The sequence below is a fragment of the Tenebrio molitor genome, chromosome 8 (assembly GCF_963966145.1).
Source record: "Tenebrio molitor chromosome 8, icTenMoli1.1, whole genome shotgun sequence".
Classification (NCBI taxonomy): Eukaryota; Metazoa; Arthropoda; class Insecta; order Coleoptera; family Tenebrionidae; genus Tenebrio; species Tenebrio molitor.
The window spans coordinates 11,210,937-11,281,192 of NC_091053.1; the positions used below are offsets into that span (position 1 = coordinate 11,210,937).

Sequence of the window (70,256 nt, forward strand, 5' to 3'; positions counted from 1 at the left end):
GTAGACCCTTACTCGCTATCTACGATCCTACGCTCCCCACAGAGCTCCATACTGACGCGAGCGCGGTTGGTTACGGCGGTATTCTAATACAAAAATGTGACGGACAGACTCGAGTAATTGCTTACTTTCGCAAGCGTACCACGCAAACAGAAGCCAAATATCACTCGTATGAATTGGAAACGTTGGCCATTGTTAATTCATTAAAATTTTTTCGTGTATATCTTTTGGGGATCGAATTTGTAATCGTTACAGACTGCAACGCGGTTAAATTCACTGCTAACAAAAAGACCCTCCTACCGCGAGTAGCCCGGTGGTGGTCCTACATGCAGGATTTTAACTTTACCCTTGAATACCGTAAGGGCAGTTCATTGTCACACGTCGATTTTCTTAGTCGTAACCCTGTTTCCGTTCGTTGTGTGGCACATAACGATTGGTTGCGCGCTGCGCAAAGAGGCAATGAAGAAGTTCAGAGATTATTGTCCTCCCTTAGAGACGGAAAACTAGACCCCAAGCAATATGTTGAAAAAGACGGTATGCTACTCCATCAAGAGTTGAATTCCGATGGTACAAATACTCTGCGTTGGTTCGTGCCTCGTCAAAGTAGACTAGGGTTATTGCGCATTTTTCATGACGAACAATGCTACATTGGCACCGAAAAAACATTAGAATCGATCCGACAACATTTCTGGTTTCCACGGATGAGAAATTTTGTTAAAAATTATGTAAAACATTGTCTCCCGTGTGCTGTCAAGAAGACTCGCACTGGTCCATTGCAGGGGTACATCGGGCCTCTGCCTAAGCCCGATGAACCCTTGCATACTGTTCACGCTGACTGTTTAGGACCTCTCACCCCGACAGTAGATGGTCATAAACACGTCTTGGTTTTCATTGATGCTTTTACCAAATTTTGTCTATTACTACCAATAAGAACATTGACTTCAAAAGAAACGAAAGAACAAATACAAAATTTCTTTTCATTATTCGGGGCACCGAAACGAATTATAACCGATGCTGCGCGCAATTTTCAGAATTTAGATCTGGCTAAATTTCTTGACCAATGGGGTGTTAAATATGATTTTGTTACTCCCGACGTACACCGCGGTAATGGACAGGTGGAAAGGTATATGCGGACAATAATGAACTTAATTCGGATAGAAGTTTCTGTGCAGTCAGAATGGTCGAGCCACCTATGGAAAATTCAATTAGTACTGAACACCACCATTCAAAAAACAATCGGAATGACACCACTGCAGGCATTGTTGGGTATTAGGGCCTCAACTCCTTTAGTCCAGTCGATGGTACAAAATCTGACCGATGATGTTCGCCCGATACGCAACATAAATGCAGATCGCGAGCTGGTGAGGAAAGCTTTAAAAGAAAACTCCCCTAACCTGAGTGCCGTAAATACCAGACGACGTAACACTGCTCGATACAATGTTGGAGATGTTGTCCTCATGCACCGTGATTCGACTATGCACAAATCTAAACAGGAATACGAGTTTATGGGGCCATATGAGATTATAAGTGTGACCCCCGAAGGCCGATTCGAGATTCGCCGTTTGGGCCGGAATGCTATCACCAAGGCGGCAAAGGAACAACTGCGTCCGTGGCCCAAAGATTGGAGTGTGGCTCTTGATATGGACGACCTGCTTGAGTTTTTGGAAGCAGAGTCGGAAAATGAACAATGTAAGTGTTTAACATCTGCGAGCTTTAGTCTTCAGATGGGTTGATCAAAAATGTCTTTAACATCTGCGAGCTTTAGTCTTCAGATGGGTTGATCAAAAATGTCTTTAACATCTGCGAGCTTTAGTCTTCAGATGGGTTGATCAAAAATGTCTTTAACATCTGCGAGCTTTAGCCTTCAGATGGGTTGATCAAAAATGTCGTTAACATCTGCAAGCTTTAGTCTTCAGATGGAACTCATTAAAAGGAGTTCGACGTCTGTGAGCTTGATCAGACGAATGTTTTGTTTTAGAGACGTCTTAGGACGGAGAGTTTGTTAACTTGTGTGCTTTCATGTTGCAGAATCGTTGTTCAGTAGTCGTTTCCCCAGTCGCCTCCTCAACTTCGAGAACGAAGTCCTGTCAGGATGGCCGTGTTAGGAACGAAATCCTATGTTTTGAAAAAGGACACGTACAGAGTCACCGCCGCCTGTCAACATTCACCACTTTCTGGCTGACTGTTGCCTGGAGCACACGGCTGTGCCATTTTCATATTCAGTAAATTCGATTATGTAATTGTCCTGTTGGACTGTGTTGTGAGTTTTTTGTTCTTTATGTAAAATAAATCTTACAATATGAATTTTACTTAAAATATTTTTATGAAAATTATGCTCTAAAATTTGGAAGACCTCAAGTAGATGTATGTTCTGAGTGTGAAAGATTAGGTGCGAAATTAAAAGATAAAAATCTTAACGATAACGCCAAGCGAGTTGTTGCTGCAGAACTAATGGTGCACAAGAGACGTGCAAAGAAATTTTATACTAAACTAAAGCAAATCAAGCAACTCTGTTCTGAACGAGCTGACGTGGCAGCAATAACATTTGATTATATACAAAATTTACCCCTGCCACACATACCAGTCCAAGAGATATTCTACTTTCGGCAACTGTGGGTATACGCGTTTGAAGTGCATAATATTAAAGACAATACTGGACATTTTTATACTTACCATGAGGGCCAAGCCCGAAAAGGACCTGTATGCACTTTTCTAAATGACTATATAAAAAGTCACGTTTCTGAAGATATAACCGAATTGCACATATTTTGTGATGGATGTCCAGGGCAGAATCGTAATAACACAATGGTTAGATTTCTCTTGGCACTGCAAGCTACTAAACGTTTCAAGAAAATCTATCATTACTTCCCCGTAAGAGGACACTCGTTTTTGCCCTGTGACAGGGATTTTGGAACATTGAAGAGATTGGTTAGAAAACATGACCGTGTATACATCCCAGAATAATATGAGGAAATGATGACATCTTGTAGAAAAAATAACCCATTTACTGTAAAACAAATTACCTATAAAGATATTATTGACTTTAAAAACTGGTGGCCCAACAGTTACAAAAAGAACTGCAGCTCAACTGCGACTGGTGGCAATGCAGGAAAAGACAATTTTGCAATTTCGAGCTACAGGCAGTTCGTTTATGACAGTTCAAACCCTGGATATGTCACCACTTACGAGTACATTGATGGTTTAGTTTCGCATTCATTTAAACTACTGAAACAAAACAAACGTAGTCCTTCACTTCCCACTGGACGTGCTTATAAGGAACCAGTTCCCATCAACCAAAATAAGGTAAATGACGTAAAGAAGGTGATGCAGTACATTACAGGGGAGGTTCTGGAGTTTTATTATTATGTGACTTCATGGAAAACGACAAATAGTAATCTCGACGACGACTAGAAGCGAAATGAGATAACACTACTCACTAAATTTAATATTTGTTCATTTTCTATTATTATATAAGTTACTGAATAAAACAAAACTTGATCAAAATGTCGTATCGTTTACTATACCCTTAATTGGTGATTAATTTTTAAGATCAACTAACTCACTGACCCTTAAAATTTACCAAAATACTGCCTGAAAATAATTGAGTTCAAGAACAGTACAAGTCCATGAAGTTTTTTTGTTTGTATCTTAATTCAGTTTAGTTTTTTCATAAATATTTTTGGACAAAAACATTATTCTTTAGCGGTTCTACAAGTCTTCTGTACTGGCCAAAGTAATATCTTCATTAATTATAAATCTATTCAGTTTTTATCGATTATCTCAAAACTGACTTTTTGGACTCATACTGTCCTTGGACTCACCGATTCAAATAAAATAGTGGAAAAAAGAATTGAAGAATTTATCAAAATAGCAATAGCTGTGAAGTGTAACCGAGGTGACAACACTGACAACCAAAGATGACAATGTATGATATTTGACATGTCAAACTTGGAATTGGTCGCTCAGGATAGAATGCAGGAAATGTTGCTTGCATGTCTCTAAAAGACAATCCGGAGTAATACCATTTTACGAAGTAAACTTTTTCTTCTTTGTTAAAAGAGTTCAGTTTGAGGAATTAGCAAACTCGTTACGTTTGTAAAAAAATGAACTATTATTGTTGTCGGGAGTCATGGCTATTACTATTTTATCCATAGATTTTTAATATTTAATTTTTCTTCTCGAACAGAACCAGAAGGTGTTAACTTTTGTATTTAAGGTTTTGTTGGCAAAAAATTAGGGAAGCTAATATCCAAGGATTTTTACTATTACACCTAAAGTGCCTACGCACCAAAATCCATTCTACACCCCGTATATAGCATGTTAGTTAACACAGCTTCCACTCACATTTCAAACTTATATCTTTCATTTGGTAAATATTTCCTATTCTTGAAAATCACATTGAGGTATCTTAGACTACATAAATGTGGGGCAGTTTCTTACAAACACTGCAATATGCTCCAATATTTACTGCAAAAATGACCTGTGATAATTCCCTGCATACACACTGAACGTATTTATCACATTCTGAGAAAGCCACAATCAAACACTTAGAAACTTACCATTCAGTGGTGGGTTGCTAATATGTTTCAGATGTTCTCTAGTGACTTCCAAAGTTGATGTCTCCTTTTATTGGTATCAAATCAATCTCTCACAAACCACACACAAGGCACAGTCCAGTCTGTAAAACACAACAGAATAAATAATAAATACCTACGTTCAGCAGAAACTTCGATTTTACAAAAAGTTAACGGTAATCTTGCATTTTACGGTGGCAAATGTGCGCAAGTGCAAACCACGGATTACTAATACGGATAGGCCACTCTTTGTATAAGAAAGAGAACCAGTTTCAGAGCCATCTATCCGCCCTGAGCCAAAACAACAGACCAAACCACGGGTCCAAACCTACTACCAAATTTAAATTTTTAATTTCAAAGGTAATATTATCAATAACAATTAATCATTAATAATGTGTTACTTTATATTGTATTGTTTTTATACAATTTTATAACACATTATTAATGACTAATTGTCAATGATAATAATTAATTCAAGTCGAAGATAAAATAAAACATTCTGTAATAACTGCTAAAAAAAAATGTATTATCACAAAAATATTAACTCAAAACGACACTAATCAACTTAAGACAGGTACAATTATTGTCTGTTAAATCGTTTTAATAACCAGATAGTCATTTACGTTATAAGTCCGGTAGACGGTAGGTTAGGTATTTGTAGAACGTTATGTCTTAGACATTATGGATGAGGCGACGTAAAGCATCCTTATTATTACATGGGCATACAACACTTTTTTTTAAACACAAAGGACGAGAGCATGGTTTAATTAAATTAAACTGATCTTGAATTTTGATATTTTGAAGTGCTGAACTGCTGACTCTGTGATTTACACGGTTTCTTATATTTGTTTGGTTCAGAGATAATAGATGGCGCTAACCTATATAAAATAATTATAAAATTAAATAAAAAATACGAGTTAACATGTACTTTTTCATTAAAATTAAGTTACAACATTGTGTTTTGTACTATAATTTTATTGTTACTAGTTTTTTTATTATTATATTTGACTTCTGAGGATATAAGTCGTCTCAGGGCGAGCAGATGGCGCTGATGCTCGCGGTTTCAATACGTCCTATGTTGAATAGTTGATTCACCCCCCTGGTTCAAACTTCATTATAATTCTGACCCCTTGTTGTCAGATGTACCAGACATGTACATAGTTCTACCACGTTATTAAAGAAGCAAAACAAAATCGCGCTATTCATAATATCCGAAAATTAATAATAGTCCAGTTATAAGAGGGGATTCTTGAGGTAGTAATGATTTAGAAATATGTTGTTTGAGTAGTGAAAATACAAGTTTTCGACTTTGGGGGTGGAACGCGAGCTGCCAAAAAACACGTTTTCACAGAATAACTCGATAACCGTTCATTGTATGAGAAAAAAGTTCCAATAAAAGTTGTAAAGGATACGATTTGCCAACTTTTTTGTATTTATACTTTTCTTGTCAGTCTAATAGGAACTGAGATACAATCGACGAAAGATGCAATTTAAGGAAATTTTTACTCCAAAAAACGTCAAATTTTATTTTGTAAATTTTGCAAATGATCAAATCAAATATTTTGTGTAATAAATAACTATCAATAATTGAATTTATTTATTTATTTAATTTATTCAGTACTAGCGTACAGTTCGAGACACGGAATTTCGGCCATCACTGTCAATATACCGTCAAAAAAATGTAAAATAGGCTTTACATTATTAACCTCAATTTTGACATGCGATTGACGTGAACAGGAAATAATTTTAAAAATTTGACTTTTGAATGTCACGTTGACAATAAAAAGTGATTTACATCACAATTTTTTGAAGTGACAGAAAAATGATGCCCGAAATTCCGTGTCTCTATTTGTATATGAAAATTTAATTGGAAAAGTGATACGGAGATCAACTAAAAAAATATACAATTTTGATTTTTTTTTATTGTACACTTCTATTCAAAAAAAAAAGCGTACAAGTAGTGAGCACAATTTTGGCTAGATTGCCATATTGTAAACCTATCCTTTAATTGTTGTTACTTATACTCAATTTCATATAAATGTGCATCTAAGCAAGCCATGAAAATCTGATTTTCTGTTGGTATTAAAGCTAAAGCTAGTAACTTTGACTTTCAAAGTTGCTTGCTCTGCGCGAACCCGATTTGACTAATTTTTCAGTTTTTGTCCATTTTAACATTGCTGATTTCAAAAGTAATGTTACGTCTTTTTAGTGATTAAATTAAAGTAATTCTTATTTGTTTTTGTCTTTGTATTTTTACCAAGTAAAGATTTATTGGACATGACCTTCATAAATGTGACTTTTGTAATGTAACTAAATTAAAGGTGCTTTTACACATGCACAGCTCACTTGATGAACATTTATATGAAATCAACTATAGAAACCTGTAACAAAACCCATGCTGATAGCTGGATTTTATCGATGTATTTTTCAGAGATTTTAATGTGTGTAAATGTTTTGCCTTAGGATTTATTAGGCAAGTATTACCAATTACTGAATTACTACAAACACAACTCAAACCTTTATTCGTAAATTTATAGAAAAAGGCAACTCTCAACAATCTAACAACAATTTAAAAATTTATAAAAAGCAATTTTCTCACATTTGACATACATACAAAATGTCAGTAATACCGTGATACGTTTTCTTGGAAACGATTAATTAATTTTATCCCCATTTACATTAGCTCTCAATACGTGTACGCTTTTTTTTTAATAGAAGTGTACTATCGCGGCCAAAATAGTTTGGTCGTCACTTTTTGACACTTCAAATGTAAATCAAGTATTAACGTCAATATACATAACAATTTCAAATTATTCTTGTCAAAAATATGGCACATTCAGTTTTTGATAAATATAAAATCGTCTTACTTGCTTCTAAAGGGTTGTCTAAACCACGACCATGTTGATCTTTTGCTTTTGAACCCTGCCCCCGTGGCTGGGATTTACCCCCCTCGTATCAAACTGACAGATTAAAATCATTTTGACAACAGTAAAAAATAAGGTTAACTATCCTAAAGCTTGCTTTACAATTGAATATCATTTATGTCACATTGACGACCAAAGTATTTTGGCCGCGATAGTACCATATTAATAAAATTGGATCGAACAACATTCGTTTGTACTATCGGATAGCAGAAACTGGTGCAATACAGAGAAAAATTTAAGTGTGTAAATAAGTTTTTTCGATAATAGAAAATTCATTGTCAAAAGTGACAAATAAATATTGTCTAAAGTGACGGTAATTTTTAAACGAAAAATGCCACAACTAACTGCTTAACAGAAAGCAATAATAGAAAGAAGATCGGGGGATGGTGCAGCAATACGAACTATAGCAGCAGAATTAAATGTCAGTAAAACACTCTCCTGAGACATAATCACATAACCTAAATGTTGCCGGAAAACAGATAAAAGTCGATTAGTGACATTTAAAAGAATAAGATACAATTACATTCCATGAAGTTGAGATGTAAAGCAGTCCTTACGTATTTGTAACCTCACTTTCTGCTATTATAAGACCTGTCATTTTGATGTTGACTGGCTTTGAAGAAAACGCGCTTCCTCATTTCGTGTAGTCATGGAACAGCGTATGGAACAGGGATGTTAACTACATTTTATTGAAATAGGGTATTGGTAGCATGTCCGCAACTATTTGAATGAAGTATGACATTGACAAATTTTTGGATGTCAATTCCAAAAGTCAATCATAATGACAATAAATCATGGACTAGGTACATCCATTTTTTTTTTAATTGACATGAAAGTGACGACCAAAATTCCGTGCCCGCAATTGTACATCTACACCATATGAAATTTCAAATGTTGGAGCTGTTGAAAGCAACACCATGTATAGTTTGTCCAGCGAGAGATTGGTTGACATAAAAATCACTAAATTCTACGCAGAGAAAGTACAGGGTGAGCAACAATAACTGATTCAGTTGGCAAAAAAAAATTTTACATAAAATTTTCAAGACTGAATTGTACCTATTTCGGTTTGTTTTATTGACATTATTGACAGCTGGTATACATTTCAAATTAAAAGTCTTGGTTTCTGTAATCTTTTATTAATAAAATGGTTTTCTCGTTGGAACATGACATAAAAGTCACCAAAAATCACCAGATTTATTGCCAACTCAATCAGTACTTGTTGCTCACACGGTACTACCTAGCCTAAATTATTTATTTATTTACCTTCAAGCAGTAACACTTTTTGCCTTGAAATTATGCTCTAATTAATGTATCCTAGTGCATTTTGTAGTGTTGAATTACAAGTTTAAACTCCGTACTCTGATAGATTGTACGGTCGGTGGACAAATAAAACTGGGACACTTAAAATTTAATCTATGTAAATCAGACCATTGAATTGTCAACATATCTATCAGTGTTTATATAATATGTCATACCAAAGTTAACCTATTTGTGATAAAGCCGTAATTAAACGATACAAATTTGTAAATTTTGACTTATGTGATTATCATTTTTGTCCCAGTTTTATTTGTCCATCGACTGTACGTTTTTTGACAGAAGACAAACCCAGAGAGTAGTGTGGCGGGAATTAATCTGCAGGGATACAACGGTTTTCTACATAACGTGAAATGGAGAGTTTAGTATTTTTCACTGCTTTATGTTTTGGAACAAGTACGGAGTTTACCTGCTCTTGACCATATTTACATATTTACTCGAAAACACGTTTTAACACAGCGATGAAACTTGAATTAAAACGTTTATGTAAAGTTGGTTGCCAACAAAAAAAAAACGGAAAATGAAAATTTTCCTAATGTAAATTTGGTTTTAGCCAATTGTCTACTTGACAATACCTATCAAATGATTTTTAAAATGTTATTGAATTTTGACGTTAATTCTAACCTATAGTCTATTTTTTAACTAAAGAACCACGACCTGTTGGTTTAGGTTTGTAAGTATAAAATTTTACTAAATTTAGGGAATTTAATGATATCTACTGGCTGGTATAGCCAACGTCTGTCATTTTTAATGTCCTTGAAAATATGCAAACTCGCAGCTAAAATTTGAACGTGTTATTAAAAATGCCTCGCAAAGTAAAACATTTATTAAACTCTCAAATTAGTTGTTATTAACTTCACTAACATGCTGCGTTACTAATATCTCTAATAACCTCAATTTTTATATGAGATTTTTCGCGATATGTCAAAAGTGTACAATGTTGTCAGCTCTATTTTGGGTATAAATTGCGGTGTTGTGGTTCTTTGATTAAAAAATAAACTACATATATCTCTCGTAGGACGGTTTCACACTATGGAAAAATTGTAAAAGTGTCAATTTTATTTTGACAATTTCCGTTTTTTTTGCAACCAACTGTATGTACACTTGTATTAAAAAAAATCGCGTACACCATTTAAATCAAGTAAGCAATTTTGATAAGTTTTTTTGTTTTTGACCAAAGTTATAATATAAGACAGGTTATGTCTTAATTTTTAGATTATTTTACTTGAATTTTAGATTAATATTTGGTCGTGGCGCCGTTTGCATTTATAACCGCATTTATTTTACATGGCATAAACTGCACTAAATTCGTATTTTTCTTGTTCACAATCTTTTGGTATTGGCATTTTTAAATAACTTAAGTGTCACAGTATGACGTTAATAAATGTCAGGACAACAAAATTATACATGCAAATAATAGGTGTAGGTACGCGTTTTTTTTTTTTAAATACAACAGTACAATTGCGGACACGGAATTTTGGCCGTGACTTTCATGTCAATTAAAAAAAATAATGCTGAACTTAACGCCAGAACAGAAAGCGGTAATCACCATAAGATTAAGGGATAAGGTATCAGTACGTGCAATTGCTGCCGAATTAAACATAAATAAACATACATGTGGGATATAGTTTAAGCAAACAAGATTTGTAACAACTTTTAATGATAAATTGTAATGTCTCTCGAAAATACAACGTCAAACATTATAAAAACTTCTCGTCGCCCACTATCCATTTCCTACAACTCGGCCATCCTGAAATTCGTTCGCCTCGAACGAGTCGAGATCTTCTTGACACCAGGGCTTAATCATCTCAGCGCACGATTTGGTTGTTCCCGGACCGTCATGTGTACCGATCTTCTTAACATCATAGCGGTCATTTCCAATTTTCTTGATTACTTCATACGGAACTAAATATTTGGGCAGTATTTTGGCAGTAGTCTTAAATTGGGTTCTTTTGATGGCAACTTGGTCTCTAGGTTTATATTCTCTTGCCATTTTACGTTTCCTGTTGTAATTCTTGATGTTTTCCTCGTGGATCTTCTTAATCTGTTGTTTCGCTTCTTTGTGCAGTTCATATCTTTCTTCAATGACAGTAACAACTTCTCTTTCAGAATTTTCAATCTTATCTTCAGAAACATGAACAGAACAAACATCGTTTTCTTCATTTTTGCAATTCAACTCGTTTGCCATTTTGTCAACAGCTTCAACCAGTCTTCTTCCCAAGTTGTCAAAATTTTCTTCAACTTTTTCGGTGCTTCCTTCTTCGCAAGCCTCCTCCACTTCCTTATCTTCAAGGTTGACCTGACTAACATCATCTTCATTTTTAGGTATATTGGAATTAATTTCTTTTGCTATTTTATCCACAGCTGCTTCTAGTTTTCTTCCTAAACTTTCTATATCTTCATTCGTGTTTCTTTTTTCTTCACCGGACCCAAATGTTTCGTCCAAATTTTGATTTTCTTCGCTCTCCACACCAACGTCATCTTCAGAGCTTGTAATTTTCAGTGCATCATTTAGATTCTCTTCACCTTCTGGTAATGCATCATTTTCCTCTGTTGTATTCTCATCTTCTGCTGCGATTCTCTTTTGTACTTTCTTTTCATCATTCAGTAAGTTTGTTTCTTTCATTTCGGTTACATTTTCAGTTACCATCACTCCTTCGGAATTCATGATTAACGTTACTTGATTCAAGATTGGTCTTCCAATTATGAGATTTATGTCATTTATGGAGATTGCTTCATCTGATACAATGTGAATTTCGGTCACAAGTTCGTAATTATCAATGTTTATTTTTGTCGAAAACTTTCCAAGTGTCTTTACCTTTCCATTTCCTAAACCAGTGAGTGTAAGTGGAGTTTCTTCAAAGCGTGGTGCACCTATTTTCAAAAAAGCACTTGCCTTAATTAAATTAACGTCACTTCCAGTATCGATTAGAGCTTCAAAATCTGTACCACAAAGTTTTAACTTTTTGAAATTTCTTGAATTTACTCGATCCGTTACTTCTCTATGGCAGATTTCATGATTTTCAGGCGGTTCTTCGTCTTGCAATGAATTTGACAAATACACTGTTGGGGATGATTTCTTTTCAATTTCGCTTTGTTTCTTCTGTTTATTATCTTCGTTGCATTCTTTTGCACGATGTCCATAATTATTACATTTAAAGCACTTTGTTCCCTTCTCTTTGAACCTGCAATCTATTGATCTATGGCCTTTTAAACCACAATTGAAACAACGAATTTGCTTGCCTTCTTCTTTTTTATATTTCATATCTTGCTTCTTCATTACTTCTTCTGTAATCTCCGGTTCTTTCTTAGTTTTAAACATCTTCATTGAATTTTCTCTCAACGATTCGAAAATTTGAAGTTTTCTTTTAAACTCTTTTAAGTTATTAGCTCCGTAGAGAATAATTTTGTTACTCGTGTCGTCGGTGATGCCATCAATAGTATATTGGATAAGTGCATTATCTTCTACATTACCTCTTGAGGCCAGTTCTTTCATAATCAAAAAATATTCCTGAACAGTTTCTTTCTTCTGAATTTTTCTTGACGATAACATCTGATGTAAATGTGCGCTATTGAGTTGAGTTGAGAATTCAGACAACAAAGCTTCTCGCAGTTGACTCCAAGTAGAGATACCACATTCACTCTGTATATAAAGTTTTGCAAGACCTTTCAAAGATTTCTTGGCGAAAATGAATTTCTGTAATCGACTCCATCTTAACAAAACGGAAGTATCTTCAAAATCTTGAATCCATTTTTCGACAGGATACTCGTCATTACCACTAAAAGGACGAATTGAATCTTCCACATCTCTAAAACTTAACGGAAAACATGAATTGCATTTTGCATAATCGTCATCTTCATCATCGTTGTGTCTGCTGCTTTCGAGGTTATTTACCCTTCTTAATCTTCTTTGATTTCTCTCTTCATCTTGGTCATCTTTGGTATTATTTTCTTTTTTCTTAGAGGTTGTGACTCTTCTTTCTTTGTTACTATTTTTCTTCTTTGAAGCTGTTACCACGTCATATTGCTCTGCATCGTCTTTATCGTCTTCATCATCGTCTTTATCATCTTCATCGTCTTTATCATCTTCGTCATCTTTATCATCTTCGTCGTCTTCATTTACTTCATTTTTCTCCAACATGCTAAGGTTCATTAAGTGGCAGCAAATTTTTCTTGATAGCTCGTCTTCGTCACCATCATTGTCGAGACAGAGAAGATTAGTAATAGAAATCAACTCTCTTACTTGCAAAGTCTCAACCACGTATTCTAGTTTGGTCTCAAATTCTTTAGAATTTTCGTCGAAATCGAATCCTTTGAATGTGCGCAGCCTTGATCTGTTTTTTCGATCACCTTCTGATTCGAAAATAAACATATGAAGGGCTTTAATCGACTTCACAGGAGCATTTTTAATATTGTCTCTGATAAAAGCAATTTCACCCAATGATGTCATTTTTGTTTTAATTTCCTCGTAACTATCACTTGTTTTTCACTTTTCCGTAAAATAATTAGAATTCCTCTAATTTATCACCGTTCTTCTTTCTACAATTCTCTGTTTATCTTGTTTCTATCCCGGTTGAGCCCCCAAAATTTGTGGGATATAGTTTAAGCAAACAAGATTTGTAACAACTTTTAATGATAAATTGTAATGTCTCTCGAAAATACAACGTCAAACATTATAAAAACTTCTCGTCGCCCACTATCCATTTCCTACATACAGTGCTAAAAACACAACCTAACTTTTTGTAGATCAATTGTTAACCTAAATCAAGTTGTAATCTGAGACACATACGTCCCAGTTACACCACACAAATCGTTGAATTGTGAAACTGTCTGAGGTAACACTTTGTCCTATTTTATTTTGGTCAACGACTGTACCATCGTGATCATTAAAAACGACTACACTAGAAATTTGGCTGTGTAAATTTGAATGAATGTCATTGTGACAATTGAAAAATTCCGCAATTAAGAGATTTAAAAAAAACATTCTGCAAACCCGAATACATGATGGTGGTTGTACCATTAGAAACATTGCTGTCGAACTGGGTGTTAGCACTAGCACTGTGTTGCGGGCGGGTTTATTTTCACGGATTTGAAAATTTTAAATATTGAGGTTGACAAACTGACAAATCTCGGTACGTTCACTCAGCCTAAATTTTCAAAAATCTCAGTGGCGTCCCAAGTTAACTGTAGTCGTTTTTTATTATCACAATGGTACATTCCAAGGAAAATTAACAAAAAAAAGTCATAAAGGAACTTACGGTAGTGGTATTCTAAAAACAAAATTGTAGTTTAATGATGCGTTTGATACAAAAATTCGACAAGTTTGACATTAATAACCAAAAAATCGATCAAATATCAAAATTTGACAGTAGTTATGAAAAATCGAACACTGCCTTGGTGTAAACTTTTCTCTCATTTTGACCAATCAACGACGGGAAAATAGTCTTTAGGCTATTCTATACAGGGTGCCCATTTTATCTCTTCACGCCTTACAGTTTACCAATAGGCAACACATAATACATTGCACAGATATCTTAACGCTTGGTGGAAATTATTTACTTTTTAAAATAAGAAACATAGTTAGCCAAAGTGAAACATTCAATATGCCACAAAGTGACATAACGCATAACCTAATAGTTTACACTAGAGTTCCTCTATTTCCAAATTTTTGAAGTATGTATTTGATGACTGATGTTATCCATGACGATAATATTCAATGCAACCTTTTGAAAATTTTCATTAGTAATACAACGAGAGGGTACGAAATTGCCGAAAATTTTCAATCTCATTATACGAGTATTTGTTTCGACGACAATTTCCACAAGTGAGCGTAGCGAACGAGTGGAAATTGTCTAAGAAACAAATACGAGTAAAATGAGGAGAAAAATTTCCCGCAATTTCGTACCATCGAGTTGTATTCGGCATGACAATTCCACTCAGAAAATTTCAACCAATCAGCTTGTAGTATTTTGAATCATTGGACCAATTAGAAACGAATTACACCGATAATTTAGCATGGTCCTAAAATTATCGAAAAATTATCGCTGTAATCATCTCCACCTTCCTAGAATTTTGATAAACTCATCTTTGATCCACAGTAAAATTTTTGTTGTTTTCAACTACGTTAACTAATGCTTTGAGAGTCATAAGAATACGCATAAATTTAAAAAAATGTGTAAAATTTGAAAATAAAATTTTTCTTCGTGGAATTGTCAAAAACATTTTTTTAAACATAGCAATCTCCGAAAAGTAAATTGTGTTGCCTATTTTGTACTTTTAAGGCGGGAACTGATAAAATGGGCACACTGTATTGCATACTTAAATGGAATGGACTATACCAAGGCGGTCTCTATTTTAACAGGCCAGGACACTGGCTGCGTTGCCAAATTTTTTAGTGGGCCATTCCAGAGCATCCTGAGTTTCAAAAATATTGGCACTTCCATAGAAAGGCGGTTCATTCAAAAATCATTTTGACAAGACAATTAATTTGCTGTCTAAATTTTGTATAAAATTTTCTTGCATATATTTATTATTTGCTTTTGCATATCTATTTGAACACTGTAATACACCACCTCTTATTCCTTTTTCTATAAATAATATTTGATCAATATCCATCAAACGTTCTAATGTTATATTTGTGGTTTTGAGCATAGCATCAAATGTAAGTCCGGGAGTAGTAAAGTAATGTAAAGGATCTAAATCATATGTTTTTTTGCATGTATCACGAAAAGCTTCAAAAACATCTGCAAGTAAAAGAACATCAGTCTTTAAATACAAATCAGCATACTCTCCTATTGTTTTAATATGAAAGCAGTCCCAAACTTTTTTAGCATGATAATAGTCGCTGTCACTAATAGGTTCCTCAGTAAGTTCACTGTAAAATGCTTCTTTACAAGGTAAAACGGTTTCCTCTAAACATTCAAATGAATCAATCATAAGGAAATATACCTTTTTTGGTTAATAACAAGAATTCTTCTTCGGTATTACAAAATAATTTTGTTATAGATTTTTGTTCGTTTTGTAAATTTGATGAAAGTTTTCCTAGAGCTTGAGACATAAAACGAAAAGAATCAACAAATCGTAAAGATACATTTGTGCCTGCAACATATTTAGTAAAAGAAATGTATTTTTCGGCCTCCCAATCTGGGAAATATAGCGTTACCTTACACTTTAGGTCAAGGGAGGTGCGATTTCCCGTACAATGTCAAAAATTTCTAGTGGAATGTGGGAAAAATCTAGTGGAGTACGGGAAAAATGTGCGGACACCGTTGATTTATTCTTTTCACAGTTAATTTAAAATTAAAGTGTCCATACGTTACTTTAATTTGGTGTAAAAAAACACATTTCCCTAAATAATTTTTCCGATAAATGTGTTTGTTTAATTTATATCGACCGAAAAAAAAAATAATCGTAACAGGGAAAATGCAACCTATTGGGTTGGCAGCTGTATATGTCAAAAAGTTTGACAATTGTCAGGTATTTCATAAATATCTGCAAAATTGCACAATAAAATTAAATCACAGAAGTTGATATATGGTTTTGTCTACCTACTTTATCCAGTACTAGCTGTTAGTGCTCAAGTGCAACGTGCAACTGGAAAATCTATTAAACATTCTAACATTTCTAACCTAACATCTTGCATTCACCTGCAGAAAGATGATTCGTTTTTCCGAGGAAGTAGTGGTTAAGTACAAGACATTTTAATAATTTGTAACATGAACATTATTTATTTGGTAAAATTACAATTATTATAAACGTTTATGTTGCAGTTCTCCACTTTGGAAAACACAACAGGACCAGGAATTATATTGTCAGTTGTACTGCTTCCAAGTTGGACATTTATCTGTCCTGGTCCTGGTGCTTTATTTTTCTGAGTAGTTGCAATGTTTGTTATATTGGAACCAACTGCTAAAAATTTAAGTAGGTTAAAGCACTGTGTTGAAATTTGTGACACAACTCACCAACTATTTGGGATGATGTGGCTGCAACACAGTACATTTTTTTTGATGTTGAAGGAGCATCATCACCAATCATTTTAGCAACTTCAATTTGCCTCTTTAGGGAATGTTCGACATACCCTTCTGCCACTGCCGAAGACTTCCAGCCACCATGCTTTTTTATAGCAAGAAAGTCACCACCTCGATTTGCTAACAAAGTAGCTGAAGTTCTTCGGAAATTATGTCCTGTGTAATCCATAGGGCAGTCAAGGTTTAAATACTTGGCTATTTTATTAGGAATTGTCCCAATTGTATTTATACCAACGGGTGAGTTCACACATCGACCTTTTTCATATCTCATGAAAAAATTCTTTCGATTGCCAGAAAGCTTTAACCTTACTTGCATATATTTTTTCACTGTTTCCACCCAATTAGGATTGGTAACAGCAAATGTTCTCGAAATATTGGTTTTTGTATCAGTTAAGTCTATTATTATAATATCTCCTCTAATATTGACGTTTTCCAATTTTAGGGTATACAACTCGTTTCGGCGACAGGCTCCAGAAACACCTATTATTAAAACTGTCTGTAATAAAATATGGTTTATTAAAAATGTGAATTAAAAATAGTTATGACATACTTTCATGAGAAGAAATTGGTTGTCACAAGCAGTGGTTAAAAATCGAGCTATTTCTTCATCTTCAAAGATTTTACTCTTTTTCGGTTGATGATATTTGGTTTTTATTTTTATGTATGCTATTAATTTTACATACTTGGAAATTTCTACATTTTCGTAAACTCTTAAACACGACTTTAACATGGAATATATCGCCCAAAGTGATTTTCTATCATTATCCACCAATTCTTTAAAATAGTTCAGCAGGACACTCTCGGAATACGTTGTAATTAATTTTTTTGCACACCATTGTTTAAAGTGATTAAATTGGCCAATGTAGCGTTCTTTCGACTTTTCCGGTAATAACTCGGAATTTAGTTCTTCTGCCACTTGTCTTACTGATTCTGGTGTCAAATTTAACTCATTCTCTAAAGTAGACATTTTTTCGCACGATTAATATACCAAAATCAAATTTTGAAGCAGTAATAAATTGTTGAAAATAATTTGTTAGGAAAAAAACAAATGAGCGGTCACGGTCGTCAAGGAATTGATTCCATAGCATTCGATTCTTTATTAACGATGTCAAATTCTACAATAAAATTAGTCTTGATTTTTAAAAGATTTAATATTTTGGTCAGCCGAAAAGTCTAATACAAATGTCGTACGGGACGTATTTTCCGGCCCTCCAACTAATCAGGCACTCGGCTGCGCCATCGTGCCCGAAACCAGTTGTCGTGCCGGAAAATTCACATCCCGTACTCTAATGTAAATAACTATTTCTTTATTTATAGGTAGCAATTTGATTGTTCCTTGAAACTGTGTTGATAGTTCTTTAATTATAAAATGAGCATCATATCCACTTAAGTTGTGAAAAACAACAGGAATGTAATGAGCATCTTTTTAATTTAAGTTACAAGCTTGATGCGCTAAACCACGAAATTCTCCTGTTTGATGATTATGATCTCGTACTTTAATTTGGTTTGGTTGAAATGTTTCTTTGCAGATGTGACAATTGTCATTTGTTGTTGTTGTTGTTGTTGTTGTCATTGGTAAAATTATTTTAAGCTGTTCATCACAAAATTGTGAAATTTCTTGCAACTCTTTACAAACCACTGAATGCAATCTTTACCACGATAACATTAAATTTAAAGAATGAATCGTTATAAGAGCATTTTAGATAATAGGCTACACTAAATGCAACATGATTTTGATGTATTTTAGAATTAGATTTGGTAGAGTAATTATTGTCTGATGCTTTTTCTAAAATACTTTCTAAATCTGCGTATATAACAAAGGGAACTTTTTCTTTATAAGAATGATTTTCAAACTGCAAAAATTTCTTTGTTTCATCAGGTAATTTGACACAACATTGATTTGACTTTAGGCAATAACGCAAATGGTTTTGGAGTAGATTGTCAGTGGTAAAAGAATTTAAACATCTCTCACAAACAAAACATTTATTATTATGATTTGATAATTGTTTAGATAACAAACGAGATAAATTTTTAATCCACACAAAGTGATAAAGTAAGGACTTTTTAGAAACAAAAGACAAATTTGGTTTAGTATTAATTGGCAACATTAATAAATTGATAACTTTGATATCAGCTTTATGTGTTTGTGAACTTAAAGAACAAGGCAAAATTTTTGAACGCTCAAAACAATATAAGTTAATGGCAAGATTGTTATGTTTTTCAAACTTTCTAACATCTTTAATTGTAATTGGAAACTGGATATTTTGATATTTTAACACATCTTTAAAATGTGGATAAGAAGAAATTCTATTAGCGTTTTTCTTTGCAGGATACAAAGCAGATACAACTGACCATAAAAAACAAAAATTATCATCATTTTCAACATTAATTACTGCATGTTTTTTTTTTAATAAAATTTGGTACAGTTACAAACGTTGAAAAACCTATCTTTAATGGATCATACCTGTTAATATTTACTTTAAACCCTATAACTTCATGAAGAGCCCATCCAGAATCCTTTTCTGCAAACTCTTCTAATTTATTCATTAATTTATCGGTAATGTTTTCTTTGTACCACCGTTTTAAATTAGTTGAAGTGTCAATTGGAACATTTTTTGTGCAAAAGCTTTTTATGTCAATTTCACCAGTTTGAGGTTTTATGAAATAAGCGGAGAAAATAACATTAACTTTTATCATAGACTCCTTTAATTTTTTTATTTTAATTGAAAAACACTTAAAAGCTTTATTGAAAAAAAATGTTGATATAAAACCAGTACGAATTCTTCCATTAAAAGCTGATTCAATATTTTCCCATTTTACATTAAGCAATTTCGATTTAAATTAGTTGAAAGTTTTCCTCCCGTTTTCAAAATTAAATTTTGTTTAAGTTTTTTTAATTTTAAACGATAATATTTTAAATATGATAAACTAGATTCTAAAGAATGAAGTGACTCTAAAACATTATTTTTATGCAATTTGTTTTTTATTGCTTTATTAACAATTTTTATTGTATTATTTATATGAATTTGAAATTTATTTAACTCATCTATAGTTTTTAATTTTGAGAAATATTCACGTACCATTTTTAAGACTCTTTTACATAAACGTGTGACGGTTTCCATTGAAGTTTAATAAAGAAGCTGCACAAACAATGTCATTATTTAAAAAAAGATTCTTATTTATAGTGAGATAAAAAGAATAAAATAATGGCGATAACATGTTAATTACCTAAAGTAAAAATAAATTGGGATATATTTTGCCGAAGATAAGCAAAATGTTTCTTTCTTTAAAAGTTGGTGGGAGACAAAAAAGAGGGATGTAACAAGAGTGGGGACATTGAAATAAATATAGCAATAATTGGCTTACTTTTATACACTTTGATAATTGTCAACTTACGAGTACTACAACCATGAATTTGCAAAATTTTGATAGTTACAATAATCAAAATGGTAAGTTTTTTTTTTATATAAAACTGTATTTCATATATTTATTATTTTAAAGAAATTGTTCAATGTCCGTACAACCCCTTCCATAAATGCTTGAAGCATCGTTTGTCAATCCACATGTACAAATAAATAAATGTTTATACTTTTATCTGTTATTATTATTAAATAACCATATAACACCCCTATTTAAAAAAAAAAGAGTCCTGACTTTTCAATCCAGCTATGAGACATATCTTAGGAGAACCTACATCAGTAACAAAGTTTAACCCCCGTTTTTGATCGGGCGGAAATGACTTTAATTTTATACTTTTTGGCACTTAAATCCCTGCATCCCGCAGACTTTCAGCTCGAAAATAATAACGCATAAAACATGTTTCTGTTTCTCCGGAGGGGCATGCGGGCACGGACTGTCGCTTTTATGAATATCGAAACAGTGGGCCATTATTAAGTACCGCTAATTACATTTTATACTGTTTTTGGTCGTTTTGTACGTATCGTGTTTTAAAACTACCAACTCGTAACATAACCTAAATTTTTTGACATTCACAACTTGCAGCGGGTGCCAACACTGACGCACAAAAAATTTCATACTTTGGGAATATTTTGCTGTCATTTGCTGTCAACAGCTTCAGTCCTTGTTGATCACGCATTTTTAAATATCGTTTACATGAAAATATGCAAACGATTAATCCTAAAATTATTAAAAGCCAACAAAACCAGCTGTAGTCTTTTAATATCCAGTCTGTTGAATATTGAATCAAAAACGTCCACTTTGATATTGATAACCCAAGTCCTGATAGAGCACCAAACTGTGCTGCAAGTTTGTTCCAAAATGTTATCACCAATAAATATCCCATCCAGTTGAAAATGTACACAGCCATAAAAGCAAAATAAAAATCAAAATTATTTCCCAATAAACTTTTGCCAATATCGTCATTTAATTCATTTTCGCTTGTAAACATTTTATGTTGTCCTGTGTTAATTGGCACATTCTTCTTTCCTTCACTCTCTTCATTTAAGGGTAAATTCATCTTCTTTGGTGCAACTTTTATTAGGGGCTGATCTATCATATCACATTCAAAATAAATACAAAAGAAATAATTCTGTAATGGCTCTGTACGTCTGTGGGTGGTAACATAAAAATTATGGTACAAATGAGAAATTAACGTTCTCTCCCACTGTTCATCTACGCGTTATCAGTTATCACATAAGACGTTTCATTCGTTCACTCTTAACCCCACCCATTTAGACGTAGACTTAAACGAGCAAGGCATATGCAGAAAAATTGTTAGGGATTTTTGTAAACGTTGCATTTTTTTTATTATATAAATCATGGTTCTTGTTTATTTCAATTATTAGTTTTCATTTGTTCAACAATTATTGTTGGTAATTTAACGAAGAAGAAAATGTCTACCAAAAAAAATTAACATCCTACAAAATAAAGTTATTAAGGTAGGTATTTTTTAATTATTATTAAATTAATAACTAATAATAAAATTTATTAACAGCCTATCGAAGATGAGGAAACTAACTTTAGTCTACCTTCATTGATTGATTCCGAATCATTGTTGCAAGAGGTAATTTTTTTATTCAAATTTTTCCGATTATTGTTAAGTTTATATTTATTAAAATTGTAATTTTTATTAATAATAATAGAAACTTAATTATTTTCAGATTGGATTTATGGAACAGGTGGACAATGAGGAAGCGGAGGCCTTTACCACCCAGCCGCCAACTAGGGGTAAAGGCAAGGGCAAGGGCAAAGATAAAACTATTACTACACCTCCAGAGGCGTCTCCGTCTTCCTCGATTTCCTTATTTTTTATGGAGGATGAAAAACCTTCAGAAGTTGATCAAATTCAACAAGAATTCGAAACAAAAGTTAAACATATATATCAGGATATTGTAAAAATGAATAGAAAAATAGATATAAAAATTCAAAAAATTAATAAATATGTTAGCTTTCGGGGGGTGAACACCCACAAACACACACTGAATAATAACAAAATTTTATTACATTAACCTCCCTGCCACCACACCGTGCTACCCGCGTACATGAGATCTCGATAATAATAATATCTTAGTCTATTGCGCATGGACGTCTCCGCTGGGAGTCCATAGAGATGGGGATGATAGAACCCTCTGGTACAGATCGCAGGGTGGTATCTATGGTTGACTGCTAACACGGCCATCCTGTTCCCGGGGCGTCCTCGCACCGGTAAGACAGCGTTGAAATACTAGAATCATACAAAACAGCAGTACTCTGAAGTAACGAAACATACGGTACGGAGGCTCTTAAAAGTCCTCGTAGCTTTTCTATTGCACTCTTTGAGAGAGCCATAGTTTTAACAGTGTCATTCGTGTAGGATCGCTACTGACTCACTAATTTCTTAACTCTCAACCGTATGGGATCGCCATACTTTCAACTCATTTTTAAGGTATTCCCTTATTATTGTGGGATCGCCACAACTACAATAAAGTAAGGTACTAGATCAACACACTACGTATAGAGGTACCGCCATTCCATTCCTCGCGAAAGTGGATTGTAAGATAAAGATATCAAATGCAAATTTCACAAGTGAAATAAGGAAGACAATAGTTTTGGGGATTTTTTTAATGAAATAATGGCACTACTACAATGTCAAAAATTTATTAGGTTATGTCGCCCATTATTAATCAAAAAATTTTAACTGAAATGTTTTACTGGTTGCAGATATTTTTTTAATTAAAATTTACAAAAACCACTAATAAAACCCAAACAAGTTACCAAATTTTTAATCGTTTAAAAATACAATATCAAAATATATTTTGAACTGCTCTTCTCATTCCCATACTTTTACTGTCACATTTTGACCACAATTAATATTTCTCAGAAGATTCGTAAAAGGGTAGTTTTGGTTAAAGGGAGTTTCGGGATTAGGGTTTAGTTGGGGAACAAATTCAGTTGCAAGATGATCTACAGCAACTAAAATCAAGGAAAAACGTTTAGGTATGGAAACAATACATAATTATTGTTAATAAAATAAGACACTATCCCACCTCCACCCGGCGGCACGGCAATTTTGCCGGAGTACATACACTATTACGGATATTACTATCAAGTAATAGTGCAGTGCTTATCAACATAATTACCGGCGTCTCGCCTCCGCATTTTGACTTTGTTGTGTATTATGTTCTGTGTCAATGTTAAGGAACTTCCTCACGATGTGACATGAGTATAATAATATACCTTTTTGAATTTCAACTACCAATGTGTTATCTAAATCCAGAATTTTTAAATTTTTAAAAAGAGATTGCGGTACTATTCCCGTTGCTGAAATTACAAGTGGTAAAATCGAAATTTTTTCTAAACACCAAAGATTTCTCATAGCAACGGACAGCTCTAAATATTTATTAATTTTTGTGTTATATGTCTGTGTTATATTATGTGAATTTGGAACAGCTATATCTAAAAGATATGCTTGCTTTTGTTGTTTATTTAAAATTATAATGTCTGGTCTGTTATGCTTAATATGAATGTCAGTTAAAATTGTTCTATCAAAATATAACTTGTAACTGTCATTTTCCAAACAACTTTCTGGTGTATAACTATAATGTGGTTGTGTATTCTTTAATAAATTGAATTTAACAGCTAAATTCATGTGTATAATTTTAGCGAATATATCGTGTCGTTTTTTATATTCGCTTTGAGCCAAAACGGTGCAAGAAGAAATGATGTGTTCAATTGTTTCCCCTTCAGTTCCGCAAATCCTACATTTTAAAATATATTAATAATGTAACTATTATAATAAAAAAAAGTTATAGGTATAGGTAGCTGTTTAAACTAGCAGACACAAAAATACCTATAATAAATATACCTATGTTCATAGGTTCCAGTAACAGATGAGGGAAAACTTCAGGTTTCAATCGCTGCAAATCTTCAGCCCAAAAGAAATCATCTTTACTAAAATGTTTCTGCAAATGAAAATAATATTAAGTATACTGTAGCCACTTACCTATATCACCTAACATAAGAAAAACTAAATCTTCACTTTATTATGTAGATACTTACACAGCAGATTTGTAGACAGTCTCAATTTTTTTTAGCCACTGTTCCCTCCGTACTCTGTTTTTGACTCCTAATATTAAATTGCTTGTTACTGCATATAAGTATATGTAACGGGTGTCTTACTGTTTGGAACATAAAACAATTTAAATCCATTTTTTCTAGAACTTGAACAGCCGCAAACACAACACTTGTTACTGACCATGTTAAAGTATTAAAATTAACGCAAGTAACTGAACCAAGTTAAAAGATGTAACGAGAACAAAGAAATAAATGACAATACTTTATTGTAGATTGTGCGACAAGGACAGATATAAAAAATCACTGATGGCGGTACCTCTATACGTAGTGTGTTGATCTAGTTAGAGTTAAGCCGGCCTGAGATATGTCATTTGGTGGGGGAAATCTGCGCGGACAAATCACTTAAATTACTCAAAAAACAGCTAAATGGAAACTTTTACTCGTTCAGCGGTCACTGAAAAAATCAGCTGATTTTTAATCTGTTGAACACCCCTATTTTACGAAAGATGGTCTCGTCCGACTGTTTTCCGTCTTCGTGCACCCCCACCAAATGACATATCTTAGGCCGACTTAACTCTACCTTACAATAAAGTCATGTGGGAACGCCACATACTCATTTTAAGGTACTCGTTTATTATTGTGGGATCGCCACAACTACAATAAAGTCATGTGGGATCGCCACAACTACAATAAAGTCATGTGGGATCGCCACAACTACAATAAAGTCATGTGGGATCGCCACATACTCATACCTTTCGGTCTGTGGGAGCGCCACAACCGCTACAATTAAGTCATACTACTTTTTACTGTGTGCAAGATCGTTACACCATGATAATAAATGAAAAATGCCTACTCACAATTTTTGATGTATTCAGACCGGTTGAGTCTCAGGCGAGCTTCGCAGTTGCTCGTGAGCCGCAACGGTGGTGCGTTTTCCTTTTCTCCACAAGAGATAACGCTCATTGGGGAGGATTGCTCGAACAGTGAACGGCCCGCTGTACTTTGATTGCAACTTGCCACCACCAGCCAATTGCGAATTTTCGACCGCAACCAAATCACCAAGGGAAAATAATTTTGCGGCATACCGAGTCACATTGAAACGTTCAGCTTGCTTATCTTCAATATTTGTCATCCTCACGTGAGTATGAACGACAGCCTCCTCTGGGTCGATGTAATTATTAGTCGCCACTACCTCTGGCAACATTTGGACAGTTGCTGGCAACCTCGGATTTGAACCTAACTGCAACACTGTAGGTGCAAACCCCGTCGTTGCGTGCACCGTGGAATTGATGACAGTCTCAATGTCGGCTAATGCTTCAACCCAAGTCGATTCCTTTTGGTCTGTGAGAGTGGCTCTCAGTAGATTAAAAACTGTTGTCATCACGCGTTCAACCTGCCCATTTCCACGTGGCATACCAGTGGCGATGTGATGAAGTTCTACCTGTTGCTCACTCAAGAAGTTTCGGAACATGGTAGACGTGAAGGCAGTTCCTCTATCTGCGATTATACGTCTGGGTTTTCCCAATTGTTTGAACACTGAGAAAAGTGCCTTGATTGAATCTTCCGATGTTTTTGACTTAATCGGCTTCAGGCTGCAGTATTTCGAAAAAGCATCAACATGACCAATATCTGAGTACATCCGTGCGATTTCACTAGGACGATGGGGCTGGCATATGATGAGTGACTCTCACGAATGATCCCTCCTTGTAGCAAGTCCTGGATGATTTTTTCAGTTGTATTCGTTCGGCATACGCCAGACGTCGTGGACCGTAAGCAATGGGAATGTCGTCTTTCAGTTTAATACTCAGTTTTCCTGTCACAATATGGTCGGGTGTTTTCTCATGGCACTGGAGCAGCAGTTGTTTCAGTTTCCTTAGACTCTGCTCGTCTAGTCCTGACACTTTCAGCTGACTAAAGTTGGTGGTGGTTGACATGGTCATAACCCTTGGTACGTCGAGTAGGTCGTGGTGTAATTCGAGCCCATCAGCGGTTTTGTCGATGCGTAAATTCGTCCTTCCGATGACGTCCCATCCGATAATAGCACTCAGATTTCCAGGAATCGTATCATCGGCGACTATTGTGAACAAAACTTCTAAGGTTACTGTCGGCAAGACGGCTACTAAATAACTCGTGCCACTGCTATAAACATGCCGCGTTCCAATCCCGGACAATAGACGCACTTCCGGTGTTATCGGAGCACCAAGTTTGATGGCCGCACTTTCACACAAAATTGAAACATCCGCACCGCTGTCATTTAAATAAGGAAAGTTGGCAGCTTTGTCGTCGTAGAGGAGGGTTGCTACTGGTGTCGAAGCCAAATTGCGTCCTCGTCGGAACAGCATAATGTTTTTCGGCTTGCCGTGTTTTTGCCAACACGCTCCCTCCGTATGTCCCGGTCGTTTGCAGTGATCACATGTGGGGTAATCAACTCCACGTTTTCTTTCCGATTCTTTACTTGGTTCTTTCCTATTGTCTCGAACGGAGGCGCGACAGTCAACTTGTCGGTGGCCACTTCGACCACAGCTGAAACACGTGCCCTTGAATGGTGTAGCAGACGAACTTGGTCGGCGTTTATGCGAACTGTTGGCGCCTGTGACGTCATGGGATCGTCCACTTTGAGTCGCTCGGTGTTGATGCTTTCGCTGTCGGGCATCGAAATCAGTGAGTAACTTGAGTAGCTCACGGTTGGCACTTGGTTGTTGAATACGAATAGCGGCCTGTGCTTCCGAATGATCTAGATTCTAGACCGTATTCCACAATACTTAAAATTGTATTCCACGGCAGTGCACTATGGAAATGATGAATGGTCCGAAGCTTTTGAATTCCGTAATCGCTTAGTGAGGTACAATCTCGGCTTCGCAGAGTTGCCGCAGTATATGCGCGTGCGCCGGGAGTTTCACGATCGGGGAATGCGACGGTTAGGTCCGAACAAAATTCGTCCCAGGTGCGCTGGACTGGTCTCCAATCAACGTAATATTCGTGGGCACGGCCTTTTAGTGCTTCCCCGGCCTTTACAATCATCAAGGTATCACCGACGAACAGTTCGACCTTCAATTTTGTTGGTACCTCTTAACCACTCTTCCATGGGGTAGTTCGCAGTGTCTGGGTTAAATTCGGCCAATCGGAAAGACGTAGTGTGTGACGTCACGTCATGCGCAGTAGAGTGCCAACACTTTAAGGCTCCACGATCCCTCACGTAGCGCCTATACTAAATATATGGAGTTATTTTTTTTGGAATTTTTCTACAAAATCAACTTTGAAGCAATGCTTGACTTTTGGTTGGTTAGTAGGCACCTAAACGGAGGTCGATGACATATTATTTTTTAAAAAAGTATAATAATTAATTTGTAATTAAATAAAAACGCGAAATCATTTTTTTCGGATTTTTTTGTCCTGGAACGTTTTTTCGCGGTAAGTAAACACTCATTTGATAGATAATTAAAATACGGAGGTCGATAACATTTTCTTTTTTCGTTTACTGTCGTAGTTTTTTTTGTTATTTATAAAAAATAAATCCGAAAATAGGCAACCAAAAGTACTTAAGACGACGCGGCCCTTGCCGCTCGAACATAGTTTATGGTTAGTGAGAGCGACTTACGTAGGTCCTTATAACGCACTAAGGCCGGCATTTATAGTCGCCACTTGAGTCTGTCTTATTATGAGTCTGACTCAAGTTGAGACTTGAGTCTAGCTTATGGAAGGGAATGACATTAGTGACATTTACGTGAAAACTTCATTCCCGTAAAAATAAATCGTACAAAGTTTAGTGGGTAGCTAGGAATATAATGGAAGATTTTTTTGAGCATCTAGTAAATGTCGAAGATATTGAACGTAATCGCGGAAGACGTTTACCTAAACGTTATATAAGGAATAGAAATGACTCATTCGAGTACTTCCGAGACAGAGAATTTGAAATGCGATATCGTTTCAGCAAACACACTGTAATTGATATTATACTTCCGTTGGTAATTGGGAGCCTTCAAAAAATTAATAACCGGGGACTTCCAATTTCTCCACTGGTGCAACTACTGATAACGTTACGATTTTATGCTACAGGAAACTTCCAAGTAAGTATGTAATCTTAAATTATCAACAGTAGTAATGTTTAAAATTTCTATTATATTTTACTAATTACAGATGGTTGATGGTGATTTACAAGGTGTCAGCCAAGCAACAGTATCACAGATAGTAAAAAGGGTATCAGTGTTATTGGCTGAAAATACAGCAAATTTTGTCAAATTTCCTTGTAATGAAGAGGGGCAACGAAATTTAATTGCTCGGTTTAACCAAATTTACGGCTTTCCTTGTATTGCAGGAGTAATTGATGGAACTCATATACCAATCCAGAATCCAGGTGGAGAAAATGCGGAGAATTTTAGAAATAGGAAGAGAATATTTTCTTTAAATATACAGGTATTAAAACACAAAAAAAAATCTAGTTTGTTTAAGTTTTTCTATTTTTCATATAATAATTTATATTTTAGGTCATAGGCGGTCCTTGCTTAGAAATTTTAGATATCGTCGTAAGGCATCCTGGATCAACCCATGATAGCGTCATATTTAATCGTAGTGCTGCAAGAGTTAGATTTGAACAGGGAAATATTCGAGGATTATTATTGGGAGATAACGGATACGCCTGTAGACCTTATTTGCTAACTCCTCTGCTTCAGCCCCAAAATGAACAAGAAGCAAGGTACAACAGGGCTCACAAACATACAAGAAATGTAGTTGAAAGGATTTTTGGGAAGTGGAAGCGAAGATTTCCCTGCCTCAGCCGAACGTTACGTACTAAATTGGAAACAACACAAGCAGTAATATGTGCTTGTTCTGTTTTGTATAATATTGGTATCGAGCATAACAACATAGATTTTGTAGAGGAGACACAAGAACTTGAAGAAGTACCAGTTGTTAATAACGATATTTTAGGATTAGCGTTTAGACGTCAGTTTATTCAACAGCATTTTTGAATTGATTTATTATTTAGCGAATAATTATTTATTTTTTTCAAAATTATGTACCTACTTCTATTTATGTTGCTACAAATCAATAAAATTCACAAATAATTATGTAAATTCGTCTAATTAATTATCCCTTGTCTCAGTAAATCGTTCTTTTACAATTTTTTGAACCTCCTGGAGCTGCTCGTTCGTTAATTTTGAAGCTACTAATTTTGCGTTGGCGGTTGCTACAAAAAATTCCTCTATCGCACTAGCCATTCTTATTTGATGTAATTCATTTTGTTGCTCGATTGCTTCTTTAATTTTTTGTATTCGTAACAATTTTTCCTCATCTTCTTTCTTGTAAAATCTCTTTGTTTTACGTTTTGGGTCGGTATTTATTGGAGGTCTTAAAATCGTGGACGCCGTTTCATGGGAGGAATGGGGAGCGCAATATAATTCTGGCACAAAGGATGATGGTGAAGCAGGGGTAGTACTTAATTGCTCTGTGTTTTTCTCTGTGAATAAAATCAGGATCAGATTGAGTAAAATTATTATCAAACCAGAGATACTGTAGATATAATACCGTGTTTCAAAAAATTTCTGACCAAGTAGGTTCTGAAAAACAAAAGCATTAAAAACGTATGGCGTAACTTGAATATTCATGTGGAAATGTGTTTATCACAATAATTGTTTTGAATGAACTGTCATAAAATGGCAATTTCAAAAAAAGCTTGAGAACGGTTCTTTTCCCCTACGATTCTACGAGAATTGGGGTTGGCCGTTGGCGTTAGCGCCAAGATTTCATATTGCAGTACCGCGGAGGCGCAGACGATCGCTTATATGCTTCGGATTAAAGTTAGATTATGTTTATGTACCCGGCACGGCCGCGCAACAACAACATCAACAAAAGCCAATAAACCCGGGCAATATGTGTAAACAAGTAATGTAACAACAATAAATAAATAAATTAACAACAATTAACAATAATGTGTTTTAAATTACTCTAGAGCAAGTGTTAAAAATGATAGCTTGAGCTTCGATGCACATTGGAAGACTCCTCTTTATCAAGCAACATTGGTGCAAAAAATTGCCACAAATAACGAAGAGTCTCGCGTGCTGTAGCCCCGTCTTATTGAAAATACCCTTGAGCCAGTTGGAGTTGATTGTGAAAACATCAAGAATGTTGTTCCGGTATCTTTCAGCTGTTACTGAATCTTCAAGATCCTTTCGAACGATCCTTTGACAAATTGACACTGATAACTCAGTCTGCTGCAACAGTTGCCTGAGAGATAATTGGAGTTCGTCTTCCACGTTTGACAGTCTCAATATTTTCCTCAGTACGAACTTTGGGTCGAGCACTTCTGCTGAACACTGTCACATTCTCGAAATGTGTGAAGTGTGTGACCATTGGAAAAATACGGTTCAATCATGAATATCTGTTGTTCAGGAGTGAAAATCATTCTCATAGATAACATTTTGCGAACAAAATTATTACGGCAATTAATGACGTTTTTGACAGTTTAGTTATTATTTGACAAGCTGCGCCATACGTTTTTAATGCTTTTGTTTTGCAGGACCTACTTGACCAGAAATTTTTTGAAACATACGGTACTATAAAGTGTAACCCATAGACATCTACGAGTATGTATTATACCTACTATATCCTCTAGACATTGCATTGGTTGTGGAAGAGGTAAAATTTGTGTAGCCAAAATCCGCCATCTTTCTAAGGGCAAATGTAATGCTAATGGCCTGCATACGCACTACCAAATTACATTTAAAATTTGATGACTCTTAGGGCCAGTTTATAGAAAGAGAATTAAATATTTAATTCTAATTAAATTTTAATGCGCGATTAACCCCTCAATCTGGAACTTCGATTGGTTCAATCTGATCACGTGTTCAGTTAATCTTGCATTTAATTACGATTAACTTAATTTTGCTTCTATAAACTGGCCCTAAGAAATGATTTTCGCCAATTTCTTATAAATAGATAATGGTTATATGTATTCTGTATTCAATATCCATCTATAAAAGAGAAAATTTATATGTACTTATGTAGAAACATCAATTAATTAAACATTAACATACACAACCATAATAAACTAGTATAAAACTGAATGGCATGTTCTAGATAGTTACATGTACAAACAGTCTTATTAAGTTTCTGTCTAATACTATATCATCCTTAATATTTCGATTAAATATGTTATTAAAATGATGTAATCGAATTTTTGAATAAGTTTTATAAGTTCAACTAAGTGATGGCCCTCAAATTCTTCGAATTCCAAAAGATGATCATTTAATAATGAAAAAATTGAATTGTTATTGTTACCTATCTTTATGTATATGCAACACAATATGCACATTTTTGCCCTTACCAATAGGCACGTAGTGTGCAGGCTAGAGTTGTGTCCAGATTGTCTCTGATGCAGGCTATGCAATGTCTAGAGGATATAGTAGATGTCTATGGTGTAACGTAAACAAACCGGTACACGTTGGTAAAATATTCATGTGTGGGTATACTTCCAAATCACAACTTTCAGCCCGACTTGTTCTGATGGTAGCGGCGGCAGCGGTAGTGGCAGGACTGGTGGTAAACGTCACAGAGTTTGTCGCAACAGTAATTGCACAAGTATCTCGAGCACCTATATAATAATATTCCGTAAATTTTAGTTTAAATCAATTAATAATAAAACTACGTCCAAATGCAGCTGTTGAGTCCCAATCACATTCTAAGAACAAATCAACATTTGGTGCGGCTGCATCCACCAGTTTCATTAATGGATCAGTGGACTCTGCATCTGGTGGACCACCACCAGTTTTCAACATACTGAAAATATGTTTTGTGTTTTCGGCACGTTTCCTATTATAGATTTCAAAGTGTCAGGAGCATTATATTTTTCATTTAAAAGTACATGAACTTACTTTTGTTTTAAATTAGCCCATAACTTCTTCAACTGCTTTGATGTTCGTGCTGTAGAAACTTCTGGCTGGCTGTTATAATGAGCCGCTATTTTCTCCCATGCGTCCTGTTTCTTTTGAACCGAAGTAGCATCGGATTTTTAATTTTCTATTTCACCGCCCATTTCTCGAACAAATGAGGCCAAAATTATTTTTTCTTTTTCAGCGTAGTTGGCCGTTTTCATGATTCTTAATTGAATAAAAACGAGCAAGAACGCAAGAACACAGAATAGTATATTTCAAACCAAGGTAAGAAAGTGGTTTCTTGCAGACCGCAGGCAAAGATTATAAACCGAGTCGTAGACGAGGTTTGTAAGTGCCCAAGGTCTGCAAGGACACTTTCTTAACAAGGTTTGAATACATTTTTTTCCCTACCGGCACAACTTTGTTGAAAAAAGTAAAAAAAAATGGTTATATTCGTGATTAAAACGAAAATTTTGAGAATTGAATAGTAGGCTGTGTTATTTGTTTAATTAACTTGTCATCGCATTTGAAGATTTGAGGTTTGTTCGAAAATTTGATATACACAGGGTAAAGTAATCTACCTACCTAGCTTATCTGTTTATTTTCCAGATTATATGATTGACCTACCAACTTACTTCATTGAATTGGCCTTCATTTATCAATAACTTATTTCACTTTCGACACTTTTGACATTTGTATTTTGGTACAGTTTTACCATAAACATTTCATGATTAACTTTCTTACCTTAGCGAGAAAGTTGAATTTTCTCACCTCAAATGAGGTATCCACAGCCTACATTTCTAACCGGTAGGGAGAAAAATATTTTTCAAAATTTGACAGATGTTGAAAGGTTACTATGGAAACGCGCCACTTGTGACTGTCTCCCCCGAGTTTAGCCGAACAGATGACTATAAAACGAAACAAATTATAAGCAAAAGCTTATGCTTGAGACGTTCTTACCCAAGTTAATCTTAAGTTTAGAACTATAAATACGGTCCTAATACTTTTATGTAGTGTTGTGAGTTGGTTATTTACTTGGATGTTAACTGGTCAATTAACCGGTCAATAACGTCAAGATTTTTTCATTTTTTACCAACCGGTAAATTGTTTTTAATTTACCGCTCAAAAATCAAAATTGACAGAACACTTTACCCTCATGACCATGATGGGCATGGGCTGAATGGCTGATTAACTGGTAACGTTATAACTGTATTTTAATTCACTAAACGTGCTAAACGGTAAGTCATAACACTTTATTAAATCAAAGATTATTATCAAGGTACAATAATTATTGTAGTAAACATAAACATGCCTAGAAAATACAGCATTGTATGGAAGCACTTTAGAAAATGTACTAAAGGCAAATATGTTACCGGAAAATGTAATTATTCTGGTGAAGTCTACATTTCCAATGCAAAAAGAATGAAACGACATATTGCCATCAAGTATAATAACGCCCCAAACGTCATCAAGAAATTGTTTAGTGAAAATAAAGAACCAAAGTCTGTATCATCATTATCTCTATTACCGACAGAGGACAACGTGGACAATAATGGCAACATTACATGTGATACCGACATTGGTGTGGAAATTTCAAACCAACAAGACTCTGTAAGTGGAAGAGGAAGTAGTTGTTCAAACATGTTAGGATTTCTAGATTTTTTACAACCAAAGGATAAAGAAAAACTTGATACACTCTTTGCAAGGGCAATTTATGCCACTTCAACTCCATTACGTATAGCAGAGGACCCATATTGGATTTCTTTTTTCAAACATCTTAGACCAGCATATCAGCCTCCTAGTAGATACCAGTTATCTAACTCACTTCTCGACAGAGAGTATAGTTTTATTCAGAACCAAATTAAGATTAAAATCGAGAACGCAGATGCCTTGACATTAGTGTCTGATGGTTGGACGGACAACACAGGAAATTCCTTAATAAATATATTATTCTGTACTCCTACACCAGTTTTCTTCAAGGCAGTCGATTCTAAAATGGAACCTCACACTGGTAAGTACATCACAAAATATGGGGGATGCTATGGAAGTGGTTGGCCCAAATAAAGTTAAAGCCCTTATAACAGATAATGCTGCGAATATGAAAAGTGCGTGGAGACAATTAAAACAGCGATATCCACATTTGATTATATGTGGGTGTTTGGCTTATGGGATTAATTTATTTATTAAAGACATTATATCTGTTCCAACAATAAGGCAGGCGTTGAATGAGGCAAAAGAAATAATCAAGTTTTTTAAAAACAGACAATTAAGCGGGGAATTGTTAAAAAAAAATCAATTGGAGAACGGAGGTGTAATTTATGCTTTGTCTTTACCGGTTGACACAAGATGGGGTTCCAATGCCAACATGTTAAAATCACTGTTAAGAACCCAAAAACATATACAATCAGTTACGGTAAACAAGGAGATTATGCCCAATGATTTACGAAGTCTAATTCTTAATAATTCCAATTTCTGGCCACTAATATAAAATATTCATAATCATTTAGAAATACAAACATAACAAGCATAACAAAAATGGAAGGAGATACTCCTAATATGAGTTATGTACATAAAATCATGACATCAATACAGGAAAATATTCAAGAAAAAATTACCTTTTTAACTGAAAAAAATCAAAGGTGCATCGTTAATTTTTTCAATGAAAGGAAAATGTTTATACATCATCCATGTCATTATGCTGCACATTTTTTAAACCCTTTGCTAAAGTGCCTTGATGAAGATGAAGAACAAGAAGCTATTGACTTTATTATTGATTTAGCACAGCAACTTAATTATAATGTCGAAAAAGTATGTGCTGACATAGGAGAATATAATGCGAATGCTTCTATATGGAGTAAACAATCATTATGGAGAGCAGCGGAACTAATGTCTCCCATCGTTTGGTGGAAAGGATTGTGTGGCAAAAGGGAATTGGCTAAAATTGCTGTCATTCTTTTGAGCTTACCTTCTACATCAGCATCAAGTGAAAGCAATTGGAGTTGCTTCGGTAATATAAAAACAACCAAGAGAAATCGTTTAACTGTAGAGAGAACCATGAAGTTAGTGTCAAACTCTTTACCAAAAGCCGCTAAATTGTAACCTAATCGGTCTCCAAATCCGTCGAATAATAATATTTATAAAATTATTACACTGTTTTTTTTTTTATTTTCCTCTTTTGTCAACTGTAGTTGGTTGCAAAAAAAAACGGAAACTGTCAGAATAAAATTGGCACATTTTTATGGTGTGAAACACGACCTGCTAGATAGTCAGAGTGTCTATAGCGGCCTGGGCGTAGACCGAAAAATCCTATGTTCTCATGATTCTGACTTTTAGGGTCGATTTCGGGGGTTGCTGTTAGCAACTAACTGTCATGCTATCACATCGTCATGTGCATCGTGACAATTTTGACATGCAGTCCACACACATGTATCTGCATGATGCATGCAGTCATGCGTAGTTGTCCAGTGATAAATGATACATTACTTTAATTGTAATTACAGTTTGGATATTCTAAATGGCAAAAGCAAAATGTTGCGCACTGGTTCGGTTGTGCGGGAGGGACAAACTTTCGGCGCCGCGTTTTTTGAAAATATCTCGGTCAGTGGCGAGTGCAAATTCATAGAATAATAATTTGCCCAAAATGATATTACATTCAAAACTGTACAAAACGTAAAATATCCTTTCCACTCATTTCCACCAAGAATGGCACGGATTAATTAAGCAAATATAGGTAATTGTTTTGTTGTGGACCCATCTTTATCTGAAATGACCCGCTTAGGAAATAATGTAGGTACTGCAAATCCAAGAATGAGATTATAATTTTAATATTAATCTAGAAATAGGTTTACAACATTACAACTAACGGAATTTGTTGTTGCTGCATTTACCGCAATATCAGTTCTAATATGATAAAAAAGCTAGTTCATAAACACTAACAGCAAAATGCTAAAAACCAGAAACACCACACAGAACTAGCATCAACAAAATTAATAAAATTGTTGTTATTAAAGCTACTTTTAAACTGCGACACTCTTTGAGTCTTTGACACTGCATTTTGACAACTTCACTGAATTCATTACATTTGTTTATGAGGTTATGATTATTTAGTGACATTCCCCCCTAAAGTGGCGCCGTGGAGATCACAGGCACTAAAGCTTCGCCCAGGCAGATGTATAGTGAAATATGTCAATCATCAAGACGGCGGTCGTGTGAAACCTTGCGAGATAGAGGTTAGAATTATAATCAAAATTCAATGACAATTTTAGAAATTATTTGATAGGTATTGTCAAGTAGACAATTAATTGACAAATGGACAAAACCAAATTGTACCAACTGTATTTCACTATTTCTCAAAACTATTTCCTATCTCTATTAAATGTCAAAGTGAGGTAAATATGAAATATTTTTGAGAAATAGTCAAATACCATTGACAAAAAAGGAAAACCAAAAGAAAAACACTGTTATATTATAATAAATTAAAATGGTCCAATAATATGAACTCCCAAAATTCATTTAGTTTTGTTACTTTCACTTTGAGATGATAGGAATGTAGGTACTGTTATTTTTATTATTTTTTAATTTTAAACCTACCTCTTCACCGTTATTACCGTACCGTACAGTTACTTGGGGATGATTAGTGGTCCTAGGTAAGTACCTAGAAGGACCGGGAAAATCCAAGAATCCATTTGTTATCGAAAGAGTCAAAATTCCTGGTACACATTATAAAATTTCCAGTACAGACTATCAAGCTGCAAACGTTTGGAACCATCGAAATCAAGTATTATTTACGACATTTGTGTTGGTTCTTGCTGTTATTAAATAAAAACTTTATTAATTATGATTGAATCGTTGTTTGGTCAGAGAATTCAATTTTTTATAGGTAGGTACAGGTACATAGTTATGACTAGGGCCCGGATTTTAGGCAATTAAAAAGTCGGAAATAGGTGCCTAAAATAGTCCCTTAAACTACTGCAAATAGTCCCTTAAAAACTGAAAATAAACCACATTAGGTCCTTAAAGTTGTGGTTAATTAAATTAAAAAATGGGTTTTTAAAGTTTTAAGTACACCCAACAAGATATTTACTAATTATTCTTTATTAATTCATTTATTTTCAACGGAAAGTTAAGCGTTGAACAAATCTGACAAACAACATTGAAACAACTTTTTTTCACAAACAACGGTTGACATGACGTCCTCCGCACACTCGGTTCGCATCATTCGGTTTTTTCGATGGCGTCAAAAAAAATGTATTTCAAAAAGATAATTGTGAACGAATCGTAGAGATATTACAAAAACTATTGTACAATACACGTCCGTTAGGGCCTTTACAGCCTCGCCAGTATTATTCGACTCGCTCTGCGAGCTCGTCTCACAAAATCTCTGGCTCGGCAGTAAAGGCTGTCCTAACGGACTTCTACTGTAAAATACTATTACCGTATTTGTAGTGTCAGTATTCCGAAATAATGGTTTATGGGATAACGGGAACGGGTTTGTTCGCCGTCGCCTGTGTCGGCATTTCTACCTGACAGAAAATGCATGCATTTTATGACCATAACTTCTGCTCGAAGGACCCCCGGCAAATTGATTGACACCCGTCAAAATTTACAGAGTATACAACCCACATTCCTCAAAACTGGAATTTTATTTTACTCCACTGGAGCCTTAAGGAGAACACACCAATAAAGTTGCGCGGCAGACGCAACTACGTTGGTCCAGTCCATTTTTCGATTTCTAGGGTGGGCAGGTAGAACCGCTTACCGGCCATGCGGCGTCAGAGGCGTACGTTCATTCGTGATCTGGTTTAGTCCAGTCAAATAGGGATTCAACCTCGGAATGAAAGATAATAAGCTGCAAATTTGTATAAACCTTTGTTTTGACATTTTATAAGTTGGCTCAAAAGTCTCATAGAATCTCGTGTACGCGGGTCAAGATATTGAAGGTCAAAGGTCGCAAAAATCGGTTTTTTGTAAATATCTCGTTTCCTCTGCTCTAAATGACATTTAGAGTTATTAGAAAAGTTGTAGGGAATGAAATTCTCTACAAATTTGTTCTTAAGGCAATATTTTATACATTTAACGGTTCTTGAGATAGAGCGCGAAGAGTGGGGAGCGTTTACCCGTATGTGTGATACTGATAACGCTAGGCTTCATTACATACTATGAGTTGTAAAGCTAATTATTTATTAAAAATATTATAATTATGAAGAAACTTTAGATATTTAGTAATTAATACAGGGTGGTCCCGATATAACCTGCCAGAAGAAATCCAGTAATAGGTGACGATGAGTAGAACTCACACACAAAAAAAGTTTCTAATAAAAGTCTTTTCGTTTTCGAAATAAAAATAATTGAAAATTTGGTCAAAATTTGCTGTACGCTAATGAGTTAATCGGTTTAAAAAAGGTAATTCTGGTTACTTGGCTGCGATTTCTTTAGCAACGGTACCTGCAACACCTATGACATTTGTCAAGTTTAATTTTAAATTTGCGAATCCTTCAAAAAGTTATGAAATTCACGAAACAAGAATACGCCGATTTGCATTTACTCTATGGCGAAACACGTGGTAATTCAAGACCGGCAAGGCTACCATACGGCGAGCGTTTTCCTGAAGGAGTCCTTCCGTCTCGTTGTACTTTTGTGGAGCTACATCTGCATTTATGTGAGGTTGGTTCTGACTGATTCCAATACGATGGCGTCCCCGATCCTCCATTTAACCCCTCTGGATTTTAATTTTTGGGGCCAAACGAAAGATTTGGTATACGAAGTTGAAATAAATACAAAAAGCCAACTCCAGAAACGCGTAACAGACGCCGCGAACCAGATTAATAAATACCCAGAAATGCTGAATTCTGTTTATGAAAATTGGTACCAGCGTACTCAAATGTGCTTAAATGCCAACGGAAGGCAAATAATGTGTCTAGTCTAGTTTACCTTTCATTAGTTAGTAGATATTCTCAGTTAGAGTTGAAAGTACGAATATGTAAAGTGTAAATAAATTTATTCAATACATTTATTTAACTACAATTAAGACGATACTCTTATTACACAGTTCTTCCACAATTTTGCACACACTACCTCTACATTTATTTACACATTGAGGAACACCACTTTATTTATTACTCATTCATCTCAGTCTACAAAATCAGCTTTTGTACCTAAATAAGCTGGTGAATTAACGCACGCAGTTACAGCGTTTTCAATAAATGTCATTAATTTAGTTTGTCAGATTTGAAATTTGTCATAAACGATACAGGTACCTATGTTGCTTAGATACTGCCATCCTTGCAAACACCAACAATTAATTCCTGAGTAGGTACGTATTTTTGTGGTCAGCAGCGTCGAATGGGTGTGGATAGGGGTTAATTTATCCCCATTATTTTGGACCTAACGAAGGGGGTTTTTTTTGGACTTGTTAGATCCTTCTCATGACCCAGAATTTTTTTGGCAGGTTATATCGGGACCACCCTGTATATCATATTTCTAGATATTAATGATATTATTTATAAATCTGCTTAGTAATATTTACTTCATTTATATTAATACATAATAAGATATTACAATGAAATAGTTTAACTACATTTTAATTATATTTTTTATTTACCAACAGTTTACCATAAATCTATTATGATTCAAGTTAAAATGTGAGGGGGATTTTTTCTGTTATTTTTATTATTAATAGCAAGCATGCAGCTTAATATTCCTCTTGTTCGTCACCGTCTTCCTCTTCTGGTCGTTCACTTGAATTTCCAATTCATTATCATTATCCTCGTTGTTTGTTACATTCTGACATATTCACTTTCTTCTTTAAGATCATCTGGATATGATGAAGCATTGAGGCATGCTTGTCCATTACACTGACCACAAACTGAGGAGCATTGCACGCCTAATTTTCTACATCCGCAACTCGAACCACAACCTTTCTTGCAATTGCAAAATATCCTATAGAGCAGTGCTGGTGGTAATAATGTTCTTGTCGGTTCCAGGATGTCATTTTGCAATATCCACCCCCATTCCTGGGGTTCTAAATTATTCCCTACCCAAGTTTGAATACACTTGTAGGTGGAAGAGATGATAACTGCATCGGTTTGTTGAGTCTTGTTGATTTGATGAATTGCGTATATCGAAAATTGTCAATATTGTGTTCTGATTTTGGAGCATTATACATTTCTAAAAAACACGTATCCCATTTTCAAAAATGTTTCTAGAGGACAGTTTTCTTGCTGAAATACTTGAGGTGATTGATCCAAATTGGAATGTTTTTCAAACATTTTAATAATTGATAGTAATATACCTAGGTATTCACGAGTTTACACATTTCAAAGAAAAAATACTTAATTTCTTTCCTACTTAAAATATAATTATGATACATAAAAATATAATTAAAATGTACCTATTTAAACTATTTCATATTAATATAAATTAAGTACCTAAATATTATTAAAAGGATGTCTGATTTTTATGAATAATACATAGGTATCTATTAATATAATACCTATATTAAATAGTAAATAATTAAGGTTTCTTCATAATTATAATATTTTTAGTTAAGTAATTAACTTTATAAATCGTACAATGTATTGGAGTCCATAGTTGACCTAGCGTTATCATCATACATACATACGGCTTAACGCTCCCCACTCTTGGCGCTCTATCTCAAGAACGGTTAAATGCATCAAATATTCCTTAAGACCAAATTTGTAGAGAATTCTATGCTCTACAACTTTTGTGATAACTCCAAATGTCATTTAGAGCAAGGGAAACGAGATATTTACAAAAAAACGATTTTTGCGACCTTTGACATTCAATATCTTGACTCGCGTACACGAAATTCTATGAGACTTTTGAGCTAACTTATAAAATGTCGAAACAAAGATTTATACAAGTTTGTAGCTTATTATCTTTCATTCCGAGGTTTACCCCTTTTCTCGCCTTATTTGACTGGACTAGTTTGCCAGTGTACGTTTCGTTGTTTCGTGATTTCAGGGTTGTTTTCTATTGCATTAAAATCAGTTCTTTTCAGAACTAAATAATTTTTATTTCTTTATTTGAGCGAGGTTAGTATTGGCTAAAAGCGGTATCACAATCATTCAAATAAAAACGTATGGCATCATTTCTGAACGCAAGTGATACACCACTGGACAAAACTTCACGGACAGATTTGGATGACTCAACGTGTTCTCTTTAAAGTGTGCGGACAATATCTGCCGATCGCGTTGCTGAAGGCGTCGTATAGGCTTGCCCGATATCGATTGACGCGCCGCCAAGTGGCGGAGCGCGGCGTTTTTCGGTTTGTAAACAAACAGTTTCGTATTTGACGACGTGTAAAATCGGCTTTTTGAAAGTAAGAAATTCAAATTATTTAGAAAAAAAAAACAGAGTAATCAATCGGGGAGGTGTTTGCTGTGTTCCAGGTTTCAAAAATACCGAAAAAAAGAATCGGTAACTGAAATTTTAATAATGTATTTGGCATGCGTACTTGCCAACAACAAAGAACCTCTTATTCGTGAGAATTAAAAAACAACAATTAAATGTTACTTTTTATACAATAAATAAATAAATAATAGACGCATAACGCAGTTAATTTCAATTGGATTAATAATTTACATGACTTACGTTAAATTTGCTGGACAAAGTACATAAAGCAAAAAAAAAAAGAGTGTCGTAAAGACGCACGATAGAAGTGAAACTTTTGTATTACAGGAAAATCAGAATATTGTAAATTATCACTGATAGATGCAAGAGGCGGTGGCTGAGCCGGCGATTACAGTTTCGCCCGTAATCCTTTCATGCATAAATTAAAGATTACACTTTCGTCCAAATAGTTCAAATCTGTAAAACTGTAAATATGCAGTTTCGTCCGACGATAGATCAGGTATATAGTACGCTGGGGTGGCTGGGTTTTATTACCTACCCTTTGGAAAAACCCGGTAACTGCTACCCCTACCCGCACCTGCATCAGTATCGGCAGGACAGTATTTTCAGTTCTCATTCTGAATTAGTTGCAAAGTAAAATCTAAGTTTGCAAAATGGAAAATTTAGACATCCAAAAAAGTGTTTCTAAACGTGGAAAAGTATTGTTGATTGTTAACAATTATAAGTTCAGTTTTTGTGATAAATTGTTGAATGGTGAGTCGAGATGAAGATGCAGAGTTCCAAAGTGCAACGCCACGATCTACACAATTGGTGAAGATTTTTTAATATCACGGCATAATTTAATCCATTCTCACGAGGAACTCAGTAAGTCAGCACTACAAAAACAATTCGTGGCAGTAGCAGCTAAACGCAAGGCTTCTGAAGATATTGGATTGCAACCTAAAAGAATTATCCATTCTGTTTTAAAAGAAAATGAATCTGATCAACTAACCATTGATGACGTAAAATCTGTAAAAAGGAGTATATACGGAGAAAGACGCAAGAAGTTTCCAAAGTTGCCTAAATCTTGTTTGGAATCGCATTGCGCTTTGGAGGACATAAAAGAAAAAATAATTACTAACAGAAAAGAAAATTTTTTGATGATTAACGATATTGAATCCAACATAATAAGTTTTTCGTGCGACGTAAATTTAAAGCATTTGTGCAGATGTACTCGTATATTCTTGGACGGAACTTTCAAATACTGTCCAAAGTATTTCTTACAATTATTCGCACTTCATGGATACTATAATGGGCATTATATTCCGTTGGCATTTTGTTTGCTCAAAGATAAATTAACAGAGACGAGAGACGTATGCAAAATGTCTAACTATTCTGTTAAACAAATGTAAGGAAATAAATTTGAAGTTCCAACCACAAGAAATTGTGATCGACTTCGAAAAATCTATTCACAACGCCGTCAAAATTCTATGGAATGAAGTTAAAATAATAGGCTGTCGATTTCATATTAGTCAAGCATGGTGGAGGAAAGTTCAAGAATTGGGGCTATCTAAGGATTATAAAGAGAGAACCGAAGTTGGAAAATGGATTGGATACTGTTTTGGTCTTCTTTTTTTGGGTAAAAAAATTACTTATTATTTTGTACAATTTCACATTAATTTTATGTTAATGTAATTTTCATGTATTTTTCTCTTTAAATATTTTTTTTTTTCTCTTTCTACAGAACCCGAAAGTGTTGGTGACTGTTTAGTATTCGAGCTGAATGAAATCAGGCCACATAATCAGCAACTGGAAAAATTTCTAGATTATTTTAGATTTTAGAAACGAGAAAACTACTTAAAAGAAAAAATAAAACAATTAGATGATAACCAAATTACTCGGCTTCAGTTCATTAAATTGACTTCCCACTATTTTAGTTTTTAATTGAATGTAAATATGTATATAAATATAATAAAATTATATATACAGTTTATTTATTTTCATTGTTGCAAACCCTGTCTTTCGACATGTCTTAACATTGGTAGAGACAGGTACTCAATAAATTTTATTAAGTACAACAGGTACTGCCGGACGAAAGTGCATGTACCCTAAAATTGAGTCCGGCCGAAACCGTAAGTTTTGCAGGTAGGGCGTTTTAAGGACTAGGTAATTAAAAGATTTCTCCGGACGAAACTGTATGTACCCGGCTGAGCCGAGATGCTAGTTGCTGGTTCATTGTCTTTATTATTTACACCGTTTTTTTCACATTCTGAACTGTCACTTCACTCGTACGTTTTCTCTCACGCCACGCTCTTGTTCTTTCTGCGCCTGACTTAAGCATATTTACAACAAAATTGTATATTTTAACGATAACACTAAACAATATCTATCAAAATGCGTAACTCATTGTTCATTTTTAATTAAAAGAGAGGACATTATCGACAAATTGGTGAGTGTGACAAAGACAGAAGTATGTGTACACAATTTTAAGGGATGTTTGTATCGTCTTAAACAGATTATTATAATTTACATAATTAATTAGACTCCAAATTAAGTGAGATGGAAATATTGACGCAACCGTTGTGCGAGACAGTGTTTACCCCCACCACTTCAGAATTTCAAGACCCTCCCATAAAGTTTCACTTCAAAAAATTTTATTTCGTTGCACCTTAATATGCACTTGATCTTTAGGAGAATAGACAAAAAGTCGCAATTTTGTGCATGAAATTGCTCTTTGGCAATGAGAATGTTCCAGATACTATTAAAATTGCGCTAATTCCTCTTTAAATATGTTTTTATATCGCTAAATCTCAAAAATCACACTAAAAACGTTCCAAATCGAAATTCTGTCGTTGAACTTGCTCATTTATTTAAAATATAGCAACAATTTCCGAATCGAAAATTTTACCTTTACACATTTTTTTCCCGTAAACAGCTCGTATCAATCGACTGAAAGCCGCAAGTTATTATTTGCATGATTTATTGTACACTTGAATGCGAAAATTTCAAAAATTCCTGTGTTTTTATGAATGATATTACATATCAAGACAGGGGGAACTTTGAAAACACTAACTGAAAGCTGCGCAATGCCTCCGCGAGGCGGCGCGGCAGTCGTCAGAAAACGATATCGGGCAAGCGTATTAGATTGGCGGGACAATTGCGCCAACTGATATTGTTGAGCCGCTATTAATGCAATTAGTGTTTCTTGCCACTGTACCTTGGGCCGTTTTGGGGTGGGACTTTTTGGGGACTCTATGTCGCTTTCGTTGTAGTCGCTGTCGACGTAGCCGACAAGTGAACAGGGAGAACGCTTTTCCGCCGCCATATTGGTCGCTTACCGGGAGTTGTTTTCTCGATCTCAGGCTGGTCACTATTATTTGAGGCGTCGCTTCTATCCCACTTCTGATGTTAGCTTTCGGGGGGTGAACACCCACAAACACACACTGAATAATAACAAAATTTTATTACATTAACCTCCCTGCCACCACACCGTGCTACCCGCGTACACGAGATCTCGATAATAATAATAATGATAATATCTTAGTCTATTGCGCATGGACGTCTCCGCTGGGAGTCCATAGAGATGGGGATGATAGAAACCTCTGGTACAGATCGCAGGGTGGTATCTATGGTTGACTGCTAACAAATATTTAGTCTTAACAGCCCTTTCACAATGGCGTTAACGTTACGTCGATGTTAAAACGTTAATGTTAACGTTGGATCTAATTACATGTATTTCAGTACTTTTTATAAATTATTTCCGTTGGCTAATGTTAGAATGTAACGTTAAGAATCCAGAACATTTCTATAGTCTATTTTTTCCTGGTAGGCGCGTGCGTGCGTATTTACAAAATCCTGCAACGAAATGCGACTTTCCTATTGGCTACTTTGTTTTTCTACTTACACTAGAGAAATGTGCAATATTGCAGTGTTCTGTACTGTCAATCAGGTCCAAGCTGCCATTTTTGTTTCATCGTGTCTTAATTTTCCTTTCGTGTTTTGTGTGTGTTTTTTTGTGTGTTTTGTGTTGTGTCCATTTATTTATTAAAAAAACAGTTCTTAGAGGTTAAGAAGTTCTTATATGTCAACAAGATGTCTCAATTTCGATCACCAAATAAACGGCGTAAGTTGGATTTATGCTAACAGCAAGTAACAGTTTTTTATTAATGCATATTTATAGCAAATTTCTCACAAGCCGAGAAAGAAATGATCGTTAAAGTATTTCGTGGGATCTCCAAGGATTTTGCCGAGTTAACCAAGACGGCAAAAGGAAGGAAAAAACTGCAGATTATACTGGTATTGTTTTCTGATTTTTTTTTGTTGTATCACAGCTTAATTACTTTGTGTTGAAGGTTGTGGATTTAGAGAACCATTCAACGATACTTGGCGGAAGAAAAGAAGTGTGGGCAATTACAGGCACCGAAGAAACCTGATAGGAAATGTATGATTCAATTGGATGAACATCAAAAATATCTCATTCGAAAAACAGTGCACTCATTTTTCTCTGCAAACAGAATTCCTACAATTGATGCTGTGTAAATTAAGCCTTTTCCTTTTCTCTAGCAAGATACATGGTTATTATAAATGATTGTAGTCGAAGCAGGCCATGTCCATGTTATGAAATTTTTGCCGCTTTCATGTGAACTGTCAATTTTTGTCGATGTCACTGTAATTATTTTTAGATTTTTAGGTGAAAAGTGCGGTGATGATTATTTTATTTTATTTTATTTGAAATTAACGATTGAATCCAAAAGTATGGAGTTGTTTTGTACCCAATTTAACTCCTGTATGTATTAAATAAAAATAAAAAATGTACATTTAATATTTGTTATCAATTTTTCCACGAGTTTATTCATAAACTTTTTTGTTTACATTTTACAAATTATACAAAAATTAAATCATGAACATGAGTTTTAATGTGCAACCGCAAATACTGATCCCCTAGATAATATGCAACCAAAAATACTAACAATTCCTGCATCCTGCTAAAAATCTTAGCTATGTGATTCTACCTTTCGGAGATGCGCGCGCACGCGCCTACCAGGAAAAAATAGACTTTAGAACTATCGTTATAACGCTAACAATATAATGCAACATTAATTTTCATTATAACGTCATTGTGAACGGTCCACAATGTTGTAGTGACCCAGTTTAAAATTTAAATTTTAATTCTCGGTGCCGCCACGAGAGCGCGCCAAATGTGAAGGTACTAGCGGCTAGATTAGGAACTGAGGGATGGGGTTGGCATTGGCAACGCTGTTGAAAAGCGGAAATATAGCAGGGGTGAAAACGGGCTCGCGCGGGTGGTTGAAGGGGGTAGGCCACTTTTGTTTGGTTTTTCGAAACGAACACACCTTGCGAAGAGCGATCCAGTTTCTCAAATTTGTAAGTTAAATCTGACTCAATTTCACTTCCGTCCCGAGTAGATATTTGTGTCCCCGTGAGGAATTCGACGTTTTTCATTCACCTGGGTAGGTAATTTATTCCACGTTCGTTGGCTTTTTGTTTTTTTGTTTTTGGGACCAGGACCACGTGGTAAGGGTCTTGTTTCAGAATTCACAGAATACAACGACTGATTATTTCACTTTTATTTGTTCGCGAGCGTGGGGTCGATCACGTGGTTGAGTTATCGCCTCTCGCACACGAAAGGAAAATTGTAAATATTAAATTCTGACTTGCTAAGATCACAAATTTGTTAAAATCATAATTTGTTCGTATCGGAGGAAAAGTTTGTGTCATGTAATTGGGAAAGCAGTTTAGAGCGACATCAGCGTTCGTTTCGTCACGGGCTGTAATAAATGTTCCGCACTTCGATAGGCATTGATTGGTGATTGGGACTATGTAGATCACTGCACGTTGTAGTTTCGTTCGCTCAGCGTAATTTCTTTTCTTTTTTTTGTTTGTTCCCTCCGAACCTACGCGTGAGATTCACGTCCACACCACAGTATACCTTCTAAGCAGTAGTCGCACTCCGCAAAATCTTTGTATTCAGTTGTAAGTCCGCGCTAGTTACTGCGCATAAGAGATCCAATACCCCCGATTTAAATTCCTGTCCGTAACGTTTAATTTCATGTAAAACGCCTGTTAAATTCATTGCGCAGTAACTTGCGCGAAAGCACAACCGTTTCAGAAAACATCAAAGTGCCGACGTCGAGTGAGACTACTGCTTAAGCTACGATTTCTTAGAGAAGTACGCCGCGCACAACTCACGGTAAGTCGTGCGCTGCGCACAACCGCGTAAATCTAATCGGTTGATACTGATGGAAGCGTTTTCTTAGAAAAAGCCAACAATGCGTTCAACTGAACTTTTTCTAAGAAAACGCTTCCATCAGTATCAACTGATTAGATTTACGCGATTGTGTGCAGCGCACGACTTACCGTGAGTTGTGCGCGGGTACTTCTCTAAGAAACCGTAGCTTTAGAAGGTATACTGTGTCCACACATGGAAGTTGTGTGTCCCGTCCCCTCCGAACCTACGCGTGAGATTCACGTCCATACATGGAAGTTGTATGTTCCTTCACCTCCCTTCCGGCCGGCATGCGGATGTAGAAATAGGGCGCGGGGGTGTCGCATGCGTTAGAGGTTGTAGGAATGGTCACACATGTACTCTGTAGTTGTTGTCTCTCCATTTAAACGGCTCGTGACGACATCGCGCGTCCCCGTATCTTAACTGTACCGAAATGAAATGTTTGATTGTAATTAGAGTTTAAGAAAAATTTGTTATGAAGTTTGAAAAGATTTCGCCTTTGGGATACCGTTTACGGGGGTTTTATCGGTCCCGTTTTGCAATAACCGTGTTTTATAATTTGTTTATTTTTGGTATTTTGTCGGAAAAAATTCGTTCATTCACCTTAATTCAAAAATCCACTCTGTCGGTTCGTTTGGCATATGCGAGTGCAACGTGAGATTTGGCATTGTGTCTAATTTCTTGTTTGCCTTTATTTCTTTAAAAATTCATCGTTTGCTGTTTCGATTTTGGTAAATTATGTATTTTGTGTTGCATCGTTTAATGCTGTTTATTTGTGTATATATTTTATTTTGTTTTGTTGCCATCTTGCGTTGCTCGTTTCAAAATTCAAAGTTATTGCAGATCAAAATAATTAAATGAAATAAAAGTATGGCGTCCTCCACACCTAGTTGTTTCATTTCTATCGACACGCTTCCAACTGGAACCCTCATCGTTTGCATTCCGAAACTTTTTCCGCCAAAAGAAAATCACAACATAGGGCTCCTCCGATTCGATGACGATCACAACCACATTTGTTACCGTTTTACTCAGGTTCAAATATTTGGCGGAAAAAGTAATGTTTTTTTTTTTTTTTATTTATTTAAAATTTTATAGGGCTTCAACAGCTGTGGTTATTAGCCCTATGTTATTCTACATTATTGGTTTTATAGTAAGTGGTATATTTCACAATCTCGTATGTATTGGATGACGTGTTCGGGTTCCGTGTTCAGGATGGTTGTCATGTTGTTTGCTAGTTGGTTTTTCTCTCTGTGGTGTTGTAGGTTTGGGCAGTCTAGTAATATGTGTTTGACTGTGGTGGGTGTGTTGCATCTTCTGGATGTTGGTGTGTTGCTTCTTTCGAGTAGGTGCTTATGGGTTAGTGCTGTGTGGCCGATCCTTAGTCTCCTGAGGATGACCGATTCACGCCGTGTCAGTTCTTTGTGGCTTTTGGGTTGAAGGTCGGGGGCGATGTGGCGTAATTTGGTGTTAGTATTTTTCCATTGAGTCTCCCAGTCGGCGTGTATTGATCTTTTTATTATGCTTATGGCATCGGTGAGAAGGAGTGACTCTTGGGTTTCTTGACCGGCCTGAATTGCGTCCCTAGCGGCTTGATCTGCCTTATCGTTGCCTTGCAGGTTACAGTGAGATGGGATCCACACGAAGAGAATTGACTTGTCTTGTTTTTCCGTTTCGTAGAGGGTTTTTTGGATGAGGTGTAGGAGGTGGTTTTTTGGTGATGTGCGTCGGATTGCTTGAATGGCACTGAGGGAGTCGGTGCAGATGATAATGTTCTTTTGGTCTAATGTTTGACTATAGCATAGGGCCTGGTGGATAGCATAAAGTTCGGCGGTGTGGATACTGCTTTCGTTGGATAGCTTGAACTTTCTCTCAGTTGCGTTTTGTGGGGAGTAGAAGGCACATCCTACTCCTTCGTGTGTTTTCGATGCATCCGTGTATATGACTATGTCATGTGTATGAGCCTCTCGTATCGTGTCTAGTTGTATTTGTATCTGAGCTGGGTTGGTTGGTTTCTTTGTGTGTGTCAGTATTGTTAGGTTCGTTTTGGGTGTTTTATATCTCCAGGGTGGGTATGGCGCCGTTGGTGTGGGAAATAATTTTTTGAGGATGTCGGTGGTTGGTTGTGTGTCGTGGAAGAAAGGTTTTGGTGTTGTAGCATTTGCCGCGTATTCTTCTGAGTAAGGATTTGCGGTCACCTTGTTGTGTAGCGGGTGTGATCTGAGGGTAAGCACTTTGAGTTTCTGTGTGTGTGTAAGTTGCTTTCTGCGGAGTGGGAGTGGGGTCTCATTTGATTCGCGGTGAAGGCTTAGTGCTGGGCTTGTTCTGAAGGCGCCAAGTGCTAGTCTGAGGGCTGTGTTTTGTATGGTGTCTAGTTTGCGGAGTTGGGATCTTGTTGCTGATCCATAGGCGGGGGATCCATAGTCTAGTTTAGATCTTATCGTGGCTCGATAAGTGCGTAGGATGGTCCTTTCGTCGCTCCCCCAGTTGGTGTGAGCTATGGCTTTCAGCAGATTTAGGCGTCGAAGGCAGTCGTTCTTTAAGGTGGTGATGTGTGTCGAAAAGGTCAGTCTCGCGTCGAAGGTCATGCCTAGGTATGTTTGATGTTGTACCTGTGTTAGTGGTTGACCGTAGAGTTGCAGCGGCTCTAGTGCTTCTTTGTTGCGTCTTCTGGAGAACCGCATTATGGTTGTTTTTGTTGCAGAGCAGCGAAATCCAGTTTCTGCGGACCATTTCTCTATTATTTGTAGTGAGTTCTAGATTATCTTTTGGGTGGTGGTTATTTGTGATCCTCGGCAGAATATTATCAGGTCGTCGGCGTATATTGAGGCTACTACTGGTTTGGGTATTATTCCAGGGAGGCTGTTTATCGCTACAAGGAATAGTGTGCTGCTTAACACTGAGCCTTGAGGTATTCCGTTCGTTTGATGGAAGGTGTTGGACAGCTTGCCGTTTATCCTTACTTGGAATGTTCTGTTTTCCATGAAATTACGTAAAAACTGGAGCATGTTACCGGTTACTTTCCAGTCTGTTAGCTTTTTTAGAACATTATATCTCCAGACTGTGTCAAATGCTTTTTCGATGTCTATAAATGCTGTTAGCATTTCCTGTCGGTTTGCTAGGGCGTGACATGCCTCTGTGTGTAGTAGCAATATGGAGTCGAGAGTGGATCTGTTGGGCCTGAATCCGTTTTGAGCATTGTGAAGTAGTGATTTGTCTTCCATATACCCCATTAGTCTTGCGTTTACCATTCTCTCGAGTAGCTTGCATAAAGTGCACGTGAGTGATATTGGACGGTAACTGTTTGCTTCGGTTTTTTGTTTTCCGGGTTTGAATACGGGAATGATGACTGCTTTTCTCCAAATGTCTGGGAATTTTTGCTGTTGCCATATGTTATTGAATATCTTGAGGACGACTCCTTGAGCTTTTGGTGTTAGGTTCTTTATTAGTAAGTCTGGAATGCTATCTGGTCCCGCGCTTGATGCCCTTGGTCTGTTCATAGCTGTCTGCATCTCTGTTGGCGTGAATTCGTGGTTGATCGGGTTCCCGTTGTCGTTGCTGTCATATTGAAGTGGGAGATTCTCGCTCTTTTGTTTGTGTTTTAGGAAGTCTTTTGAATAATGGTTATCACTGGATGCTTTTTGATATTGTTCGCCTAGGATGTTTGGCATTTGTATCTCGTCTGTCGTTAGTGTGCCGTTGGACTGGTTGAGAGCTGTTATTTTGTAGAATCTTTTTTTGCCTTTTATCTTGTGGATTGTTTTCCATATCTTCGACGTTGGGGTGTTCGTTGTTAGTGTCGAGATGTAATCTTCCCATGCTTGTTGCTTCCTCTTTTTTATGGTTATCCTCGCCTTGGCTCTTGTTTGTTTCAGTGCTATGAGGTTCTGTTGGGATTTGTGTTTTTTGTAGCGGTATAGAGCTTTCTTGCTTGCTCGTGTGGTTGTTTCGCATTCGTCGTTCCACCATGGGACTGGGTTGTGTCTGCGACGTTGTTGTGTGTATCCTATATTGAGTTCTGCTGCGTCGATCATTATCTTGGTGAATTGCTGTACTTGTGTCTCGGGGTCTGTATATTCTAGGATAGAATAGCAGTTCTGATCTATGTAGTTCTGATATTCTGTCCAGTTGGCTCTTTTAAAGTTCCATTGTTGTGTTGTTTGATGGATTATAGTTTGTTCGGGGTGGGTTTCTATTTTTATAGGGTAGTGGTCGCTGTCGTGTAGGTCATCCAGAGGTTTCCATGTGTAGGTCGTTGCATTCTCGGGTGTAGTGAAGCTAAGATCTATTGTGCTGAATGAGCCGTGTTGTATGCTGAAGTGTGTTGGATCTCCAGTGTTTAGTATCACTATGTCTTCGTGTAGGATGATGTCTTCTATTATTTTTCCTTTTTTGTTTATTTGGGTGGAGCCCCATGTTGGGTGGTGTGCATTGAAATCTCCTACCAGTAGGTATGGAAAAAGTAATGTATTCAAATCATTACAATGTAATTTTGAATTTCTAGATCTAACGTTAACATTAACGTTTTAACATCGACGTAACGTTAACGCCATTGTGTATGGGCCTTAAAACAACAATTAGTTAGGAAAAAAACAAAATTTAGTAGAATTAGAAAAATTAGAAAAAATACTAGATAAAATGTGTTTTAGTGTATAGTTTTATGTATAAATTATAGCTATTAAGACAACAAAAGTTTTATAATAAATAAAAAATATACTTAAAAAATAAATTTGTTTTATTTTACATTGTTTGTAACCTAAAGTACAAAGAATTTTCAATTAAAAATTATTATTAAAATATAAAAAAAAATCAAACAACACAACCGGATAATGTGTCTCCTATTTCATGTGATGTTTTGTTGTCATCGCTTTTTATTTCACCCAACACAGCCGGATGCTGTGGCTCTTATTTAACACAGTGTTTTGTTGACATCTTTCTTTATTGTTTGTTTCATTAATAGATTATTTAACACAGGATCGATAATTTTCCTTAATTCACTAATTCGTTTTTGAAATCTTAATCTATCTCTAGCATACATTTCCCAGGCCGATTTTCGAAAGTCATCAGTGTCATCTAAATTATAAATAATAACTTTATCACTAAATTTAACTTTCTTCATTATTGATTGTTTTTTCTATTGTGATTATAGCTCTTGTCATTTAACTAAGATAAAATAATCAAATTTTACGTATCTAATTAATATTTTATTCCCCACTCATAAACAAACAAAACACCACATATTTTTTTATTAATTTCATACATTGCAATTAAATATTTTAAGTTTTTTATTGACTGTATATGTGACAATAATAACAACTTTTTCTTCTTATTCACTACTTTCAGATCTTGAACAAATTTCTTCTGATTTTTCATTGTTGTCACCTTTATTCTTCAATGAAAGATATATTTGTTGTTTTGCCAACGTTCCCCCGACTAATCATAAAAATTGTTTTTCCGTCTCTTAACTCCTGGTTGAGAGTTGTAATGGCCTCTTCAGTGAATTGCAATGTAAAACGCTGAGGTAAGGATGTTTTAAAATCCCCACAATCAACCACAACTTGTTTACCAAACTGTGAATCCTCTTTACTAAACCGATTAACTTGAAATTTTTTATTAACTTCCAGCTGGCTTGATTTTACAAACGGCACGAAAAAAGTTGCTTTATTAACACTTTGCAAAAATGAACTCATATTAAAAGTCTTCAGCAAAATATTCTTACTGTTGATATTATACTGATATCAAACGATAAATCTTCCTTAATTAATACTCCATATCCCCTCCTTGTTAACAAAATAACGCCCACTATTTCTTACGCAATACCCTACCCTCAAACAAAACACTTTTCCAAGTCACAAACAATGCAATTTTTTTATCTTTTATTAGAATTCAACAATTACATTGAAAATATTTTTTATGATTTACTTACTATAAAATGCAATGCACGCACAGAGATATGAAACTCCATTACCTACCTCAATGTTATGTACATGAACACACACAACACCTGTTTGGAAAAATATAGGTCACGCAAAATACCGCTTACTTACATGAATCAAAAACCATGTTTTTGATGGAACCAAAACGGATGTAATGATCAGATAATTTACTCTGAATCAAAAACTATGTTTTGACTAAACTACAAACGCAAATTAAAACTAGCGTTTTGATCGCGACATGACTGATACAGTTGAAGGTCACGCAAAACACATGATTCTGAAACTAGCGTTTTGAAGAGATCACGCAAAACACATGATTCAAAAACGTGATTTTTGAGTGAGCCAGAACCAGCACTATATAACTACTGTCCGCCATTTTGGCAAATTTCTTTAATACTGTTTGCGTTATCGGACCTGTAGTGACCTCGCCAGGAAAGACGAGTCGAATGGTTTTCGTCCCTTTTTTTGGTGTTGTTTGTCATTTTTTGCATCGGGGCTTTATTTTACTATTTTTATGTTTCATCCCTAGGAAGGGTCGAGGGGAGAAAGGACCTCGAGGACCTTCCGTAGATACGGACGGCGTAGAGGATTAGCGGCGAAAGAGGGACTCGGAGGACCTTCCTTTCAGCTCGCTCTTCCCAGGAACTTCTGAATCAATTTCCACGTCCTAGACCCAGTGTAAGGAATTTATTCAATTTTAGACCTTATTTTCAATTTAACGAACGCCTGGTCAGAACCGGCACTTTTTGTAAATTTTACCTTGGATTTTCACGCACGTTCTGCGCTTTCTGTTATCAAATTTAAACCATTGTATATTATTTCCTCTACTATTTAAGATCATTATTATTTGTCTCTCATCGTACTTTTGGATTTATAGCATTTGCCTGAATTTATTGTATCACCTAGAATCAGAGTTTCAGTCTTCATCTTTAAATTTCGTAGGTTACAGTTGTATCGCCGAAGAGGCATCTAGTTTATCCTGCTTAAATATTTGTCGTTTTCACACTGTATTACCTAACGAGGGGAATTAAACTCTTGTAACTTGTATATGCGTTTCCATCCAACTCCTGGAATTTTACCGTGCCTGTTAGACGTTACCTTTTATCATCATTGTTACACTCTGGAGACGTTGGTGTAAGTGAGTAAGACCGAGGAGACATTCAGTCACAAAAGAAGCGTTATTTAAATTTCACAAAAAGAAAGTGAAAGTTGGAAATTTACTGAAAAGATTTTTAATAACGTAACACTACGTATAGCTGTTCCTAAAGTAAGATTTTTTTCTTTCTGTAAAATTTACTTGTGGATGATACCTGGCGTTGTACCAAATACTCTGAATTTTGTAATTTTCGGTAAACTTCTTAAAATCCTTTCCCGCAAATTGGATACCATTATCGGCAATAATAAAGTGCGGAACTCCAAAAACAAGAAAAACGTTAACTTCAATGCATCGGATCACATTAGCAGCACTGGCTTTCCTTAGAGGAAAGAGAAGAACATACTTGCTGAACCAGCCTACTGCAACAAGTAAATGAGTATGTCCTTTTGATGAACGGGGAAACGGGCCTGACAAATCAACTCCTAAAATTTGCCAAGGGAAATTCACCTTCTTTTCAGAACCCATCAAACCAAAACGGCCGGATAAAAGAGGCTTCTGAGCTCCACAAACAGTGCAGTGTTTTACATAGGACAGGATATCTCTTCTCATTCTTGGACAATAATAATTTTCTGCAACACGGGCGAATGTTTTCATGAAACCTAAATGGCCAGCCGTAGGTGGATCATGACAGGATGAAATCACTTCTTGACATTTTTCTTTTGGTACTTCCATTCCGTAAAATTAGTTTGCAACGGAACTTGTAACGGGGCATGTTTGTATAATAAGTTATCTTCTATTTTCCATTGAGGGAAATGTTCAGGTGTAGAATTGCATAAACCAAAGGGAACGACTTTGAATTGGAAAAGTCCACGACCAGGTATGGCAAAAGTTGTTTTTTCCTTTGCTTCTGGATGAAGAGGGATCTGCCAAAAAGCTTTTCGTAAATCAATCGATGAAATAAATTTCGCATCTCTGAGAAGACTCAATATCCTATCCACGCGTGGCAGAGGGTATGAATCATGCTTGGTAATTTCATTTAACTTGCGAGCATCAAAGCAAAATCTTTTTTCTCCATTTTTCTTGTTTATAGCAACACGTTGGAACAACAAGGGCTCTGAGAAGGTTCAATTACATCTAACTCCAACATTTCATTAATTTCCTTATTAAGTGCTTCTAAAACATACGGTGACATAGGAAACTGTCTTTGTTTAAAAGGTTTTGCTGAACCGGTATCGATATCGAGGGAAAGTTAATCGGTACAACCTAATCGGGAAGATGAATCAACTTCTTTAAGAGAGGCGATAAAAACATCCACTTGTGTCTTCTCTTGATCCGATAATTCAGCAGATTCCAGCATGAAACATTTGGGGAGATCTGCACGTGTGCTCCTCCATTGTAAAGGAGAATTAACAACATAGCCTTGCACAGTCCAAGAGTGAGTTTTAAAATCAATATTCACATCAAAAGCATAACAAAAGTCACTACCCAAAATAAAACTATGAGGTAGTGAAGGAACCACTAGGAATGTTAAAGCCTTAGAATAACCGTCAACACTAACAAGGACATTTACAGTTCCTTCAACACTTTGTTTATTACCCGCTGCAGAAAAAAAACAGAATGTGTCGTAAAGACGCACGATAGAAGTGAAACTTTTGTATTACCAACAGGGAAACATTGTAATTCTTCATCAATCACTTTTAAATGGCATATTCACAACAAAATTGTATATTTTAATGAAGAAAATAAATTATAAACAACGATAACACTAAACAATATCGAAATGCGTAACTCATTGTTCATTTTTAAGCCTCCAAATTAAAGAGAGGACATTATCGATAAATGCCGTGAGTGTGACAAAGACAGAAGTATACACAATTTTAAGGGATGTTTGTATCGTGTCAAACAGATTAACTGACATTTAAGTGAGATGGAAATATTGCTCTTAGGTGTTCTGTGCTGCTCCCACTCGACCCGATAGTGTTTACCCCCACCACTTTTCGTCACACAAAAAGGTTGCCGATCAGAATTTCAAGACCCTCCCATAAAAAGTTTCACTTCAAAAACGTGAGCGTATGCTGAAGGTTGAAGTTTAAAATAATCTAAAAGCCACAAACCATTTCTACCGATAATAGATAAATTCTGTTAAAATTAGTTTATAATTAGTATCAAAATACTCTGTTTGCCATAGATGTATTAAATCTGTTTTGCTGTTTGCGATTTGCTGGCGCCATCTAGCGCACTTGTGTGGACATTGTAGTTGGTACTTGTACCACAGAATAACAAAAAATAAACAGTTGAGAAACGTCCGTTGCACGTATTTTATTAGGTTATGGGCCCAGACCAGCCCAGACCCGCAAATCTAATAATTTCTCAAGTAATTTCTAGAAATCAATTTTCGCGTTGTGTGAAAAATGTCTACATCAAGCTACCTGGTCAACGTTCCGAAGTTAAAAGGACGTGAAAATTACGACGATTGGGCGTTCGCAGCAAGAAATTTTTTGGTGTTGGAAGGTATCGACATCGACGCGTTACCAGCCGATTTGAGTGAAGCTGATCAAAGAAAAGCGAAAGCGAAGCTCGTGATGACAATTGACCCTACGTTATATGTGCACATCAAGAATGAGAACATGGTAAGTGCCTTATGGAACAAGCTAAAACAGTTATTCGATGACTCAGGATACACAAGAAAAATCAGTTTACTTCGAAAATTGATATCCATTCGACTCGAAAACTGTGACTCCATGACAAGTTATGTGTCTCAAATGGTGGAAACAGCGCAAAGATTAAAAGGGACGGGTTTCGAAATCAACGAGCAGTATTGGTTCATTGCTATTGGCTGGACTTCCTGAAAAATTCGCACCAATGATAATGGCCATCGAACATTCGGGAATAGAAATCAGTGCTGACGTCATAAAAACAAAGTTGCTTGACATGAGTTCTGAGGTCGGAAGTACTGAAACAGAATCTGCGTTTTGGTCGAAACAGCGAACAAAAAAGACCGATCGTGGCGGAAAACAAAAACAAACGCCAGATAAAACGGGTAAGCAGATAAAATGCTATAACTGTAAGAAAATTGGCCACTACAAAAACCAGTGTCCTGAATTGAAAGAGAGGCAAGCTAATGCTTTTAGTGCGGCTTTTCTAAAGGGCAAATTCAGTACAGAAGATTGGTATGTAGACTCGGGAGCAAGTGCTCATATGACGCCAAATCAAGAAAAGTTACAGCGAGTTTGACAAATGCACGAAATGAAAGAAATTATTGTTGCAAATCAGATGTCTATGCCAGTCAAATGTGCCGGGGATACACAAATCACTACAAGAGTGAAGAATTCTCAGTTTGACATCACAGTGAGAAACATTTTATGCATTCCTAACCTCACAACAAATCTGTTATCAGTTAGTCAGTTGGTGGCGAATGGAAATACAGTATCGTTCAAGAAGAATATCTGTCACATCCATAATCAACAGAAAGTGCTAATAGAAGTAGCAGAATTGGAAAATGGGGTGTACAAATTGAACACAGTGAAGTCCGAGAAGGTGTTGGCAGCGACGGTGGTTCAGGCTACAGATGCAAAGACGTGGCATAGAAGACTAGGACACATCAACAGCAATGACCTTGAGAGAATGAAAGAAGGCGCTGTAAAGGGAGTATTCTACAACGAGAAAGCTGACATTCAGAAATCGAATTGTCAAGTGTGCTGTGAAGGAAAACAGACCCGTTTACCTTTTCCGTCGGCAAACCATAGAAGCAAGAAACTACTAGAAGTGGTACACTCAGATTTATGCGGACCGATGGAAACCAAGTCAATTGGTCAAGCTAAATATTTTCTCCTGTTTGTAGATGATGCCAGTCGAATGTCATTTGTGTACTTCTTGAAGGAGAAGAATCAGGTATTACAACGTTTCAAGGAATTTCGAGGTATGGTTGAGAACCAAACTGAATGAAAAATCAAAACATTGAGAACCGACAATGGAGGGGAGTTTTGTTCACAACAGATGGAAAGCTACTTGAAAGCAGCAGGAATTACCCATCAGAAGAGCAACCCATATACTCCGGAGCAGAACGGTCTCTGTGAGCGTTTCAACAGGACAATAGTTGAACGTGCAAAATGTCTACTCTTTGAAGCTGAACTAGACAAGAGTTTTTGGGCCGAGGCAGTCAATACGGCAGTATACCTCAAGAATAGGTCGCCGGCTTCAGGTCTAGGACAGATGACACCATTTGAAAGGTGGACAGGTAGGAAACCTGATGTCAGTCATGTTAGAGTATTTGGAAGCCCTGCAATGGCGCATATACCCAAGAACAAAAGACAAAAGTGGAATAAGAAAGGGACCAAATACATTTTTGTAGGTTATCCAGAGAATGTGAAAGGATACAGACTCTACAACCCAAAGACGAGACAAGTCACTACGAGCAGAGATGTGATAATCATGGAAAAGAATGAAATCAATTCGGACAAGTCTCAGATAGAAGTGAAGGAAAACGACAAAGTACCCGAGGTACAAGAAGTGGAGGATGAAGACTCGACAGAAGAAGACAACACTGTTCCAGATCCGGATGATCCTACGTATGTCTGTGACACATCGAGCTCATATTCAACGAAAGATGATGCAAACCATACACTTTCTGAAGAAGAAATCCCTGCACGATCCAGCAAGCGTGAAAGACGACCGGTCAACAGGTACGGTTTCACAAACCTATGTGTGTTGGCCGAATCGGAATCGTGTGGTGAAGAAATCACTTATGAAGAAGCGATGAACGGGCCAGAAAAGGAGATGTGGAGACAAGCGATGATGGAAGAGCTGAAGGCTTTCGAAGACAATCAAGCATGGGAATTGGTAGATGTGAAGAAGGCAGACAGAGTGGTACAGTGTAAGTGGGTTTTTAAGAAGAAATTTGAAAGTGACAACAAAGTGAGATTTAGAGCGAGACTAGTAGCCAAGGGGTTCACCCAAAAAGAAGGTGTGGACTACAAAGAAACCTATTCACCTGTTCTTAGATATTCAACTTTAAGATTGTTATTTGCTTTAAGTGTAAAACTCAAATTTACAATTACTCATTTAGATGTAACTACAGCATTCTTGAATGGTTACCTTGATGAAAATGTTTACATGCAAGTTCCACCAAATTTAGAATGTAATAGTTATTTACGAACCAAGTGCGGGAAGACGATGTTCCCGCATGAGCGCATTTTTTAAAGCACGAGCGACGAAGGAGCGAGTGCCTTTAATTAATGCGCGAATGAACGGAAGATGTCTTCACGCAAGTGGTTCGTACAATATTTTTTGTACGAAAATTAAATATTTTTTTTTTGTTTTAATACATTAAACATAAACGAACATAAAACCAAGCAGGCAGTGATCTTTGGTTATTGGAAACAATTGCTTCACTTGATATTTCAATTTTTGCAATAATTTGTGAATTTTGTAGGAACAATTTTCAACGATTATAAATCTTTCCGTAATTTTTTTATGGAGGAAAACCCAGGGAAATTGTATTTTATGAACTAAATTTTATTATTGTCAAGACAGATTTTTTTTTGAATGCCTCAAAGGGCCAGTGTTTTTTGCAATTTTTACATTCGAGTCGACCGGGAAGCACTCGTTTCGGAGCGAGCGTGGGATGTTGGAAGCGTTGCTTTCAAGGCTATGAGTACAAAAAAGTAATTGTGTACTAAAACTAAAACGTGCAATCTATGGTCTAAAACAATCTGCTAGAGCTTGGAACAAAAGAGTCGATGATTGTTTGTTAGAGTTAGGCTATGTGAAGTCAAAATTGGAACCTTGTTTGTATAGTAAAAAATTTAGGAAGGAGCGGATAATAATAGCAGTTTTCGTAGATGATTTTTTCATTTTTTCTAATAGTGAAACCATGACAAATGAGTTGAAAAAGAGTTTAATGTCAAAATTTAAAATTAAAGATTTAGGGCAACTGAAACAATGTTTAGGTATAAGGGTAAAAATGTATGAAAATGGCAGTATCTCCTTAGATCAAAAGCAATTTGTAGAATATATTTTGAAGAAATTTAACATGTCAGATTGCAAAGGTGCTGATACTCCCATAGAAACAAATTTAAGATTAGAAAAATCAGAAGATGTTTGTAAACAGTATCCTTACCAACAACTTATAGGAAGACTTATGTATTTATCAGTGTTAACGCGCCCTGATATCTCATATAGTGTTAGTTATTTAAGTCAGTTCAATAATTGCTTTACGTCAGTCCATTGGAAACAAGCAAAAAGAATACTGAAATATATGCAAAAAACTAAATCATATGGATTGATGTTTACTAATGATAATTGTAACTTGGAAGGTTTTGTCGATGCAGACTGGGCATCAAATGCAATAGATAGGAAATCCTACACCGGGTTTTGCTTCAAATTTTCAGGTGCTGTAATATCTTATGAATGTAAAAAACAGCAGACAGTAGCTTTATCGAGCACTGAAGCAGAATACATGGCAATTGCTGAAGCCTGTAAAGAGGCTATATATCTGAAAAATTTATTGTCAGAAATTGCAAGCTGTGACTATTCAATTGTTCTGTTTAATGATAACCAAGGTGCTCAGAGGTTGACAGAAAATCCTTTGTTCCATAAACGAACCAAGCACATTGATGTGCGACATCATTTTGTTAGAGAATCTGTTGCTAACAACCTGGTAAAGATAGTTTATCTGCCAACTTCTGAAATGCCCGCAGACCTGTTAACCAAAGGTGTACCTAGCGTAAGGCATAATTATTTTGTGAGTAAATTATGGATTCAGAATATTGTTTAATGGTTGAAGTTCTTTTAGGTTCAGATTATTTTGATAAGTGGAGGTGTTAAAATTAGTTTATAATTAGTATCAAAATACTCTGTTTGCGATTTGCTGGCGCTATCTAGCGCACTTGTGTGGACATTGTAGTTGGTACTTGTACCACAGAATAACAAAAAATAAACAGTTGAGAAACGTCCGTTGCACGTATTTTATTAAATTCGACCCTGAATCTAAAAGAGCTGTGACGACGCGGTCGAACATTTTTATGGCAACATGAGGACGGTTGTCATTGTGATTTCTGTTCAAAAAAAGAGGTAAAACGTCTATTTCGTGAGTAGATTTTTTACAAAAAGTTTTAACGACATCAAGCCAGCATTGCCAGGCATCTGATTTAAATTTGGGCGAAACTTGTCTTACTTTAGAAACGGCCTTGGTTAGACGAGGAGACACGAAATGGCCGGAAATGAGTGTTCCTCTTTGAAGTTTCCCGAACAGTTTATGCAAGACCTAACGGTGCAGTCAGGAGCACAGCAACGATAACAAAATCTTTAGCATTTTTCGACACAATTATTATAGAGGTGTCCTTCTTTCCCGCAGTTCCAACATTTGGAGTGTGAGGTACGATTTTCTATTGGTTTACCCATACTTGGAGAGACTAAAATTGAATATACTTTAGAGCATTGGGAATTTTTAACTTACCCGACCAATGGTGGGTAAGTTATTGTGATCGGTCCAAAATTTCGAATTGCTAATTTCATCAGATCTTTACGTTTTGAGGTCCCCTGAACACGTTCATGAAGTTTTTAGAATGATGTCTACGAGGGTCGTTCGGAAAATTCTCGGCCTGATAAAGAAAACTCAAGATTTTTGGGTTTTTTTTTTTTTATTTCTCTACATAATCTCCTTCCAAATCGGTACATTTCGTCCAACGATGTTCTAACTTTTTGATACCCTCACAATAATACGATTCTTCCAACTCTGCAAAATAACCGTTTGTCTCAGCTATGACTTCCTCATTGGAAGTGAATCTTCGTCCCCCCAGCCATTTTTTCAAATTCGGGAAGAGGAAAAAATCGCTGGGAGCCAAATCTGGGGAATACGGGGCATGTGGAACCACTTCAAATCGAAGTTCTTCAAGTTTTGCCGTAACAATGCGAGACGTGTGCGCGGGTGCATTATCGTGGTGAAAAAGCACTTTCTTTTTGGCCAGATGGGGACGTTTAGCTTTGATAGCATCATTCAGTTTATCCAATAGTGAAGAGTAGTAGGCCCCAGTGATAGTCTTGCCCTTTTGCAAGTAATCTATCAACACCACACCACGAGAATCCCAGAAGACCGTTGCCATGACTTTCCCGGCAGATGGAACCGTTTTTGCCTTCTTTGGAACACTTTCGCCTGCTCCAATCCATTGTTTGGACTGCTGCTTCGTCTCAGGGGTATAATGGTGAATCCATGTTTCATCCACAGTGATAAAACGTCGAAGAAACTCAGCAGGGTTGCGTTTAAATAGATCTAAACACTCTTGAGAAATGTTCATTCGAACGCGTTTTTGAGCGACTGTCAACAAACGCGGCACCCATCGAGCAGACAGTTTTCGCATACCCAAAATTTCGTGTAAAATGTGATGGACGCGGTCTATAGAGATCTTTACAGCCTCAGCTATTTCTCGGACCTTCAATCGGCGATCGTTTAATACAGCATTGTTAATTTTTGCAACGATTTCGTCGGTCGTAGCCGTTTTTGGACGTCCCGTGCGTTCATCATCTTCGATTGAGGTACGGCCACGTTTAAATTCCGCTGCCCACTTTTTCACCGTCGAAAATGAAGGAGCAGTTTCCTTTAATGTAGAATCCAACTCATTTTTAATGTCTGTTGGGGTAAGACCTTTTAAAACGAAGTACTTGATCACAGCACGGATCTCAATTTTATCCATTTCACAGGAATGGCAAGAATTGTCTGCTTGATTTGATTACCACAACAAAGCTATGAAACGCGCGAATCTAAAACTTTGCAGAGCGCCAACTGAAGGTTCCTTTTTAAATAAAATGGCAGAATTATGGTCATATAGCGACATCTCTGCTTCAGGCCGAGAATTTTCCGAACGACCCTCGTATCTGTGCGTCTGTCTGTCCCACTTTTCGTTCTCCCACGATTACTCAAAAACGCTTTGACCGATTGCTTTCAAATTTGACCAACACAAACTTACCCGTGGTCTCTCGAGTTGAAAAGCTTTTGGTGTCAATCGGACCACGGGGGATGGAAGAGGGTGAGGGTAGGTCGAAAAAATAATAAGGGAACATGGAAATTTGACTTTACCGTTTGAAAGGGCATGTGTTGTTTACGACCGAATCCGTATGTGTGTGTTTGTGCTCAAAGGGGGAGATTAGGGGGTGTTTTCTCAGTGCAACAGGTGCTGGCGAACCCGTGGAGGAAGACCGAAGCGGCTGGGAAGTCGTCCAGGAGGAGCTCCAACCGTACGTTGCGGCGGATTTAGGCTTCCTTTCCGCCATTTTGGCTCATTTCTTTTACTTAGATTCGCGTTATCAGACCTGAGGTGACCTCGCCAGAAACGACGCGCCAGCTGGCACTCGGAGAGTTTTTATTACTTTTCATTACCTTTTTTTTTACCGGGGCTAACTCTCACTTATTTTCGTTTATTCCTAGGAAGGGTCGAGAGGAGGAAGGACCCCGAGGACTTTCCGAGGATACGGACGGCGTGATAGACCAGCGGCGGAAGAGGGACTCGGAGGACCTTCCTCCATCTCACTCTTCCCGGGACTCTCCAATTTGATTTCAAGCCTCCGACCCGGTGTAAGGGATGTTTCTATTTTAACTTCATTTAATTGTTTAAACTTTGAGTATAGCCTGGTAGAGCCGGCACTTTTTGTAAATTTTGCTAGTTGTTTAAGCGCCTTCTGCGTTTCAATTTGGATTACTTCTTGACTTCATTTCTTTTCATTTCATTTCTTTTCATTTCATTTTGAACCTTTTCAATTGTAAAATTTTACCGTAAGAGTCAATACTTTAACTTTGTATTCAGTGTATCATTTTGAGTTTAAGTTCTATTATCTCCTTTCATTAGACTACAGTGTATCGCCCGCAGTGGCATCTAGGTTGGTGTTATTTTATTTAATGTGTCACACTGTATATGTAACAGTCGAGGATTAAACTTAGTAATTAATATCTGTGTTTCTATCTAACACCTGCTATACCACCGTATTCGTAAATCGTCATTTGTACTCTTCTACAGTCTTGCTCTCGAGACGTTAGTGTGTGTGTGTGCCGGACTTGGAGACAATCAGTCGCAAAAAAGCGTTATTTAAATTTTCCCCGGAGTAGTTGGGAAATTTAATTTTTCATCAGTGCTGGTAGAAATTAATAACGTAACAGTACCTTACCTAAATTGGGCTTGAAACGCTGTTACGTAAGTGTCATGTCATGCAACTAAATTCCGTTGGTCTGCTACTTCTAAAAATTGTAATACATTGGTTTGATTTCCCAAAACTGTTCTAATTAATAATTAATTCCTAATTTTCATTCACCTCTGATTTCTACGACTACCTGGCTTTACCGCTACCCTGTTGTCTCTATTTTCCGGAGTCGGCCAGTTGGGCCAACCTACCTGCGTCGAGTAATGTCAAGTAAACGGTCAACTTAATCCCATGGGCCTGTTGGGCCAAGCTTGTAGGTAATTAGTTGTTCTCAATAAAAAAATGTAATTCCTAATTTCTTTGAAAACAAAATTTATATGGGGTATATTAGCGTTTTTTTTTTTTGTGGTTGGAAAAATATCGTGTATACCACGCGTTGAAAATTCTTTCATTTTCAACTCTTGATATACAATATATTACTATTTCATTGCATTTCTGTTACCGTACAAATAACTGAAAAATGAAGAAATTGTCAAAGAAAAAAAACTTCACCGACGACTAATTTTAAAAGGAAGTAAAATTGGAATTACGACTCTGTTTCTTGATTCAGTTCAAAACGATTCAAGACTTGTACCTGCGGATCATTGGGGTTCGGTTACTTACCACTTTTACGACAACCTTCGTTATAAGGGCTCATCTTCTCCAATAATTGTCTAAGTCGGTAACAGGGTTCTTAATCCCCGGGCTGGGCATATTTGGCCCAACTCCGACTCTGAGATTAAGGACGGCCCGTAGCGTTGGCCCAACTGTTTTCTACCGACTCCCTTTCTACTTTGCTTTGTTACTTTTCTAACTAAAAGTGCAAACGATTCTAGTTATTTTCTACGATTAAGCGCTCTGTTTCTAATTTGCAATTCTCGCCTTTTAATTACAAATATGCCACAAAGGAGAACGCACACTTTATATGTAATTCTAAAGACCACGCAAATGGGGATATTTTGATATCAATCGACGCGTCTTGAAATGGCGAATATTTGATATCATTGCGCCAAATGTGTAACTCGATTAATAAAGCGACAAAATCGATAAAACTTGAAATATTTTCCAACTGATTTCTGTCAGAACACTTCATAAAACTGTCATTTGTAAGTTATGGGGGATTACGGATTCGGCTATTCCCTTTTAAAGGCATTTTACAGGTTCAGTGTCATCTTTGCAATTATACATTCTACTGTGAACCCTCTTAAGAAGTCAATTGCCCCCGTAAATAACTATCTTTATTTATGGAGTCCCAAAACTAACCCGAGACGGGTATCTACCGCTCTCTTTCACACTCATATAAAGTATCAAATATTTGTCATTTCAAGACGCGTCGATTGATATCAAAATATCCCCATTTGAGTGGTCTTTAGAATTACATATAATGTGTGCGTTCTCCTTTGAGAATGCTAAAAAAAGTAAATTAACCTAATGAACATTGATTTGGTGGTTCTCTCAATTTGAAACCTGCTAACGTCAAATTCATTAATTCAACTATCCCCTGATTTTAACTTGACTCCCCAAATTGTCGAACGAGTAAATTTTGCAATGTTTCTTTTCCCATGAAAACTGTTATCTTTGTATTGTGTTCGGACGGGGCGCGTACCTGCATTTTCAAAGAAAGGTTGGCAGATTTTACTTGAGGAATGTGGTATCACTGTTGCCGACAAAGATCAATAAAATTTACAACTGACCAGCATTTCCGTCGCAAATGAACGGTATTTAAAACATTTCGTTGAAATTATTTTAAAAATTACAATTCTTAATTTATCGAACCTATTCGGACCGTTACAATATAATATAGAGATAATAAGCAAATAAAATCACAAATGTAATGGGTAAGTAGGATCACGTCGGTTCTGTCAACGTTCGAAAACATTTTCAAATACAAAATATGAACGAAAAATGCAATGACAGATGTAGCTTTCAAACTAATTGGTGAAAATCAGCGAAGTGGCTGACCTCTGGTGGTAATTTTTGAACTAACGAAATAGGGAAAACAAATGTTTACGTATTGGCCGTAATACATTTTAATCACCAAAAAATAGCCAAATTCGTTTGTTTTTCATAATAAATTGTGCATGAAGTGATGACGAGTACCTCAAAGTGTTATTGTTCCGTGCCGCAGTGTGATACAGTGTGATATTTAGTGAGCAAAGACATTTCTCTGCACTATTTCCATGATGTTATTTCCCAATGAAAAACTCTAAAAAATACCAAGCAGGAAGTTTTAAAAATCGGAAAACCTATTAAAGACCTTCTAGAAATAAGTAAGAATAGAGTCAATTGCTTTATTGGCCCCTAAGAGTTGGGTTTCAATCCCTAATAATAAACTGTTTAAAACCCCTTGCAGCAGGTCAAGATGTTGCGATTTTTTGCAAGCAAACTCAGGGACTCAGGCTAAATTCGGAGATATTTTTATTGGGGGTTACAAAGCACTTTCTACCAACCGATTTTACACCTTTGGGCAAGTTTGTGAAGCTTTGATGATTATAGCTTTTTACACAACAGCAAAAGGTGTCAAGTGAGACAATTGAAACGCACAGCCATTCCGTCTCACAATTTACCAGTGGGTACTAACAATAAAACCGTAAAATGTGGACAAACTACTAATAGGTAACGCTTCTTACGTACTATAATAACAAATTTTATTGACCGAACTAGTGTTGGTTTTTTGTAGTTCGTGAAGGTTAAATTTTGGTGTAAAAGAAGCAGGAAATGATCTGGGTGACACTGCTGATGCTGACAAATTTTCTCCAACTGTTGATGTTAATGAAGAAACAGTACAACAGACAAACATAAATGTTGGAGAGCAGGTTCAGAAAGTTGTAATGACAAAGGTCTTGGTAGACAAATCAACGCAAACTTGGTGGTTCTTATAACTTGCAGTTTGTTTTAAACCATTTATTATAATGTAAAATGTCAAAAATTGTTACCGGCAAATTAAATCCAAATACAAATGAAATCAGCTATTCTTTGTTTTCCCTATTTCGTTTAAGGTCACTAAATCAACACACTACGTGTTAAGGTAGTGCCATTGCTTTCCTGGCGTGAGTTTATTGTGGAACAAAGATAATAAATGCAAATGTCGTAAGTGCGACGAGGAAAACATCAGTTTCAGGGAATTTAGTTTGGCAAAATGAGAACAGTCTTTAGTGACACTTCAAAATTTTCAAACGTGACTCTCTTTTGTTTATCCCCAGATTGAGTTTATTGTGCGACAAGGATAGATATATAAAATCACAAATGGCGCTACCTTAACACGTAGTGTGTTGATTTAGTGACCTTAAACGAAATACAAGGTTTTTTTGTTCGACGAGCCCCTTAAAGGCTCCAAATCGCTAAAAATCTTTAAAATTAGCTTGACGTTTCGTTTTGACAAGTTGCCAAATTTATCAAAATCCGTTCACACAGGAGAAAATTCTTAAATTCTGACAGTGTCGAACAAAAAAAGTCTACATCGTGCCTATAGTGTTTTTAAAATGATTAGTTTCAGTTTTTGTTTTATTTAAATCGAGCCATAAATAACGGAGATATGGCTTGCGGCGTTTTTTAGGACGAACCCTGTATATGTTGGTAACGTATGGGCAATGCTATCGGAATGTAGCTGAGGCGTCGAGAGAGTGAACGATTTCCGGAAAGACACCATCCTAGGTCTTGTCAATTTTTAATCTACTCGTAGTACAGCGGAGAAATAGGCAGCACCAAATCAAAATGTTAGAAAATATTAAAAATAGAGACAGGAACGTACACTAGACGAGTTGGACAAGGTCCCATAAAAGTAAAACGTTAAGACGAGAAGATCACCTTTTGTCTTTAGGAGAGTTTCCTTATTTGAACCACGTCCGATAAGAAAGAAATGCCACGTTGCACCCGTTTTGCAGATTGCATTGATAACGGAGGCACGAAATTGTAAATTATTACAGTTGTAATGATCTGAAAACATTACCTTTTCCGCCAAATATTTGAACCTGCGCAAAACGGTAACAAATGTGGTCGTGATCGTCATCGAATCGGAGGCGCCCTACGTTGTGATTTTCTTTTGGCGGAAAAAGGTTCGGAATGCAAACGGTGAGGGTTCCAGTTGGAAGAGTGCCGCCAATAAAACACACATGTGAGGGACGCAAAATACCTTTTATTAAAAATGCCTGTAATAACTTTGATGAAAAAAAAAATGAAACGGATCCAAAAAGACAGAAACTAAGTTTAACGAAGTACAAGAAATTAACTAGTTGAGTACGTCACAAAGATAAACGACAAGATGAATGCAACAATATTTAAAATAACAGAAAACGGGTACATAACAGACAAAATGACAGGTTAAAGCTTGCAAAACAAGAAAACAAATTATAAGGCAGTTATTACAGACAGGGACGGATGAAAAACCCTCTTCAAAAACCGTACCCAGGTATTACTCATATTTTACAATTTGATTAATGGCAAAAACAATGTTTAATTTGGAACTACGCGGTCAAGGTACGCCAACGGGAGCTTAGAGCTGGAGGTAACAAACTTTCGGCCGCGAGGGGACTCAGAAGAATAATCTGAATCATCTTGAGAGCAAGCGACGTTTATAGATATTCGGGGTATTAATGAACGTCAGACTATTTCGCCGACCAAGTAAGAGTGACAGAGCGTCTCGGGGTTGTACGATTAGCATCACTAAACAGCATAAGCGAATATTTAGCTCCACCGTGCCCAACCAACCGTTTCCCGACAAGCCCCCGAAATCTCTATAACCTCGACGGAAGCTTCACGAAAACATCCCGCCGCCGCATAAGCGAAGACCTAGGTCCGCCTCCGCTAACGGCTTTAAATAACCGTAGCTTCCACAGAAATTTGACTAAACAACCTCCCGACCTCCTGATTGTCACCTAGCTCCCATGGGGACGCACTTAAAACATTTTACTTTAACTTTTCCGAAATCTAGCAGCAACACAAAGAAAAAAAAAAACGAGTTTAATTCAATCGAACAAAGCGTAACATTAAACGATGAGGAAATCCAGCAAAACAAAGCGCAACATTAAACAATGATAAAATAAGCAAAACAAAACGCAACATTAAACAAGGATAACATAAGCAAAACAAAACGCAACCTTAAACAATGAGGAAATAAAAGAGAACAAAACGCGAAGTTAAATAACGATAAAATAAAAATGCTTTAAACAGGAATACAATACTCGCTGGCAATACTAAACAAAAATATGGCGGGTCGAGTGCTGTAGTAGTGAAAGAAAACAAAATGG

At 36.1% G+C, this 70,256-nt stretch overlaps 2 protein-coding genes and 3 long non-coding RNA genes across 6 annotated transcripts; 2 read left to right on the forward strand and 3 right to left on the reverse strand.

The window, feature by feature from the left end:
- Nucleotides 1-10,532: 10,532 nt before the first annotated feature.
- On the reverse strand, nucleotides 10,533-13,259 carry LOC138137039 (RNA polymerase-associated protein LEO1-like). Its single transcript, XM_069056335.1, has 2 exons — nucleotides 12,053-13,259; nucleotides 10,533-11,464 (listed from the first exon to the last, which is right to left on the reverse strand). The coding sequence occupies exons 1-2, from the start codon at nucleotides 13,257-13,259 to the stop codon at nucleotides 10,533-10,535; spliced, it is 2,139 nt and encodes a 712-aa protein (XP_068912436.1).
- A 14,842-nt stretch (nucleotides 13,260-28,101) lies between these two features.
- Nucleotides 28,102-28,956, forward strand: LOC138137171 (uncharacterized). 2 transcript variants are annotated; one of them, XR_011161608.1, is made up of 3 exons: nucleotides 28,102-28,419; nucleotides 28,486-28,761; nucleotides 28,833-28,956. It is a non-coding gene; the product is annotated as an uncharacterized lncRNA (long non-coding RNA). The 2 variants fall into 2 exon arrangements; XR_011161607.1 differs by having other exon boundaries at nucleotides 28,104-28,415.
- Nucleotides 28,957-29,398: 442 nt separating this feature from the next.
- LOC138137163 (uncharacterized) lies at nucleotides 29,399-45,402 on the reverse strand. Its single transcript, XR_011161600.1, has 5 exons — nucleotides 44,906-45,402; nucleotides 32,217-32,379; nucleotides 31,991-32,154; nucleotides 31,778-31,936; nucleotides 29,399-29,803 (listed from the first exon to the last, which is right to left on the reverse strand). It is a non-coding gene; the product is annotated as an uncharacterized lncRNA (long non-coding RNA).
- Nucleotides 42,211-43,558, forward strand: LOC138137177 (uncharacterized). The gene is made up of 2 exons (XR_011161614.1): nucleotides 42,211-43,206; nucleotides 43,312-43,558. It is a non-coding gene; the product is annotated as an uncharacterized lncRNA (long non-coding RNA).
- A 3,557-nt stretch (nucleotides 45,403-48,959) lies between the features above and the next one.
- On the reverse strand, nucleotides 48,960-50,495 carry LOC138137040 (uncharacterized). Its single transcript, XM_069056336.1, has one exon. It carries the CDS (start codon nucleotides 50,493-50,495, stop codon nucleotides 48,960-48,962), a length of 1,536 nt encoding a protein of 511 aa, XP_068912437.1.
- Between the last annotated feature and the right edge of the window lie 19,761 nt (nucleotides 50,496-70,256).

Excerpts from the sequence above, each read along its gene's own strand:
- LOC138137039 (XM_069056335.1), bottom strand. The coding sequence starts at position 13,259 with ATGACATCATTGGGTGAAATTGCTTTTATCAGAGACAATATTAAAAAT. Across the intron at positions 11,465-12,052 it reads GAAATATAAAAAAGAAGAAG|GAGTGATGGTAACTGAAAAT; the intron begins GCAAGCAAATTC and ends TGAATTCCGAAG.
- LOC138137040 (XM_069056336.1), bottom strand. The coding sequence starts at position 50,495 with ATGCGGTTCTCCAGAAGACGCAACAAAGAAGCACTAGAGCCGCTGCAA.